Source organism: Dryobates pubescens, chromosome 7 (genome assembly GCF_014839835.1).
Source record: "Dryobates pubescens isolate bDryPub1 chromosome 7, bDryPub1.pri, whole genome shotgun sequence".
NCBI lineage: Eukaryota > Metazoa > Chordata > Aves > Piciformes > Picidae > Dryobates > Dryobates pubescens.
In genome coordinates this window covers 45,003,230-45,072,968 of record NC_071618.1, presented here as the reverse complement: position 1 = coordinate 45,072,968, position 69,739 = coordinate 45,003,230, and the positions used below count along the sequence as shown (strand labels likewise).

Genomic DNA, 69,739 nt, shown 5'->3' with positions numbered 1-69,739 from the left:
GGTGAGCTCTTGCCAGCATAAGTCATCAACCCCTCTGAGGAACTAATCTTCTGAGACTTCTATTAAGCCTGTCATTTCTACCCTTGCAATCTCTGCTCCAGCAGAAGCATTTGCTCCTCAGAAAACTCTTACACAAAGCAGCACCAATCATCTGCACTGTTGTTTTTAATGACTGCCCTCCTCAGGCTTTATCAAGGCATAAATGCACAGAAATAGTTTTTCAAGGAGGCAAAGCACAATGGGGTTCATTGCTATGGCAAGTCATGGAGCAGAAGTAAAGCTAGCAGGAGCAGAAGAGGAAAGCAGAAAGGAGGAGGAGAGAGGATGATGTTATGCAAGCCATACTAATGGTTTGCTAATCTGGTAAAAATTAATCAGAGGTCAGAGAGATGGAGAGGAGGTTTCTGCCTAACAGTGACTCTAACTGCATCAGATAAGGGAAACAGCAGGCAGGAGCAGAAAAGAGGGCAGCGGAGCAAGGCAGAGAAGATTTCTACTGACCAGTGCAGCAAGCCAGTACAGCTAAACCACAGCTTCAGGTGTGTGCACCAAGGCCAGAGAAGTTTTCAAACTCATGACCTGATGCCTCAAAGCACAGCACAGTGTCATGCTAAAGCCCTCTAAAGAGAACATCAAAGATACTCTGGAACCAAGAAAAACAGTTATAAGCTGACTTCTTTCTTTCTTATGTTTCACTTCAAAACTTGAAGGGCTTTCACAATGCTGAAAGTTGAGTACCTGCACTTCCTCAATACAAAATGCAATTACACTTCTGGTTTCAAATCACATGCTTGTGGCATGGAAGAAAAATCAGAGCTCTTGGTGCAGGGCAGGCTGAGGTAATCTTCTATTGAGGGAGATGACTGTTACAGAACTTCAAGAGCAGGAAGGGACATCTTTCTTCTGCAGAGCCACTGGAATTAAGGGTGTGCTGATATAACTGGAAGGAGGCTCTCTCAAGCTCTCAGCTGTGCTTTGACGTAGCTGACCCGAGCAGCAGCCCGCGGCTGGCAGTTTGATAGGATGGCATTTTCTAGCTTGATATTTCAACCTGAGAGGTGGTAGATTTTGGAACACTCCCCTGGAATTTTCCACAGGGCTAGCCTTTGTGGATAAATCAATACAGATTCTTGTTTAAGTGTATGTAAAGACTCTTTGTCCATTTGCCACCCGTCCCAGACAGCAGAGTTCCGGACGCGTTGCAGCAACAGAAAAACCATTGGCCGCCGAGGACGCCTGGTCCACCGATGGCCCCAGACAGCAGGGTTCCAGCCACATTCCCACAACAGAAAAACCATTGGCCACAGTGGTTTTAAGCTTGCAAAAACAGGACTAGAGCATACTCAGATTTCTACATGATGGAACAGATCAATTCTGGCAGCAGTGCCTACATTCTGTGAAGAAACCTCCGAAACGGGACGGGAATAAACATTCAGAAACAATGAAGGACATTATGCAATTGGCAGCTCAGTATCAGACAGAGCTTCAAAGACCCTCTGCTTCAGCTGCTAACCTGTTTGGCTTTCAGTAGCTGAAGCATTCTAAAACAGTCCTGCCCCACAGCCAAGCTCTCCCTGAAGTTATGAAGTCCCCTTTCCTGAAGTGCACACTTGCTCTCTCCCCTTCCTTAACATTTGCTCTCTCTCTGCTGGCTTAACTTCACACAGAGCTCTCCTGGTTTTTAATGGCATTAAAAAGCCTGCACAAAGATGTCTAGTTAAGATAGATGCCCAGAGTGAGTGAATATTGTGACTGTTTGCTCTTATGAAACGGAGAGAAGACAGAAAGCAAACAACTGTTTTAGCTCTTGGCTGGCACCGGTGAGGAACTGGCAGATCACCGCTTCTGATCTGGCCAGCCACTTGCTCTGACAGCCACACCAAAGCACAGATTCAGCCCTGCAGAACACACACTTTCAACGTTCCCCATCCTCTGCTAGAAGCTTCTTTAAAGCAATTGCACAGTAAAAGGTGTTATGTAATGAACCTGAATGGCCTTTGGTGTTGAAAGCATCATGGGAGAGGGAGGGAGAGAGAGCAAGCGAGCCAGGGAGGGAGTCCTGTCCCTTTTGGCAACAGCCAGTCCTTGGATCAGCCAAACCACCTGTGGGACTTCACCTGAGCAGTGCCAGGATGAGTTCATCTCAAGCATCTCTGATTTGGGACAGCTGGAAGGTTGTATTTGTTTCCTATCACACGCATGACTCGTTGCTGAGTCACAGGATCCCTGTGGCTGGAAAAGACCCTTAAGATCCCCGAGTCCAGCCAGCCCAGCTCCTGCTGTTTGAATGGGATGCAGAGGCTGTGTGAAATAGCCCAGTTGATTCCCAGCTCCTTCTGAACAGCATGTTAAAACAGTCAAAGGTCATAACATGCTCTTAATTCTCAACAACAGATAAACACAGAGAGAGGGTCCAAGTGAACAGTGCATGTACCAGCTTCATTGTCCACTGGGAACTCCCACAGGATTCCTTCTTTGGTCCACTGGATCATCTCCTCAAAGCCGTTCCGGGGAGGCTGTGCAGTTACTGCTGCAATCTCCTTGGCAAATTCCAGATCCCAAATTGTTGGTGGAGAGACTGAAAAAGCAATGTTGCAAACATCTGTCAGCATGCCAAAGACTTCCTGCTAGCTAAAACAAAACCCTTTAACGCTAACCTTTACAGAGGACTTTCAGCTGGGTGGTTTTTCTAGCCTAGATGTCAGCATCACCTTTCTCAAATGTGAATTGTCTGTCAGAAGGAAAGTTCATTACATTCTCAAGTGCCTGGTGAAAATGTGTTCCGAACTCCTAGGGGATGATATGTTACCAAGACTTCCACACAGGGCAGGAATTCAATTTTACCACAATCTTTTTTGCCTTTTTTGTCCTCACAAATTGCACACACCACAAACTCTGAACTGGACTGGCACACTCCACTACAGGAATCTTACTCACTGGAGTTTTCAGGTGCTTCACAACTACCTTCTCCCTCAAGGAGACAATTCAGTCTACATCAACAGTAAGTCTCCCAGTTTGTGTCTTCTGGGCTTGAGAAATCCTGATTTCCCATTCTTCTCCTGAAGCCAAACACTCCCTGTAGGGATGCATCTTTCCTGGGGAATATACTGAAAAAACCCAAGGGTACACATATGGTAGCCCAGTCACTCTTAAGGAGTTCCTGCCCCTCCACCCAGGAGAACTGGTCATGAGCCCAGACTGAACTGCATCACTGAAGTGAAGGGAACAAGCTGTTACCAGAGGACAGGGAGGAAGGGCTGGGAGTGCCTTGAGCTGCTGTCTCATGATCTGGCCCGAGTGGTGCTCCCCTTTGTTTTCTTGTCTCTCCCTGTTATCACTTCACCCTCAACTCCTTGGAACAGAGATCTTGATGGGAATTCAAATGTTACAGTCCATTTCAAGTGGATCATGGCCAATCAGCTAGCACTTTGCTACTCACAAGTTAAGTATTTGAGGTCTAATTTCATCTTTGGCTCAGGAGCTTACATCTCAACTGAACTTAAAACCCAAAGAAAACAATCTCCCCCCACCCTTAAGAAGGAAAAAACCCAAACACAAAAGAGCAAACAGTACTTTTACACACTGACAAGTGCTTTCATTTCTTGTCTTCAGTCAGAAATGGTTTCTTACTTAGCAGAGCAGCTTCCACAACTATATTCCCCATCTGCCTACTTTGATTTGAGGGCTGTAGGCAGGAATAAAGTATAGACTGAAAGACAAGGTGAGACATCTCACTAGCATGAACTCACTGTCCACATCTTAAATAATACCTTCCAGTAATGCTCTGACAAAAAGCCTCCTAGAAGAAAGCAGAAATTTCTCTTCCCAAGCCTACACTGAAGGTGACAACCATTATGTTTTCATCTCTGTGAGTGAGCAAATGCTCCTGGTATTTTATAGTCTCAGTTACTGATATCCTATGTTAACAGTGATGAATTAATTTCTTCAGGACACCAATTTACTTCCCAGTTAACATTCAGGTTTTCAAAACAAGCACTGACTACACAAAACAGAACTTATTTGTCTTGCATAAACAATGTTTTAACTCATTATCTCCACTGATATGAGCCAAGAAAGTGAAAGCAAGTAAAGCATGAAGTATCACACTGGTACTTCACAAGAGAAACATACAAATGTATTTTGTCATCAGCCAACCAATAAGCTCCCTGCTGCAGAATACACTGTGGATTTCCTCCACAAGAGCTACCTGGAATCAAGCAAGGAAACACCACATGAAAAGCTGAAAGAGGCTTCCCTCTTATCACTACCTAATTGAAAATACAGTGCAGCCCAGTTGCTCTCTCACACAGTTGGTACCTGAGTCCTGACTTGTGTGCAGAAAAAAAGGCCTCTCTCAATCTCTGGTGACTGCCACACACCATTGTGCCTGCAGTGTGCTCCTGCAAAGCTGAGAGGTTACAGACTCACTATTTCACCTGAGGAAATCTGCTTTGAGTCAAGAGTCAGTTCCTGGAACAGCACCTGTGCAAAGATAGCTCAAGACAAGTGCTGCATTCTTCATTATGGTTTTGTATGTAAAACACAGCTTTTAAGGGAATTGCCAGGCATGAAACCCAGCAAACTGAGTTCCCTTCTAATGAGCAACTTCCATAGTCCAGTGCAGAGCTGGCTGCATTCAAAAAGCTCAGAGCTGCTTGCAAGTATGCAAATATCACTATGTGACATTTCACTAATGAAATTCAGTAAACAAATTCACTTCTCCCTCTAGTTCCAACTGTAAAAAAAACCAACCACCCAACAACCACAGACAAAGCAATCATCTGGAAGCTAGTGAAAACTAACAGTCCCACTCTTGAAATGCAAACAAGCACTTATAACTCTCTAAAATATCAGAGAGGAATACTCTTTCTTCTGCAGCTGTTGGCTTTAAATACAGCTCTAAGACATTACACTGGAAAACAAGTGATTTGGGACACCTTAGGGAAAGCAGCCTATTAAAGATCAGTGCTGACAACATACACTGTTCACAAAGACAAAAACTAGATCCTTACATGACTTGCCCATCCTCACACTCTTAGCCAAGACTCAGTCTGTAGTAGAGCTAAGCCTTCATGAGTGAAAGGATTCCCAACATGTGGCATGAAGACTGCTCCTGCAGACCTGTGCCATCCAGTGCATATGAAGGTGGGTCGTACCTGCCTCATTGTTGGTTCTACCTTGAGCTCTGGCAGCTGTGTTTGGTGGAGAAGGAATTGTTTGGATGGCTGCATCCAGAGGATGGTTGTAAAGAGCTCAATGTCTCTAAACAGCTCAGTGTCTGGATGGAGATCAGTGACAAGTGGTGTTCCTCAAGGGTCTGTATTAGGACCAGTGCTATTTTCATCAGTGACATGGAGAATGGGATTGAGACACCCTCAGCAAGCTTGCAAATGACATCAAGCAGTGTGCCCAGGTGGCCAAGAAGGCCAGTGGCATCCTGGCCTGCATAAGGAACAGTGTGGCCAGCAGGAGCAGGGAGGTCATTGTGCCCTGTGCTCAGCACTGCTCAGGCCACACCTTGAGTCCTGTGTCCAGTTCTGGGCCCCTCAATTTAAGAAGGATACTGAGACACTTGAAGGTGTCCAGAGAAGGGAGGTTGTAGCCAGGTGGGGGTTGGTCTCTTCTCCCAGGCAGCCAGCACCAGAACAAGAGGACACAGTCACAAGCTGTGCCAGGGGAAGGTTAGGCTTGAGGTGAGGAGAAAGTTCTTCCCAGCAAGAGAGATTGGCCATTGGGATGTGCTGCCCAGGGAGGTGGTGGAGTCACCGTCCCTGGAGGTGTTCAAGAAAGGCTTGGATGTGGCACTTGGAGCCATGGTTTAGCTGTCAGGAGGTGTTAGGTAATAGGTTGGACTTGAGGACCTCTTTTCCAACCTGGCTGATTCTGTGATGCTGTAAATTGTGAGGCCTATGTGTGGGATGCCATCCAGACAGACCTGGACAAACCTGAGAAGAGAACCAATGTGAACCTCCTGAGGTTCAACAAGGCCAAGGGCAAGGTTCTGCATCTGAGTCAGCAATCCTCAGTAACAATACAGGCTGGAGGCTGCATGGAAGCTTTGCTTATCAAAATCAGGGTCATACTCTTCTTTTTCTAGCAGGAAGTGCACAGGCCCTGTCTCCTTCCCCAACAGTCAATCTCTTGGCATTCTAAACCTTCAGAACTTGGCTTCACTGGGGTTTTCATCACTGAATTTCCACTCACCTGTTTCCAGTGCATTTTGTGCTGCTGTAGAAGCCTTAGTGAATATATTAAGCCTCCTTCCTACTTTGAGACTTCTATAAACAAAAAGGAAAAAAGGATATTGAGTATTTCACAACACTTCCCAAGGCTGCCAGACAACAAATTCAAAAGCACAAAATATTCTCATGAACTAACAAGTCTCTAGAGAAGGGAAAAGAAAAGCTAGTGACTCTCACTAAATCTTCAGGCTTTCAAGCAGAGAAGGTGATTATGGCTTCATTATTGGTCTGTAACAGAGCTTCCTAAAGTATTTCCATGTCAAAGAAGGAGCACAAATCAAAGGTTGCCTTTGCAGTCACTCTTTGCTGAAGCCTGTTGGAATCTGACCAAAGCTAAGCAGCATCAAGTCACAGCACTCAAGCCATTTTATGAAGCTGCAACCAAAAAGTGAATCTGGCAAATTTGGGCTTTTTCCCCCTGTAAAAATATTGCACAATTCAGGAAGGGAAAAGGCAACCTCTAAATCAAACAATTCCTGCTTTATGACATCAATAGCCCTTTTGGAAGCTCACACTGCCACATGGCAAAGACTCAAAGTATCTCTGTATGCTATAATCTAAACAGCACTGCCCTGATGCTCTCTCTTCTGAATGTACAAATGTTTCTATTTTTAATCACATTTTTAGCATCAATCTATACACACAAAAAAAGACTAAGAGATTCAACAAGAAACCAAAATTCTTTGCCCAACAAATGGAAACAAAGGAGAAACAGAGACTGTAGAACACACTGAGCTTGAGGACAAATGGTTCCTTTAATCCTACAACCTTCCAGGTTTCCACTCAAATTCAAGCAGTTCCTACTTTATGGTATCACTTACTCCCTGTGACCCTGGCAATGCTTGCCCTCCCTGACCTTAAAACTTCACCTCTGGATTTGCTGTGATTTCCTGATGGCCACAGCTACTTGTACAAACTTACTCTTGGTTACTGATGTAACTAGCCTGGATTCATTTCAGCCCAGAGCAATCTAATTACAGAGCTTTACAAGAATGTGGCATTAGGAGTATACTTTCCTGTCTGTGTGTAACTCCCAGGGACACTGGCTGAGGATACAACCAGCCCTTGGAAGAACACTTCCTTTCAAAGGACCAGTGCAAGTGGCTACAAAGCAATGTCTCTCATTTCACTGGAATCTAAGTCCATTTAAACTCAGATACTCTTCCCAACTCATTCTTTTCATATGATACTGACCCATTCTTTGTATATTATCAATAGATTTATACACCCCTTAGACCTTCAGGGATGCAAAAGGAAACTTGGGACCGAGACTGGGGACAGCTTGCTCAGTGTAAGCATTTTAGAAACCATTCTGAGGTACTGTTCCTGAAGTTACACATCAAGTACACAACTCCATCACACAAAGGGGGCAAGGCATCTTCTCAGATATCCTACACTTAATAAATGTTTTCAAACATGACTCAAATTCACTTTGCTCTGCAGTGTGTTGAAAGTTTAGCAATGATTTAAACTAATGCACAGCATACAGGAATGTAATGCCTCAGGTTTTCACTTTGTACTTTTTGATCATGCTATTTCTGTTCTTTCAAAGTAAGAAACACTTTTAATTCAAAACCTTAAATTAAGGATTTCTCCTAGAATCATACTGTAACAACAAAATTACTTCCATGTGACTACCTACTCTGCCTGGTAATTATCCTTACATTAGAAGTAACTATAAATCCAGTCATCAGCTGATAGTGAAGTCAGTGCCCCTGCTCCTCAAACCAGCAGCTTACAGCTGAATGAAAACCCCAGGAAAGATACAGCTCAGTCAGGAGGGCTTGGTCAAGAACCTTGCTCCACTTCCTGCCTTCAACTTCTGTTACAATAAGTCCCTCTCATGCTTTGCATCAGGAAGATACTACCTTGCAACACTGAAGAGGCCCAAGAGATACTCCCCCAACACACCTCACCAGTTGGTAGCTCAAGGACAGGGAAGCTACTCAGAAATATTTCAGCAAGCAGATTAGGTTCTTCTGATGACCAACTATAAGGCACTCCTTTGAGGCTGCTGCATGATCTCTGTGTCTCAGGAGCACATGCTCCAATCTGTTCCTTACAGGAAATCACAGTTCTCTGTTTATGATGTACTGCAATGGATGTCTCAGCCAAGAGGGCAGGTTATTGTACCTCTACTTACCCAGACATTTAGGTCTTTATGGTGATGATTTATCCCAACTGGCTTCAGCATCATCTATCTAAACACAAATTAATCCCTCAAACTCCAGGCCTCAACCCCAAGAAGAGAGAGGATTCATTTGCAAAATAATGATCAGAGAAGCTAATCTCACTAAAAATAGCACTGCTAGGAAGAAGACTCTGCTGAGAAGGAATGTGATGATGAGCTGCCACAGGGAAATCAAAAGACTGCAGGCAGGAAGGCACAGCTTTCAGGAGTAAATGAAAAAGCTAGGACTGCTCCTTAATTTGTTCAGAAATAGACTGGCCACACAAACCAGCAGCAAGATGAATTTAAGGAGTGCCTTGAAAAGATCATTGCACAGACTGACAGTGTCACAGGCAACTGAGAAATCATCTCCAGAATGACTTATCACTTGCAACAAGATGGTAAAAGAAACACACAACAACCAACCACCTTCAAAATCTCCTTAAAACTCCAGCAGAATGAATAAAACTTTTCTGAACACAGAACATTTATCAAAGCTTTCCCTCAGATGGAAACAAGCCTGCAAAGCCCCCATGCCTCAAAACATTCCAAAAATGAGCTGTAACTGTACCATGCACAAGTGAAAATGATTTAACCTAGGTAAACCAAACAGAGCAGAGCAGAGCAAGTTGGAAAAGACCTTCAAGACCATCAAGTCCAACATTTCACCCAACACCATCTAATCAACTAACCCAGGGCACCAAGTGCCTCAGCCAGTCTCCTCTTAAACACTTCCAGTGATGGTGACTCCACCACCTCTGTGGGCAGCACATCCCAATGGCCAATCTCTCTTGCTGGGAAGAACTTCTTCCTAACCTCCAGCCTAAACCTCCCCTGGCACAGCTTGAGACTGTGTCCTCTTGTTCTGGTGCTGGTTGCCTGGGAGAAGAGACCAAGCCCCACAACCTCCTTTCAGGTAGTTGTAGAGAGCAAAGTCTCCTCTGAGCCTCCTTCTTCTCCAGGCTAAGCAACCCCAGCTCCCTCAGCCCCTCCTCACAGGGCTGTGCTCCAGACCCCTCCCCAGCTTTGTTGCCCTTCTCTGGACACCTTCCAGCAACTCAACATCCTTCCTAACCTGAGGGGCCCAGCACCAAGTGTTTGTAATGATCAGAGATTTACTATTAAGTAAGACCACACCATTTGATTAGCTGGGTAACATTAACTGGTGTGTTCTCCCAGCAATCTATCACAGTGCTGGGAGTGCCTTCCTTGAAAACGTTTCAGCCGTTTCTGTAAGCTCAGAAGCATCGTGGGAACACAAACACAACGGCATTTAAAACATGATCCATCAGTGATTGATTGCACACTGCTGCTGTTGGAAGAGAACACAACAAAAATACCTTCCAGAGACAAGAGACTGAGGTAATAGTCTTCCAGGCTTCCTTTGAAGGTCCTCATCCAAATCCAGGGAAATGCGGTTGGATATGCTCACGCCTCGCTGCGCTGGGGACTGCCTCTTGACTGCCATCTCGGCAAGAACGTTGCTGAAACAGGAAAGAGAACAAATGGGGAAGGCAAGGAAGTTTATCCTAAGCACTGCCCAGGAGGTCCATGCTCAGTTGGTTTCATAAGCCTCTATCAGACAGAATGACACCTTCTTCACAGCGCACACACACGGCCAAGTCTCCCTTTTTAAAGCACCTCGGTTGCTCTTCACGGGTTAAATGAAAAGGGTAATTTCAGCCTAGTAAGTCACCAATGAGTGCTGCATTTTAACTTACTGAGTGTCCAACTAAAAGAAGCAACAATAAAAAAGTCATGTGTGTGTATACCAACATTCAGAGTGCACTCTGTGTGTTCTGCTTCAGCAAGGGAGGAATTGCTCTGGATACAAGGAACACCCTGAAATCCAGGGGTCAAAATCACTGGGGCTCTGGACAGGAACCAACAGTGCCCAGGGACAGAGCTGTGCTGCTACAGATCAAAAGGAAGCTTGCCTTCACACATCAGCTGACATGGGTCAATCATGTCACTCAAATAAGTAGGTCACCTTTCCTGATCCACTGCAATCTGTTGCATTGTGTAATCATATTACAGCATCAGGAGACCACATCTTCCTCGGCGTTTCTGTAGTCCAAATCATCTGTGAAGAGCAAACACTCTGAGCTCTTCCAGAGCTGTGTGCAGCCCACCCTGAATGCAAAGGACAAAACACACTGCCTTTCTGCCCCTGCCAAGTAGTCCCCTTAACCTGTAAGCCTGCTGGCTGGCAAAGCCCAAGTGGTAACTCTTTGGCAGAGATAGGTCTTCAGCCAGTCCCTTTCAGTAGCAGCTCCAGTAATACCCAGGGCCCCCCCCAAGGTGCCTGCAGTACTGCAGGTGGGGGCTCACAGAAGTGGCCAGTCAGCCAAAATTGCAGCCCTCAGGTCCTAAGACATAAATATGGTCTTAAAAAACCCTACAGTCCAGGTCACAAACACTGCATATCCCTTCCCTGAAAATCTGACTGAAACTCAAACAAAGCTTGGGGCAAGTGAAGCCAACAGAGATTTTCCTGACAAGAAATACTTCTGAAAAACTCCTGAAAGCTAACTGGCACAGCAACACAGGAGGATTTCTCCCTGCTCTCAGATGTGGTTTCAAATGGCAGAGCAAGAACAGCACAGCATTTCCACTACCTCCCCTGAAAGACAGGCAGCTAAAACTGGGGTTTATATCATTTCATCTTAACCTTAAAGAAAACCCAGTCTCAGATTAGCTGGGTATCTCTGTGAGGTGCCTCCTGGCAGAAGTGAGCTGGTGCTGGGCCAAAGGCTCCACAGGCTGCCGAGGGTCAAGGGGGCACGACTCCCACGGTCAGCCGCGCACAGCCCAGCCCAGCCGCTTGGCTCCGCTCTGACCCAGCAGGCTGAAGTGTTCCCATGCTCCAGGGGCATCAGGCTCAGAAGAGCTCCCCTCACAGCTGACTTCCATTTGTGGTTTTGCACAGGAGGCCTGGGCAGACTGTGCTACCAAGCTAACAGAAGAAGGTAACAACCACAGAGCCTCTCTCCTTCCTGACTCTCAACCAATAATTACAGTACTGACAATGGAGACCCTGCGAGCTTTTGATGCACTCCAGCCTAAACTCTGAACTGCTTCCCTTCCTCTTCACCCAAACAGAAGCTGAAATTTCAGCTTGTAGTGCTGTAGATTTTATTTTGGAAAAGTGCTGTTGTAATTTCCACTGAGTGAAATTTCATCCCACACTCAGGAAAATAAATTCCTGTATCGTTAATATTTTCCCCTGCCCGAACACGCTGTCCCCAGCCTGCCGGCAAAACAAGGCAGGGGACGGCTGCGTGCCACACTGACCTCTGCAGGACAAGCCGCGGCCCCGGGAGCAGAAAAGCCCAACCATCGAGCACAAGCCAAAAGATCTGGAGAGCAGGCAATTTGCTTCGTGCCCTCCTAAATCCCCGTGCCTGAGCATTAGGGGGCTCTGCTGCTTAGGAAGGCAGCTCCCGACTGAAGGGTTTTACATAACGGAGGGAGAGAGATTCTGAAAGGCAAATGAAAACCCCAGTGGCCTGTATTCTTGTTTTCAGATAAAAGAACTATGCCTAAATAAAAGTAACTGCCTTCTAAACGTGTTTAAAGTATTTCAGTGCCTGGTTCCTGCTGCTGAACTTTTGTTAAGATCAACAGTTTTAACACTGATCCCACAGCACCAACTCCATCTCAGAGTCTCGCTGTGAAAGGCTGCTATTAACCAAGCTTTCAGGCACGAAAGCCAGCAGAAGTCGCTGCTCTGTCTAGAAAACTCCCCCACTGATAAGAGTTTCAAACTGTTACCTAAGCATAAAGAAAGAAAATGGAGTTTCTCAGCACAGAGTGAGAAGTGAGCATATTCTCAGGTAGAAGCGGGCTAGTTCACAAACCTGCCTCAGGAAGTAGCACTTGCCAACTCCAAGCAGAGGAAGCAGGCTATGACATTCCCAGACAACCAAAAAGCCTTTTTCCTGGGGGAAAAGGCAATTTTTTAACCAGAATGACTCACCCAGAAGCATGTTATGAAATACTCTAACAGCACATCCTAACCCATCAACCAGCTACCCAGAGGCACCCTATAGCTGCAGAAATTTCAGCCTTTAAAGTTCTGCAGAGTTCCTTCAAGAGGAAAAGGCCTTTTTGCTTCAACTAAAACTTCCTTAGACACCTTTTCTTCCACAGCAGCCACAGCAGGCTAAGTGCTTAAGGGAAAGTGCAATGGATGGTGAGGACAGTGAGCCCTTGAAGTCCACAGGCTGACCACCCACACTCAGAGGGGAGTATGCACAGCTTAAGGAACAGAAGCAGCCACACAGAAGGTTAGTCACTGCATGTCACTAACTCAGCCAGTATCAGTGTGGTCCTTCAACTTGCCTAGAACCAGGTTCTAATTGCATGTAAGCTGGCATGTAACTCCCAGCTGATGGCATCATTAGGACACCTGTGTACTCTGCTCCTTCCAAACCCCAGCGACAGCGCCGGAGCAGCCGCGCTGCCAATCCATAGTGCAAGCAACACGTGTTCTGTATGAAACAGTCCTTACTCACTCTCCTTTCATTAGGAAGTGCCTCCTAAGCTTTTGCTAATACTGCACACACACAGGAAACCAACCCAGAATAAAGCAGAAACATCAATCTTACCTAAACCAGCCAGGCCTCTAACCTCCAACACTACTCATTTTGGGTCGAAGGGCCTGCGGAGAGAGCAGCCTCTGGGAAGTTGTTACAGACTTCCTATATTCAGGCTGAGAGGACACCATGAAAAAAGAGCACAGAGTGTCTTTGGAGATGCTTGCATGTGCTCCCTAAAGCCATGCTTTCTCCTCAAACACCACAGACTTCACACATTTGGAGACAATTTCATTCTGTACTCCACAACCATCATCAGGACTCTTGGTAGAGAATCATGAACACAGGGTAAGAGCTTCTTCCTTTTCCCTTCCCAGCCTCAGCAGCATGTGCATTTTGTGTAACAAAGTCACTCATTGAGTACTGTGCTTCCTGATCTAGCTGCAACCACCTAACTCAACCTATTCTGTAAGCATCTGTCATGTTCTTCCTTAGGTTTTTTCCCGCTCAAAGGGCAGACATCAGGCACAAACATCATCAGCTTTCTGCCTGCCCTGTTTGCAGCACACATAAACATACAGAGCAGATGCTTTACTGCTCCCTAGAGGAACCTACAAATACTACTACACGGGCAACTGAAAGCACTGGCTTGGGACAAACCAATTCTCACAAAGCAAATCAAAACTAAGGTAAGTAGCTTGCAGTTCACGTCACACCCAGCCACAAACAAGGGTTCACATTCCTGTTTTGCTGAAGATCCAGCCTTCTGTTTAGTTCAGCATTCCACCTGCACTGAATGTCGTGTTTTCTGGGCAGTTACCTGAACACTAGCTGAAAAAATACCAGGGGGAGGAAAAAAGCTGCACTGAGCCAGCATCCAAAGGAGCAGGATGCACAACTCCTTCCTTTTCCAGACAAATGTTTCTCATCTACTTGAAAGTCACACTGGCAGCAGGCTTAAGCCAAGAGATGAGTTTCTTGAGTTGACTGGAAAGTTTTGAAAGGAAGGGTGGGGCTATAAATAGAGCTGCTCCAGTTCAGCTCTGCAGAGCTGTCATGAAAATTCACCAGCCCCAGACAGAACGTCTGAAACTCACAAATCCAACCATTGTGTGAGAATTTCAGAAGCCTGGAAAAAAAACACATTTCATAAAAGATCAGTTGTTTCACTGGCCTGTCCAAGAAAGCAATGATCCTGGGCAGGAAAACAATCCCATTTCTGCAAAATCCATTTCAGGATGAGGATGGCAAAATTCAGGGCGTTGAGCACAACCAGAGCAACGACGCTCCCAGCACTCATTAACTCCAGGGACAGCACCATAGTATCAGTCAGGGGTGGAAGGGACCACAAGGATCATCTAGCTCCAACCCCCCTGCCATGGGCAGGGACACCCCACACTAGATCAGCCTGGCCAGAGCCTCAGCCAGCCTGGGCTTAAACACCTCCAGGGATGGGGCCTCAACCACCTCCCTGGACAACCCATTCCAGGGCTTCACCACTCTCATGGGGAAGAACTTCCTCCTCACCTCCAGCCTGAATCTCCCCACCTCCAGCTTCATTCCATTCCCCCTAGTCCTATCACTACCTGAGATCCTGAGAAGTCCCTCCCCAGCCTTCTTGTAACCCTCTTCAGATCCTGGAAGGCCACAATGAGGTCACCTGGGAGCCTTCTCTTCTCCAGACTGAACAGCCCCAACTCCTTCAGTTTGTCCTCGTAGCAGAGCAGCTCCAGCCCTCTGCTCATCCTCGTGGCCCTTCTCTGGACACCTTCCAGCACCTCCAGATCCCTCTTGGAATAGGGGCTCCAGAACTGGAGGCAGTACTCCAGGTGGGGTCTCCCCAGAGCTGAGCAGAGGGGGAGAATCCCCTCCCTTGCCCTGCTGGCCACACTTCTCTTGCTGCAGCCCAGGCTCTGGTTGGCTTTCCAGGCTGCAAGTGCACACTGAGAGCTCCTGGTGAGCTTCTCCTCCCCCAGCACCCCCAAGTCCCTCTCCTCAGGGCTGCTTTCCAGCCAGTCCCTGCCCAGCCTGGATTTGTGCCTGGGATTGCCTCAACCCAGCTGCAGGACCATGCCCTTGGTCTTGTTGAACCTCATGAGGTTGCCCTGGGCTCACCTCTCCGGCCTGTCCAGGTCCCTCTGGATGGATCCCTTCCCTCCAGCTGTCTGCTGCACCACACAGCTTGGTGTCATCAGCAAACCTGCTGAGGGTGCACTCAATGCCACTGTCCATGGCACCCACAAAGATGTTGGACAAGCCTGGTCCCAGGACTGATCCCTGAGGGACTCTGCTTGTCCCTGGCCTCCACTGGGCCATGGACCATTGACAGCCACTCTTTGGGTGCAGCCATCAAGCCAGTTCTGTATCCATCTAGTGGTCACCCATCACACCCCTGTGTCACCAGCCTGGAGACCAGGCTGCGGTGTGGGGCAGTGTCAAAGGCTTTGCTCAGGCCCAGGCAAACGACACCAGCTGCTCACCCCTCATCCATTTCCAGCACAGAACCCATTCACCTTCCCAATGGCACTGGAAAATCAGAGTGTCTGACACTGCTCAGAGCAGCAGCAGTTAACACACCGTAAGTCAAGAGTCGTCCCCTTTTTCTGTTTGTCTGTGATTTCTTCATGCCGTCTTAACTGTGCAAGCAATTCTGATTCTGTCTGTTTCTTGTTGAGTGGCAGGGAAGAGGCAACTGCAGAAGCTGCCTCCACCAATTCTGGATTTAAAGGCTTGCCTCTGTAAGAGACAAAAGAGAGATGAAAACACAAAACAAAAAGCCTTGATGTATTTAAACTGCCATTTCCGCGCTGTCGTTTTGTGTCTTAAGAACTCTGAAGTTACCCTTGCACACTATCCCAAACGGGGGTGGCCAGGGGGGTGGCCAGGGGGGTGGCCAGGTTTAGCCAATGTTGCACTAATCATCACTGCCAAATGGCTCTGACAAGCTCTTGCTCTCAAACGTGGGGAAACAGCAGCCCTGTGCCGCTGCACAGCCCCTGGGATGCGGCACTTCAAGACCACAGGCAGCAAAGACCCGCGGGGCAGCACGCTGCAGCGGGAAGTGGCTCAAGTGCCTTGGCAATCACAAAGCCACTCTTAAGTACTTCCCTTTTTCCTTAGTTGTGTTTTATCTGAACAGTATTGCCCCCTCCCCTTAAAATAGCTTCCCACAAGTGGACTCTGTGGCTACACTTCAAGAGTTTCAGTGCAGGAAAAAAAGGTAGCATTTAGTAGAAAGCATACAACACCTTTGGTCTAGATTCTCCCCTGTAGCTTACTGCAGTCTACATCTGTGTACTTTATACCTGGAAAGGGCATTTGATGCCTCACTGTGTCCCAAACAATGAAAAAAGCAATGAAAAGGAGACAAAAAAGGCAGAAAACAGGCTAGGAGAAGTTTGTGATACTTTACCGCTGGACGCCTTCCGTGGATCTCTGAGGCACAGCACCCTCCCTGTCCCCACTGTCCGTGGCTTGCTTTTTGACCTCGCGTGTTTTTAACTGTTGAAGCTTCTTGCTGTAGCTCATTTCTACTTTCATATCACCAATCAGGTCTAACAACTTCTGCTTTGGTGTTTCTGCTTTATCCTCCTTCCCCTCTGCTGCCACCTTGCCGGTGCGGGGTTTGGGAGCCGCAGACTCATCCTTCTCGGCAGAAAGCACACTGCTTGTGCTGGAGAGTTTCTGGATTCTGCTACACAGCACAAAGGTCAAGAAAAAACACAAACCAGCAGTTAAAAATAGGGTCCAAGGCTGAATTTTGTACACCTACAAAGAAATATTAGCTGCAGCTGTCTAGGCCTGACTATGTATACACACTTGAGTATGCATGCTGAGTACCTGCCAAAGAACACTTCTGATTCCTGGGAAGGGCTGGAGCACTGTTTGAAACTCTTGGCTATTGGTGGCTCCTTCATCACAAAAATCACATCACTTCATTCCCTCCATGCTGCATCCATGAAATCAGAACATTTGAGGTATCCCTGTGTTAGGCAGCAGACTGAGCACTTCAATGTCCTGGTACAGAACACTTAAAGCCATCAGTACTGTGGAAAGCTCATTGAAACTCTTGCAATAGGACGACAAACAGATCAATCCTGGCCATGCAAGAAAAGCTCATACATACATCTTTGGCTTCAAAGAGTTCCATGCCTGTGGCACTCCTATGAATCACACTGCCCTACCCTGTGCCTTCCAGTACAGCAACCAAGCATTTGTGCAGCCATGAGGCAGAATGGATGCTGCTGCTGCAAGATAACCCAGTAACAAATGCAAAACCAGGTGGGTTTCCCCTCTGGAACAGAGCCTCTACCTACTTTACCACATCCCTGCACAGAAGCCAAGACTGGCACAGTGCAGACAAAGATACAAAGCCAGGGAGAAGAGGGAGCTGCTCAGGATACTGCTGGAACACAGACCAATGGCATCCTCTGGAAAAACTAAGGTTGAATAAATGTTCTCTTTGCCATTATGAGATGAAATGTTTCAAGCTTTAAATTCAAACCCACTTTTTTGTGTCAAAAAATCACCTTCAAGTTATTAAAGAGCCCTTAAGTATTCATTTTGATTCAAAACAAAGTACTTCAGTGGATCATCAAACACTTCAACAAATCTGAAGGAATTCTGACACAGGTTCCTCACTCACACCCACCCACCCACCCCCCTCTTTGGTTAAAAAAGAAGTCTGCTAGTACCAGCAGGCACCACATGCCCACTCCAGTCACTCTGTACTTAATAAATTGTCAGCATTAAACCCTAAACTCTAATGTTGAAAAGCAGCAGGAAAGTCTAAGGAAAGCTTCTCAACCACATTACTGAGAAGATGGTAAGAGTCCCTCTGTTTTACACAGGGCTACTCTTCACAGATCCTTTTCACTGATTCAGGCTGCCCAGGCCTTAAAAATATTTATCCATTGAGAGATCCTTGCTTACAGCATCAGAAAAACAGAGCAAGACTGCAAAGCCTAAAATATCTCAAGACAGTAGTTCCCTGTAGTTTGCTTTGCTGGTGTTTCACCTACCACCAGGTTTCTCTTCTGCTTGGAAGCCTAGGTGTTCAGGAGGGGATTGGACGTGGCACTTGAAGCCATGGTTCAGTAACCATGAGGTGCTGGGTGACAGGTTGGACTTGATGATCTCTGAGGTCTTCTCCAACCTTGTTGATTCTATGATAAACTCCTAGCCCCAGCAAGCAAATACAGCAACAAAAGCAACCATGCTGCTTCAGACACGAGGCTACCACAGCACCAGAGATTGCTCAAAAATATAGAGGAGCTTTGAAATAAAGCCCATAAATGTACAGCTGACTTTTCACCAAGAGTAGTTAAACTCCTTTAATAAAAATGAAAGTCTAGATCCTACTTTTAGGCAGTGCTTTGGGCACGTGCCTCTGCCAGGAGGCAGCACCACTCTGCCGCTGTAAAATTCTACACAGAATCCCAAAGGCTGGAAAAGGCCTTCGGGACATTGATTCCAGCTGTAACCCAACAGCCATGACTGCTAACCACATCCTGAAGTGCCACATCTACACGCCCCCCGCACACCTTCACGGATGGTGACTCCACCACCCCGCTGGGCAGTCTGTTTCAGTGCCTCACCGCTCTCTCAGTAAAGAAGTTTTTCCTAACATCCTTTATAAACCTTCCCTGGCACAACTGAACTTGGGAGGAGAGGCCAACACATACGCCTTCCATCCACATCAACGATGAGAAGGCCGGAGTGGAAAACAACGCGAGAAACGCAACCCAAAGCGCTTCCCGCTACTCATCTTCTCTTTCCCACTAGTGTCAATAGCACACAGTCCCCGCAGGACTTGGCCTGCTCGCCGTCCGAGCTGCTTTGAACCCCGAGGCACCCAGGAAAAGCCGAAGGCCAGGCGGCGGACAGGCGCCGCGCTCCTCCCGCTTGGTCCCGGCGCAAAGCCGCTGCCACACGAGGCGCCGTCTCCCCCCGACGGCGGCAGCCTGCTCTCGGGGCCCCGGCCGCGGCGAGGCCCCCCCCGCGGCGAGCCCCCCCCCGCGGCGAGGGCCCCCCCCGCCTACAGCCAGCAGCAGCAGCTCGCCCCGGGGAGCTGAGCAGAGCCCATCCCGTCACAGGACGGCGGCCTGGGTCACGCGTGGTGCTCTCCCTCCCGCCGCCCGGGGCACTCTCTCCCCGGTGCAGGAAGGCGACGGTACCTGTGAGCCTTCCCCTCCAGCCGCGCCGCCCCCCGGCCGCTCGCCGCCCCGGCGAGGAGCCGCGCGGCCAGGCGACTCGGAGCCCCGGCCGCGCCGCCCCAGCCCCGGACGCGGCTCCACATCGTGCCCGCGCCGCCCCGCGCCGGTCCGTCCCTGTAAGCGATCCGCCGCAGCTTCCGGCCGGCACAGGAGCCAGCCCGAGCGTTCCGCACAGCAGCGTTCCCACCGCGCCGCTCGCCGCCAGCGGGAACAGGAGGTAGCGGCGCTGCCCGCTCCGCTGCCCAAACCACCTCGATTACAGGCACCCCTTTTTCTTGCAGGTTTTCACCTCGTGCCTGGAGTTACAGGCTCGCGAAGCAGTCTTGGGATGGCCCTTCTGAAGCATTTAATAGTTACAGAAGATCCCCAAGGACTTCCGTTTGGGCCACAAAAGAAATTGCTTTTAATGATTAAGTCTACCGAGATGGTTCTCATTATTTCCATCATGGAATGCTCACTAAAGCGGCTCTGCATTAGGGACACCAATCCTGCTTCAGCGGGAGGATGCCTCCCCCTGCCAGTTTCCTAAGGGTTAGCTGTTTCTTGGTATTTAAGAACCATTTAAAAGATTCAACAGACTTGAGCTCCCAAAAGAGAGTTTTTTAGACTGTTGGCAACAGTACAGGTGAGGACAAATGAAACAGGCAGCAGCACCCCAACTGTATCTGACAAGCAACATCACCCCCTCCCATGAGCAATCCTTCATTTCAGAGTACAAGTTGCTTAAAAGACATTTCAAAGTAACTTCCTTTGCAGTCAGCAACTTCAGGAGCTTCTCACCTTCACACAAAGCCTGTGGTAGGTACTGTAAGCATCCAACATGAAAACACCGGACCACTGCTCTCAGCCTGCACCATGCTTTGTGTGCACAGCCGGCTCCTCAGCAGCGTTTTGCCATCCGTGTCCTGATCGCTGCCTTACCAAACCGATCTCCAGAGTTTGGCTGGCGTTCAGTAACTAACTCTCCATAACTCCATTGCATGTCTGAACTGTTAGTCATTAAAAAAATGGATACAAGTCTTACCAAGCCTTCAGCTCTCTGTGTGGCTGGGTTTTTTTGGCCTGTGGGGTTTGTTTTGCATGAGATTTCAAGGGTAAGTCTGTGCAGCTGGCTAACAAGTGGGCAGAAAAAGCTCAGAGCGTACTGTAACTCCATTCCAACTGGTACTTATCAGGAACATTTTTCCAACTGAGAAAAACAATTTATTGTGCAGCCAAAGCATAGAAAACTGAACCCAGAAGTACAACTCTTACATTGCAAGGAGACACTCCTTCAAAGAGCCCAAGCATTAGGCAGCAGACTGAGCACTTCAATGTACTTCAATGTAACACTTAAAGCCATCAGAACTGTGGAAAGCTCATTGAAACTCTTGCAATAGGACGACAAAAAGATCAATCCTGGCCATGCAAAAAAAGCTCATACATACATCTTTGGCTTCAAATAGTTCCATGCTTGGGCTTGTAAGTACTTTGTGTGCCAGAGAGCACTTCCACGTTCCTGCACAGTACTGACAAGCCAAGCTTTCTTCACACGTCCCATTTCTGTCCTGCCTACATCTTTAGAAGGGAAGCTTGAAGTTAATCTCCAAACAAACTGTCCTTTAGGAACTCCATGCACAGGGGCAAGACGTATGGCTTGGCGTTACAGGCACGGGTGCAGGTAGCAGAAATAGCCATGTGGTGGCAATATGGTCACTGTTGTGACACACTTCACAGCTCTACTATCTCCCCGGCAGCACGATTTCGAGTGCTCTCACCATCTCCAGCTTTTGTACGAGGTCCAAACAACAGTAGGTCAGACCTGGTGGTCTGCCCGAGGAACGTGGCTATGAAGACACCTCCTGAAATACTCAAGGCTTGACTTTCCAGCTGGCAAACGCCAACAGAAGGCAGCACACGGTTTAATTGCCTGTTAGTCCAAAGCTTCATCCCATTAGAGGTTAGGTGCTATCCACCACCTGCATCTTTGGGAGGTGCTGCAAAAAGAAAGCCAGCACACAAGTCAGGATTCTTTGTACAGTAATCTTGGAGTATTTCAGCTCACTGGAGATGCATAACTAATGCACTAACTGGTTACCACAGGCTCAGCAACTGCTTCTCCATTCAAGTAATTCACAATTCAATGTGTTGTTTCAAAACCCATTCACAACGAAGCCTGCTCTTCCACATCCTGAAGGATTGCCCCAAACCATTTAACTCCCCCATGCCAGCTAAAAAGCATGTTTCAAGAAAATAACCACATAGAAAAAAAATAATACAGCAAGTACAGCCAGAGAGAGAAGTCCTATCTGAACCCTGCAATTCATTGAGCGTGAGAGAGCAATGAAAAGCACATTCAACTTCCTGACATTTGTAATGCTTCTTCCTTAGCCTAGGCTGCGAAAGTAGGAGCTGTCAGTTTTATCTGGGGGAAAACACCACGGATCCAAGCTCAGCTAGGCAGGTCTTCATGTCTCAGTTCACACAAACACATGTGCAGCTCGAGGGGGACAGCAGGTGGATGGCACTTCCCAGAACACTTCCTGCCCTGGCAGAGTACCCTGTGTATTACGGAGTGCTGGCACACAGTACAGCTACTGCTCACCTACCTTTCTGCAGGCTGCACGGTGTCCTACTGCTTTCATTGCTTCTGATGAGCCTCATTGCAAACACTTCAGTGAATTCCTAATCAAAAGACAGCCGGGGGGGGGGGGGGGGGGGGAGGGGAAGAGGGAGGAATGAAGAAGGAACTCTGTGTAGTTTATTTTCACAGCTGAGGAAAGCAGTATTAGCTCTCCTCAGAGTGGTTTAAGCTACGGTATGGCACTTCATGTTCCTGAAAAGCCAGGCGCACAAAAGTGATGTCTCAGCTTAAAGGTCATCTGTTGATCTGCAACAAATTGCTTGCAGATGTTTGCCTATGTCCAGCTTAATGTGCTACAAGTCAATGTTTATGCAGCAGCAGAGCTAGAGGCTTTAGTGGACATCAGACCAGGAACAAGGTCTTTATGTCCACAATTAATTCACTCTTCAATCCAACCTAAGAGGTGAGATTGTTGACTGCTTTGTATTTAAGGACGAGATAGCTCCAAATTTGTGCAGCTCTGTCCTCCACCACATACATTAAACTCCACGGGGAATTTTGGATTTGGGGAGAAGGGGAACAGTAATTTCTGTTTAACATAACTGTTACCCAGTCAGGTAGCACCATAAAAAAAAGGGGGAGGCACAAATTAATTTTCCTTCTTGAATGACGTTCTAAATTTTGTCAAATGCTGCAAACTAGCAGAAGGCAAAACCCCCTCCCGCCGGACCGTGGCTGCTGGGCGAGTGCCTGGCTCAGGAGCTCTGCCACTGCTGCTGTGGCTCCCCTGTACACGGAGGTGGTTACGGCAGGGTACTTAGTTCCTACAGAAATCCTTCTATAAAAACAAACGTGAGAAGCACAAACCCCCCAGCTAACCAAACGAGAACGCACTTTGGTTCTAATTCATAGACCCGGCTCTCAACACTGCCCATCGCTCGCAGGGGCTGAGGGAAAGCAAACGCCGTTCGACCCCAGCCGCGGCCGCCCCCCGCATCTGGTTCTCGCCGCCGGCACCGCGCCCCGCACCTCCGCGCCCCGCACCTCCCCGCCGGCCCGGCCGCGCCGAGCCGCAGCGCCAGGCAGGGCCCTTCCCAGCCGCCTCCGCCGGGGGCTGCGCGGCCGCCGCCAGGCCGCGGCGCTTCGGAGGCGGCAGGCGCTGCAGCTGGTACCGATGGGGACCCCAAGGCCGTCTGCCCCGCTCTAACCCCCGCACAGCCGGCCGCTGAGCGCTTCCCCGCCAGCGTGGGGCACCGCAGGCCGCCGCCCGGCCTGGCGCCTTCCCGGCGCCCCGGGGGCACCACGCCGCCTCCCGCGGCCGCGCCTATATAGGGGCAGAGGCGGCGGGGCCCCCGCCCGGGCGCGGTGTGTGGTGAGTGGCGGCGGGCGGGGGCCGGGGCCTTGCTCTCTCCCGCGGCTGGCCGGCGGCCGAGCGAATCGGGGCGGCGCGGGCGGCGGCTCGGCTGGGTGCGGAGCCGGGGGCACGGCGGGCGGGAGCCGGGATGCCCCAGGGCGTGTGGGCATGGCGGGAGGGCCCCGGGGAAGCTGCGGCTGCGTGCGGCCGCCAGGTAGAGGCGGCGGGCCGTGGTTGGTGTGGGGCTTGGCGGTCTCCCTGCCCCGGCCGGCTTCCGCCAAATGCCGGCCGCAGATGTGCTGCTCAAAACGGGTGGATGTTACGGGAACCGGGTCACCGCCACTGCAGCCTGCGGGTTTGCTCTCGTTAGGAGCCTGCCCCTCGGCTTTGCCCGCCTCGGTCGGGCGATCTGGCGCCCAACGAGCGTGTGAGCGCCGCGGCGCCGAGCACGTGTGACAGCCGCCGTCCCTGCAGCGCTGCTCCGCCGCCGGTGGGATGCCGGCCTGCCGTGACCTTGGGAAGCGGAGCTACGGCCTGCCCCCGCCGGCTCCTGCGAGCCGCAGCTCTTCGGGGTTTATCCGCTTAGTGTTTGGGGGATGCCTCGGCGGGGAGTAACATCTGCCTCTGCGGGAGGAGGACTCTGAGGAACCTGTTACACTGACTAATGCTTCTGTGTTTGCAGGTTTGAGGCTCGGATTCGCTTTGGAAGTAAAGAGAGCATTTGTCCCACTGTATCTACAAGCCTGGTTTAGTGTGCTAGTGCTATTACAAATAGGAAAAAAACAGGAGGGAAGGTATGTACATAAATAACACTGATGTCGTTGTGACTGAGTCGTAAGTCCTCGGAAAGTGGTGGTGTGATCTTACAGATCAGGAAACTAATCGTCCTTTGCTCTTAAAACATCAGTATTTTTGTAGGCATGCCTTTTTCCTTCCTCTGCCCAGCCTTTCAGTGGGTATCTGATCCTGGAGGTGTTCAGGAGGAGACTTGATGGGGTGCTTGGTGCTGTGGGTTAGTTGTTTAGGTGGTGTTGGATTGGTTGATGGGTTGGACGCGATGATCTTGAAGGTCTCTTCCAACCTGGTTTATTCTATGTATCCTATGTATTCTATGGGGACTGGCACAAGTTGATAAGCACCCGGCACTGATGTGTAAACAGCGTCCATTCTACTGAGGGCAGGCTGGCAGTTGTACTTTAGTAAGACCAGTCATTCAGAGGCTGTCTCACTGAGCTGTTCTTTACCTTCTCTAAAGGAGAAGCAAAAGCACCAAGTGCTGTGTAAGCACTAGTGAGGTATATAGGATGACTGAGTGTGAGGTGGCCTTAGAGCCTCTATTTTTCAAGCAGCACCTCGTGTTCAGTGCTGTCAGTGGTGAAACGGTTCAAATCTGTGATCCCAATGTGGAAATAGTTTGTCTCAGTGCCAATTTATTGCAAGGATTCTGGCTGCTTTTTAAGACTTCATTATGACAGATTGGGCATGCAAAGCTGCTCAGTGACAGCATTTTGCCTACTTTTTGGGGGTTTGTTTAAAGCTTCAGGAATAATAAATTGTTTATAGAGAGGCATCCTTAAAGCCTTGCTTGTATGTGAGCATTTGTGCTTGGAACGTGTGAATTGTGTGGACACTGGTTCATACAGTGGGGGGTATTGAAAATGATTCCAGTGTGGCCTACTGGAAGTTGTCTCACATTCATACTACCCCAAAATGGACTTTGGGAGTCAACAGGCTTCAAAAGAACCATTACAGTAGGTAGAAGAATACAAAGCATTCAGGTTGTTGCTGTGTTCTGCTTGAAGACAAGCTTAGCAGCCAGTGAGGGCCAGTTCATGTGGGTGTGTTTGTGTGGTTTTTAAGACCCAGGCAATCTTTTTGACAGCAGTACCAGCCAAGTGTCTTGCTCAGCAGTGTGGTTCTGAAGCAGTGGGAGATCTTTGGCTCAGTGATTTTTACTCCAACTAAGCAAGCTTGGTTTAACTGCTTGCCCAGTGAAACTGCCTCGCTGCAAAACTGAGAACTGACTTAATTTGGATGTTTCATTTGAAAGTGTCACCTTTGTAGCTCTGTGTTCCAGCTGCCTCCCTGAGAGATGAGGTGGCATTCTTACATATATAGCACACTGGTGTGTGTGGGACTTGTGCTGGGAACGTGACAGCCAGACACAATCCTAGATGTTCATGGCCATTCCCCTTCTACTCGTGTTTGCTGAGAGCTATGTAGGAATAGCTCATGTGCCTGTATCACCCTGAGCACAGTTCTCATAGCTGCTGCTCACCAGCAGCCGTTCTCTGTTCTGCTTTATAGGTGGGACAGGGGAGGGAAACATTCCTGCCAGTTAGCCTTATACACCTGCTGGAGATTATGCTTCTGCAATGAATAGTGAGGTAACACTCAACACTGTTCCCTGGAGGTACTCTTTGCTTTTCTTTGAGAGATCCAGGGAGACCAGGAGCTGGAAAGCCTAAATAATTTGAAGCTTAGCAGTAATACTCCAGAGGACTTGCCTAAGGCAGCAAAACTCGTCAGTCAGAACACAAATAGGCTATGTCTCAGTCCTGGGGACAAGCATTGTCTGTCTCTAAATGGTTTAGAACAAGCTTAATAATGGAAAATATTCCTGTGATACTTCTGCCTGTCAGAATTGTTGTTATAAACTGCATATGCTTCATGCTTCCCTCCCCTCAGGCAGCACGTGTCTGGATACCTGCAAGGAAACAGGAGCTGCCCTCTGAAGTAACTGATAGCCAGGCGTGAAGCATGCGGATCAACTCTGCCCTGCAGGCTGCTATTGACCTCACTGCAGGAGCTGCAGGTAATGCAGGAGAAAACTTCGTTGCAAAAGACATCTGAGGGACAGTTTTAGAGCCTTTGACAAAATCAAAAGCAGTTTGCAGTTGCTATAGAAGGCCTCACCCTCAGTATTGCAAGGATCAGGATGCAGAGGTGAAGTAGCAAATTTCAGCCTGTGTCCCAACTGCATCACTATCGCTTCTCCCTGGTGAAACCCCTGCCACACAGTGAAGGTGTGCCTCTTATCTCAGACCACCCAGTTTCCAGAAGGAGGTTTAGGTTTTGGTGTTAGCTCTCATGCTTACATGAGTTTAAGAATCAGTCACAATGAACTCAAGACAGTGCATGGGTGATTTGAGGTGTTGCTTTTGTCACCGAAGCTCTGCGTAACTGGAACGGGCAAGAGGCTGGCTGAAAGGTTACTGGCTTGGGCAACATCCTGGTGTGGATCCTTAAAAGCTGGGAAGCTCAGTAGCAGGATTGATGGTGGTAAATTCACTGGACTAACTTCCACTTCAGTCTAGTCTGTGCTGTAAAGTGTTACTGGACCAGCTGTGAGTCACAAACATGGAAAGGGTTACATTCTCACTGCCAGTACCACGTAGGTGGTGTCTGTGGCTGAGGCATTCATTGTTTCACTCTACCAGGGAATTTAGTTTGGTTTACATTTATGAGTTGACAGAGTTGCTAAAGGAGAGGTGGAAGGAAAGGTTTGTCTAATGTGGTGCTGCAACCAGTTTAAACAATGGACAGTGGCTGTCACAGTCAGCCCTTTCCTGATGGTGTTAGTGCTGTGAGTATGGCAGTGCTGGTTTCTGTGTGACCTCTGGCTCTGCACTGTCTGGAAAGTGCATTAAATGAGGCTGACAACTAGTTCCTCCAACAGATTAGTAACCTGGTTTTACTCTCCTCTCTACAGCCTTGGCTAGCTGATAAGCAAGGACATACAGGAACAAGGACATGCTGAACAAGTCATTTAGCAGCCTGTGGGTCATAGTCCTTCGCTTGGGATCTGAGCAACCTTTAATCACTTTTTTGATTAAGCAGGACTTCCTCCCCTCCATTTTCATACTATTATGAGGACATTGGCCCAGACCTTCAAGTAGGGTTGACTGCTGTCAGGGTAGGCTGGCATTTCATACTGGCAAGGTATAAGGTCTGTCAGCAGACTCTTGCATTGAGTTAGACCTTGTGGAAAACACTGCACTGTGGGCAAAAGGGTTATTGATGACACTGATGGAAATAGCTCACAAGTTTTCAGGGTATTGACCTTGCAGTTCAGCTTAGGAAAGATAACATGTTAAGAACCTTTGCTCTTTTGCCCTTTTCCAGCTTGTCCTGGACACTTTCTTCCAGAATGTGGGAACCAATGCAAACAATCACCTGGAGTTTTGAAATAAAGAGCTGCAGTCTTTTGTTATCAGTCTGCAATGCATCATCAGCTTTAGCACTCTCAGCAGCGTTCTTCTTGTCCTGAAAGAATCTTTGTCTAAAATCAGATTGCTTCTGAGCCCCTGCACTGTTGCTTAACTCATTAACACACGTGGCTCGATTGCAGAGCAGAGCCTCCAATTCAGTACCCATTCATGTACTTGAGCCTATTCATTTCCTGAGGTAAAGAAATGTTCCATGAGAATAAAGCTGTGGCTGCACTGGTGCCCGATTTTTTCCCTTTAGGCAACCAGATTCACCTGGCAATCGATGCCATTGTGCTAAAGTCGAGGCACTGATTTCTGCGTGGGTTGCCTCATAGTGTTCTTTTCAGGTAAGCGTTTGGGTTGTGATGGCCTTCGCCACCCCCTTAACTGCCGCTGCTTGCTTAGGTGGGACAGCATGTGTGGTGACCGGCCAGCCCTTTGACACTGCCAAGGTGAAGATGCAGACCTTCCCAGACCTGTACAAAGGCATCGTTGACTGCTTTGTGCAAACCTACAAGCAAGTGGGGCTCCGAGGCTTCTACAAGGGGACCACGCCAGCGCTGGTAGCCAACATCGCCGAGAACTCCGTTCTCTTCATGTGCTATGGATTTTGCCAACAAATTGTGAGGAGGATTGTTGGAGTAGACAGGAAGACAAAGCTCAGGTGAGTAACAGAAACCTGTGTTTTCAAATAATCAATCAATCCTGCGACTGCTACTCAGAAACATTGCATTGTCAGGCTGCGACTCCTGGCCCAGGCCCCCCTCTGCCGCTGTGCACTACAGTCAGTTTGGGAATACAGACCTTGCTGCTGGCCTGAACTGCAGCAGAACCATCTGCTTCTTATGCAGCTGGCTGGTTTGGCTAGTCATAACTTAACTGGAATATTCACGAGCTGGAATGGGATGGAGCATTGCAGCACCCGAAAGCTTGCGTTCCCCGGATCTCTTCAGTTGCTCTGATTTGGCAGGGTAGGTAGTGCTCTTCATCCAGGGAGGCACAGTGTGGGGAAAGGACACTTCTCATGGTGCCTTGCTTTGGACCAGTCATTTACATTTCCAAAGCTTGTCATGGCAGCTAGACCAAAGGTGTGCCTGGGTGCTATTCCTGTGATGTCTGTATCTGAACCACTGTCAGGCCATCTTACACGATGCATGTAGGAGAGAATTGATGTCAGCTACAGCGGTGCTTTGAGTACATGTGCTCTGTCCAGGATGTCTCCACCCACTCCTTGTGGAAGAGTCAAGAAACCTTTGTAATGTGCTGCAGAGGAGGGAGGAAACTCTGAAGAGGTGACTGACCTTCAGACGTGGCAAAGAACTATGGTTACTGTCTTTGCCTCTGCTGCCTGAGAACTGTCACGCTGTCTTAGCCTGAAGAAGAAGATGCATCAAGTCAGAAACAGATGAACCTGACCTGCTTCTCACGTTCTCATTAGTTTATGATGTTTGAGGTCTCTCAAAAGCAGCTGTGGTAGTTTGGGCTTGCTTTAAATTTGCTTTCCAGGGGTACCTCTAAACAGTTTGGAAATAAGGTTGCCAGGCCTGCCTGTGTTCAGGGCTATCCCAGCTGGCTTGTGAGGCCTTGCAAAACAGGAGGACAACTGCAAAACAACACTTTTTTCAGACTCCTGCCACTGATGCATGAGTCAGAAAGGAAACATAGAGAGAGAAATGCTCAATTTCCTTTATCTTTTAACACCCATTTAGTCCAACCAAACTGATTTCCTTCTGTGCCAAAGTCTAAATCCAAAGAGCTATTAGCCTTGCTCAGCTCAGTTTGACTTCCCCAGGACATGACTTCAGGAGCTTTGCTTTGGGAAAAACAAGAGCAATGCCTTTGGAGCAGAAGCAACATTGTAAGAGTAGAAGATTCTTGCTGGGGTGATGTGTGATCAGGACTCCCCCACTGAAAAAGAATACTGAGATGAGAGGGAACTTGAAGAGGATTCAATGCTGCAATGAAGTTCAGTGTATTAAAGACCAAAGCCTAGACAGTGTCTCTGCCTGAATTTTTGTGTCCAGAATTCAACTCAGAAGTGCAGGAAAGATCTGAGTTATGGCTGAATCCAGTCATTTATGTACCTGTGTCAGAATGCTTTATGTCTGACAGCATCTGGGGTGGGTTTCTCTCCTGAAGCAGGAATGACCTTATTCACCTTCTAGAGCACAGTCAGAAGGCACCTCTGCTGTATTTTCTTCCTCTAATTCTTCAGTGTGTAACCTTTGTGTCTAGTTCACAGCTCAGCGAGTGCAGGGCTCATACACTCTATATTTAACTCTGCCTCACTCTGGCTTGAGCTTTGGCAGGTTGCATTCCATATGCCTGTGTGCCAAGCTTTGTATGCTCCAAGAGGGTTATGCAGTCAGTGTTGCCATTTGCTCCTCCCTGCATACTACTCAGTTGCTGCTTTGCAGGCAGTCATTGCTTCCTTCTGCTTTGGCACCCTCGTCGCTGCCACATCTGACTCGGTTACAAGCTTTGGTTTCTGTAGCAACTTTAGGTCCATGACACCTCTGTAAGGTGAAAAGCTGTAGCTTTGATCTCTGATACCATAGATATATCAAACTGCTGGGGATAGGGAAGAGGTCTCCATCGTGTGGCAAGACTTTCTGTGCAGCAGCAAGTCTGGGCTGTGCTGACTGCCAAGTGCTGAAAGGAGAAGCTCCACCCGTTCTGTGCCATTTTGCAACTCCTCTCCAACACAGCAGCGTCCACAGGTGCCTGGTTGAAGTGCATCATAAAGCAGCAAGAGCCTGAAACACCAGCCTTTGAGTCCTGGCAGCTTAGCAGCCCAGATTCTGGGATGTGTGTAACATCACAGCAGAGAAAGCCCCAGCTCTGGAGTGCTGTGAGTCAGTGCAGCTTACGCTGCTGCTTCCTTCAGGGTGTGCTTGCCATCTGGCTGTGCTATCCCCACTCCAGGTGGCTGCACTCATGGCAGCCCATCCATGAGAGCATTACAGGGGTGCATTTTGCCCTGCTTTTAGATTTCTTGCAACTTCCACTGAAAACTTGTACACATATTGGTAAGGTGAACTTGAAAACACTGGCAGCTAGGAGGTGAGTATTGCTCCTGTACTCTGAGGAAGTCACTAGTACCCAAACGCTGTCTGGTAAAACAGGCCTGTGAAAATCTTTGAGAGCCAGGAAGGGGAAGACTTGGCAGTGTTCATTCAACTGCAGACACTGTAGTAGGGCAAAGAGAGCAATGTGCCATGTGTTTTCCTGGGGGTCAAAAAGATGTGTTTAGGTCACACGTGCAGAGGGGATGAGCTAGGATCTTCGTAGCCCTAGTTGGGGTCACTCCCTGCCCTTTTCCCTTCAGACTCTTGCCCCCAAGGCTCGCTGTCAGTTTTTCTTGATGATCTTTAGAGCACACAGTCAAGGAATTGATTGCTATTGCAGTGGCTCCACTGCACTGAAGGTCAATGCCCAAATACCTTCTGCAGTTTCTCTCTTGCAGTGATCTGCAGAACGCTGCTGCGGGCTCCTTCGCCTCTGCCTTTGCCACCCTTGTGCTCTGCCCCACGGAGCTGGTGAAGTGCCGGCTGCAGGCCATGCACGAAATGCAGTTGTCAGGAAAGATAATCCAGGGACACAAGTAAGTACCACCCTGCCCAGCAGCTCTGCCAGGCCTTTGTGTGTCTTTGAGCCAACACAGAATTAAAATTACTAGTCTCATGTTTGCAGTGCACTGGCAGCCAGAGAGGAGTTGTGGCTGGGAGGGTTGCAGGTACTAATAGAACAGCACAGACCAGACCAGGTTGGAACAGACCTTTGAGATCACTGAGTCCAACCTATCACCCAACACCATCTAATCAACTCAACCATGGCACCAAGTGCCTCAGCCAGGCTCTTCCTAAACACCTCCAGGGATGGTGACTCCACCACCTCCCTGGGCACACATCCCCATGGCCAATCTCTCTTGCTGGGAAGAACTTCTTCCTCACACCCAGCCTAAACCTCCCCTGGCACAGCTTGAGACTGTGTCCTCTTGGTCTGGTGCTGGTTGCCTGGAAGAAGAGACCAACCCCCACCTGGCTACAACCTCCCTTCAGGCAGTTGGAGAGAGCAAGGTGGTCTCCCCTGAGCCTCCTCTTCTGCAGGCTAAGCAACCCCAGCTCCCTCAGCCTCTCCTCCCAGGGCTGTGCTCCAGACCCCTCCCCAGCTTTGTTGCCCTTCTCTGGACACCTTCCAGCAGCTCAACATCTTTCCTAACCTGATACAGGCCAGAATGCCATTGGCCTTCCTGGCCCCCTGGGCACACTGCTGGCTCATGTTCAGCCTACTCTCAGCCAGTGATGCTGGATGCCAGTGAAGGGCTCTCAGCAGGATCTTGCTCCACTTCTGGAATCCCGGCACCTACCCCCTGGCTCTCACCCTCACTTGCTGTGGCAATTGCTTGTTGTTCTGTAAGCTTCTCAATGTCTGGCTCTTTAACCTCACTGTCTGACCTCTCTCTCAGCACAGTTTGGTCAGTAGTGAAGGCTGTCATTCAGCAGGATGGGCCCCTGGGCTTTTACCGTGGCTGGTCCAGCACCTTGCTGCGGGAGGTCCCAGGCTACTTCTTCTTCTTCGGAGGCTATGAGCTGAGCCGGACGTTTTTTGCCTCTGGGAGACCGAAAGATGAATTGGGTATGGTGCTGCTTTTCCCAGGGGGCTGGGAGCATGCTGTTATGTGCAATTAAGGGCAGAGAGGGAGGGGGCCTCTTCCCTGGAGGTACACAGCAGTGGTACAATACAAGCCAAATGAAGGAAAGCAGGCCTACCAAACCTGGAAGTCTGCACTGTGTGTTTGTGGCAATGCAGTACTGAAGGAGCCACTTTCCCAGGGAGCAAGGTGCCTTATCCATGGGGAATCAACACAGTGAGCTACAAACCTACTGGAATATTTGACCCTGCAGTGTAACACAACTCTGAACTATTCCATTTCAGCTGCCATTTAGAGCAATTTAGAAGTCTTCAGCTGTAATCATCTTGAAGAGTATAGAATCACAGAATTGTCAGGGTTGGAAGGGACCTCAAGAATGATCTAGTTCTAACCCCCCTGCCATAGGCAGGGACATCTCACACTAGATCAGGTTGCTCAGAGCCACATCCAGCCCGGCTGCAAAAACCTCCAGGGATGAGGCTCTCGCCACCCTCATGGGGAACAACCTCTTCCTACCATCCAATCTGAATCTCCCCATTTCCAGTTCTGCTCCATTCCCCCCAGTCCTGTCACTCCCTGACACCCTCAAAAGTCCCTCCCCAGCTTTCTTGTAGCTCCCTTCAGATACTAGAAGGCCACAATAAAGTTTCCTCACAGCCTTCTCTTCTCCAGACAGAAGAGGCCCAAGTCTCTCAGTCTGTCCTCACAGGAGAGGTGCTCCAGCCCTCTGATCATCCTTGTGGCCCTTCTCTAGACATGCTCCAGCACATCCAGATCCTTTGTGTAACAGGGGCTCCAGAGAAGGACACAGTACTCCAGGTGGGGTCTCACCAGAGTAGAGAGATTGAGAGAATCACCTCCCTGAGCCTGCTGGCTCTGGTGATTGGCATGTTCAAGTGTACACTGGAATGCAGGCCAAGCCTTAGCTGTAATTATCATGATAGTAAGAGTACACTGAGATGGAAAAGGATTCTGGTATCTCACTTTTTCCATGTCTAAAGATTGCTCAGCTGCTGTTGAAAGACTACACAAGAATTTCCCTCTTGCTGGGAGCTAGCATTGCAGATGCATGCATTTTGTTCTCTGTTGTTGCAAAAGGCTTATAAAAGCTGATCTGAGGCACAAGCAGGTTGCTTCATGAAAAAGGACTGAGGATAATGTAACTGCACCAAGCAACTCTGTCCAGCTGATCAGTGACACTGATGTGCCTCTGCACCCTTTTACAGTTAGTCCTGGAAAGCTGGAGCTAGCTTAGTTAGTGGAGGCAAAACTGAATTGCAGGTGGTGCTTTTCTTAGCAGGGCCAATCATCAGAGACACTCCTTAGACCCTCTGAGCTCCTGCTTTGACTTGCACCTTACTACTGCATTCATTTTGGGGGGGGCAGGGGGAGGAGAAGCTGCTCTGCTGCAGTAAGCGCAGGGCTCTCTGCTCTTTGACTGCTGCAGTTTAAATAGTGTGATTAAATACCATGGTATTTGTGCTGGTGTGTAGGAAAGTTTTTCTTCTCCTTAGGTCCCCTTCCTTTGCTCCTGAGTGGAGGCTTTGGGGGCAGCTGCCTGTGGCTTGCTGTGTATCCTGTGGACTGTGTCAAATCTCGCATTCAGGTTCTTTCCATGGCTGGCAAACAGACAGGCTTCATGGGAACATTTGCAACTGTGGTGAGAACTGAAGGTGAGCATGCAGCTGATCAATGTAGGGCTGCAGAGGGAAAGCTGCACCCTCCCATACCACACATGGCTTAAATCTAGTCCACCAATCCTGTTAGAGATAGTATTTCCAACAAAGACTGATGCATTGTGTAGGCTGAAACCTTGGAATCTAGGACTTGAGACCTACTGTGTTTGCAAAGCCTTGATCCAGGAGACAATTCACCACAGGCTAGCAGCAGCTCAGTCTATTAAAAGCAAGTGAAGGATGAAGCTACATTGCCCATGCCTGGATCTCTCTGGATAAGTTGAAGGAAATGGTTAAGTTCAGTACAGACTTCTCCCCCCCTGCTCGCTTCTGAAGTTAATGTGTGGCTCAAGAGCTGTTTGGTAAATCAATTCTACCAAGCCTGGTAGCTGGAGAGTTTATCCCAGCACCTCCTCTCTGGAAAAGGCCTGTGCCAGGCCCTACAAATCCTGGCCCTGCTGCTAGGGAAGCTTCTCACCAGAGCAGGAGTCTGACTTGAGACAGAACAACAGAACTGTGGGTCCCATTGGCACCTCTCACACAGGTGCTGTGAACTGTATCCTCAGGTGACCAAGGTAGCCCTTGGGAGGCCTTATCATCCTTGAGATAAGCTTCCAGGGTGTGCACTGAAATGGCTAAACTCAAGTCACAACTCCAGACACCCCTGTATCAACGCCCAGGAACGCAGCAGCAGCTGCGCCAGCCAGTGCCGCTCTCTGGATGCCCCTTGAAGCAGAAGCATTACTTCAGTATCATTCCAAGGCAAAGGCACCCTGGCTGATGCAGACAGGCAAGAAATGAGTAACTGGCTGTGATTTTGTTTCCAGGTGTACTTGCCTTGTACTCAGGACTGGCTGTGATTTTGTTTCCAGGTGTACTTGCCTTGTACTCGGGACTCAAGCCAACCATGATCCGTGCGTTCCTGGCCAACGGGGCCCTGTTCCTCGCCTACGAGTACAGCCGGAAGCTTCTGATGAAGCAGATAGATTCTTACTGATCCTTACTGATGCCTCCTGAGATACAGAGCACAAGGTTAAGAATCCTCTAACTGAAAAGCAAAAACTTGTAGATCACATCATGGTGTGAGCAGGGCCCACTTAGTACCCGAGTTTTAGGAACTGAACTCCAGTCCAAGACTTTTTCCTCTCTTGAATTCAGGTAACGTGACAGCACGCTGCTTGAACTGCAGCAGCTGCTACCTATCTCCAGCTCGCAGATTCTGCCCTAGGTACATGTCATAAATGTATTTTCTTGACCTGCAATGGTGCTAAGAGACTTGTGTTGACCTGCTGGCTTTAAGGTAAGGTGCAGCAGTAGGCTGCCATTTGAGGTAGAGCACTCTTAAAGCCTGTGCTGTGGTGAGTAACTTTCCTTCCCCTTTGTTGCAGCAAGTGTCTGACTCAGTACACCAGCCCTGTCTCATCTTGCTGAGTATGGCTGACATGTCCCTTAGCTAGGCCCATGCCCTTCTCCAGCTTCCTCCTGCTCTTGTAATTTTCCAGGGTCATGGCAGCTGGTCTCTGGTGTACTCTGCCCCAGCAAGGGGGCACATACAAGCAGCCTGAAATGCACCTGCAGCTGAGAGAAACAGTTACTTGCTGTGAGTCCATGCAGCCTCTTATTCCTTTCTGAATTCTTTGAAGGAATGCTGGAGCAGCCCCAGTGCCACTGAATGAAACACCTGAGAGAGGGAGGTCGCTGGAAAGAGCTGCTGGCTCCAAGTATAGAATTGTAACTGCTCAGGCCTCTGTCTGGGTCACCCTGACACAGAGGAGTGCATGTGCTCAAAGGACAGGAAGATGAAGAGCAGAAAGCCAGAACCAAGATCTTAAAGACAGCTGACACCTTGAGCTCTACAGTTTGGACTCCTGCCACTAGCTGTGTCTGCAGCCCTGTGGGAAAAGCTCCTTAACCAGACAGTTTGTGTCTTCAGGCCTGGAGGTTGTGCCTGCTTGTTCACAGTACTTGATTAAACACAGTGCTACCTAGAAGGATACAGTCACCTATTGTAGGTGCTGCCTTCCATTCTTGAGCCAGGATGTTGTTTATACAGCCCTGCTTCTCCCTGTGAAAAGCAGCCTCTGCACATCCTCAGAGGAGACTAAGCAGGTCTCAGAGCAATGCAATTCACAACCCCAGGCCCGGAGCTGTTGAGAGGGATGCTGCCCAAGTGCTGTGACAACCTACTTCGTGGTGGGTTTAAGAGCTGTCAGTGCCTCCAGTGAGAGCTGAACAGCCAGGAGTAGCTTGTCACAACATATCAGTAACTGGCACCATCACAGCTGGAACTGCTGTGTTTTGCACATTGCAGCTTCCCTGTCTGAGCCTCAGAACAGCAAAAAGCTTAAGCATAGATGAAAGCAGCTCAGTACTTCCTGCCTCTTGCAGGGCAGCCATGGCTGCTCCACTGCATTGTTACAGCCTCTGTGGTGAAAAGCAGTTGTTGCATCTTGCTTCCCCAGCCATCCCGTGTAGCAAGGACTGCTCATCCCCCTTCCATACAGCCACAAGAGGCAGTCAAACCGCAGGGCACAGCTAGAGGAATGCTCCTTGTCTACTGCACCAGTTTACCTTGGTTGACCAGTACACTAGAGGCAGCAGTACTGTGCACCAGTAGTACTTCAAAAGGAATGTACTCCAAATCTTTACCTAATTCAGGTAGGAGGGTAAGGCTTTGAGGGTTGTTAGACTTCCCCTTCTTTTGAACAGTGCCCAGCCAAGAGGAGTGAGTATATTTGTATGTTTGTAACAGTTATGAAGAGATGAAGACTGACTCCACATCAGTGGACTACTTCAATCTATTTCTTAGATTTGCCCTTGCTTTCATTTTTTAAAGCTGATGGTTGCAGTTTTTAACTCAGTTGAAGCTTCAAGAGAAGCAGGATATGTAGAACTGACCCTACAGTGAGAAGCTGGTGGCTGAACTAGGTAGGCAGTGAAGCTGGTGTAAGCAGTGCTTTTTCCACTCACAGCTGCTCAAGCTGTAGACATGTGCCAGTTGTTCAGCTAAGGACTTCATGATGTTGGGACAGGAATTCATGGGAATAAAGTTCAATTTGACTGACTGAGTACCTGACTTGTTTGTGCAGAGAGATAAGTGTCTCCAGAACTGAAGGAAAAGGCCTTTAGCAGTCCATGGCTGTATAAAGCTCTCTAAAGGGAAAGTGCCAACAGGCTGTGAAAGACCTGGAGGTTTCCCATCACCTACTGTGGGGAAAGAAATTCTATGGCCTGTAGCTTTGCCAGTATCAAAGCCAGTCCTAATATTAGGGCTCAGGTTCCAGGCTTCTAGAGCGTTGATTACTTTGATAGGTGCTGTAAGGTTCTGGCAGGAGTGCAGCACAGGTCACTTGAGTTCCACATATATAAAGGGTGAGTGTCCACTACCCTAGAGCCAGAGCAGGTCAGTGCTCCAAGGAGGTTAAGGGCCTGGATCTTTGAGCACTAGTGCTTGTATGGAAGAGAAATGTAATACCTCCCTCACAACTGTCTTTACTCATTCCTACATGTACACTGGGTTTAAACTGCAAGCTGCAGCTAGAAGATAGTCTGACTTTTGCTGTTGGAGCCTCTGCTGCTATACAAGGAGATTCTCTTACTCTGCACACAGGAAGACAGTTCACCCTAGCTGCCCTGCAAGCTAGAAGAAAGGGCATGCTAGGACAGTGCTATCCAATTGCCTGGGCTAAGCCAAGAGGAACTGGCATCCTCCACTTGAGCTCCTGCAGCAGTGCAGGGACAGCCCTCATCGCCTTCCTGCTCCATCGCCCTCTAGTGCTGCAGCCATGCTCTCACTCCTGGGCACTTGGCTGTTTCTTTCCTCAAGCCAGCTTGGCAGTAGCAGAAACAGGAGGTAGCACTCCTTAAGCTCGAGGAGAAGTTCACCATATTCATGTGCAGTAACATGGGCAGCCTGTGAAGCAACACGGCGATTTCCTCCTCCCCAGCACAAGAAAGGCAGCAACACAATGGAACAAGTCAGGCAGAGGGCTGCAGGAATGTGTGATGGAGAAAACCAGACTGGCTCACTTGTAACAAAGCTGAAGAGATCTTAACTGCTGTACACAGCTACTGCCTTGAAGGGAGAGGATGGAGCCAGGCTCTTCAGAGAAACACACAGGGGCAGGACAAGTTGCAACACAACTTGAAACATGGGAAATTCCACCCTGGAAGAAAGAGTACTTGGAGGATTCTATGAAATCCTTGTCCTTGGAGAGCTACCTAACTGCACTAGGCTGTGAGAGTCTGCTCAAGCTGGGCCTGTTTTGCACAGGAATTGGGACTACATAACCTGCAGCTACTTCCACTCACACTATCCAAGGGACCCTGGCTCACTGTCCTAAACCTGGAACTGCAAACAATTGTTGGAACACTTGGGCCATTCAAGATGGCTTTCAACCTCCACACTTGGCATAGTGCTGACAACTACCTTTCAGCTCTGTGGGAGTTCACAGCAGCCCAACTCCTAAATACCAGATGTGAGGCTCAGCAAGGCTCTGGGCAACCTGAGCTAGTTGAGGATGCCCCTGCTTATTACAGAGGTGGGGTTGGACTAGGCCTTTGGAAGTCCCTTCCAACCCTAGACCGTTCTATGATTCTAGTTGATTAGTTACACAGTCATAGCAAAGCCTCTGTGCACACATGTGCTACACAATTACACCACCCCCTCAATTAGGCACCTGACAGGAGATCTGCCTTCATTAGTTATTAGCTATGGAAAGCTGAATCAGTCTTCTGCTCTTGGTTCCTAATAAAGAGTAAAAAAACCTAAAGCAGCAATAGAATCATTTAGGTTGGAAAAGCCCTTTAAAACTAGGTCCAACTGTTAACCTAGCTTTGCCAAGTCCCACTGAACCATGTCCCTGTGTGCCACATCTACACACTCTAAATACCTCCAGTAATGGTGAAGCCACCACCTCCCTGGCAAACCTGTGCCAGTACCTTACAAGCCCTCTGGTGATCCAATTTCTTAATATCCCATCCAAACATCCCATAAAACAATTAGAGGCCATTTCCACATGTCCTGTTGCTTATTACTTTGAAGAGACTGAACCCACCTCATCACAACCTCTTTTCAGGGAGTGGTAGAGCACAAGATCTCCCTTTAGCCTGGGGAAAAGGAGGCTGATCAGCCCCAGCTCACTCAGCTGCTCATCATAAGACTTGTCCTCTAGACCCTTCATCAGCTGTCACCCTTCTTTGGACAGCAGCACCTCAGCATCCTTGTAGTGAGGGGCCCAAAACTGAGTACAGTGTTCAAGATGAGGTACAGGAGAATGATTGCTTCCCTAGCTCTGCTGCCCACACTGTTCCTCTACAAGTCACAATGCCATTAGCCTTTTGGGCCAACAGTTTCAAGAACCAAGCAGCTAACCTCGACACATGTTGCACATCAAGGCAGGCTTGAGCAGTCTCCACAGAAGAGCTGACCTGCAGAGAAAGCAGGATAAGCATTGTCTGCATTACAGATCTTAGTATAGCTCAAGAGGGATCAGTGAGCACTTGCAGTGTAAGCTCAAGGGAGCAAGTGCACAAATCAAACCCATCACACACAGCGTTAAGGCAAGTCTGGCTAGCTGGTCCCAGGCATTCAGCATGCTCACAAGCTAATGTGCCACCTCAGCTCTTTGCAGCATGGGCTTCTGATGAACTGTGGTTCAGCACCAAGACTTCTGCTCAAGAAGTATTAATCTGCCTGTGCCAGATAAAGATTCCCAATTCCCACATCCTACTAACCTGTGGCAAAACCTGATGCTGAAGGAAGGCGTCTCATTTCTCCAGCAGACTACTGGTCCCCAAGCACCATCAGGTTAAAGCTCTTGCTTAAAGACAGACGATTGTTTTTAATGAAGGGATGACCTGTATGCAGGGAGAGCTGAGCTCCAAGTGATCCAGACAGCTCACTAACATGATGTGAGTCAGCTGACACCAAGGAACTCCTCAGGGTATTATTGCTCTGCACAACAGAACTTCATGTAGGTTTATTTGAGAAGTTGTATCTACACAGAAATACATTCAGTACAAAGTGAGACTGCTCCACTTGGCACTGAAGCAGCAAGACATTCTCCAGACAGATCAGTTCTACCTATTTCCCTCCTGGGGCTTTCCCTTAGGGGTCAGTGAAGTTCACCTCCACAGCAAATGCCTCGCTATAGACTTTCCAGGTCTTAGACTTGTGAGGGTTATCCAGCTCATTCCTGGGAAGGTAGAGCCTGAAAGACAAAATCCAGTAGTATCTTACAGCCTAAGCCAGGCTTTTCTTTTCAGCTGCCCAAAGAACTTCAAGCTCAGACCTGCAATATTAAATACCCCAGACCTTGAATTTAAACACTCATTGGCCATGCCCACACAGGGTTTTAGATCTGAAGCAGGCAGAGAAGCTGAATCACCCTGATGTTTGTGGACTGGGGTTTTTTTGGTTGGTGTTTTGTTGGTTTTGGTTCCCAGACCCCCATGATGCAAGATTGCTAGAGTAAAATTAGTGTTGCCTTCCTCTTAAAGCTGCTGATCAGATGCAAGTGGCAAGACATGGATTCAGCACTCCAGTTCAGACATTCTCCACTTCTAATGCTTCCCTAATTCATGTTGGTTTATTGCTTAACAGACCTTGCACACCAGCTGTGGCTGATTACAGGTACAGAACTAGGACTGCCTTAGCACCCATGTCACTGCTGAGCAGACCCAGTCTACCTGGGCTCCACTTGGATTCTGAGCTGAAAGGAAGGTAGCCTCTCCTAAGTTCTGGTGGAGGCATCCTCCTTTGCCCTGCAGGAGGCAAAGCACTGGGATGAACCCTTGAGACAGCAGTGTTACAGGGCTGTCAAAGCACACATTCCTGCCACTAGCTTGGTCTGACCAGGTGTCTGCACCTAGACTGGAAGGTGGATTGCTGACTCAGCATAGTTCTAGATGTATGAACATTCTCCTGGCTACCTCTCCTCATACTCTGAGGAATCAACTACAGGAATGGTTTCTTTCCTGTTCCAGTCATGGAGATAGTTACTGTTATCTCCCATGTGTCAAGTTCAGTGTTCCTCTACCTCAATGCATCAAGCTTGGTAGACTCACATCTCTGCATTTCTGCTTCACTCACCAAGAGTGAGATTAGTCCAACTGGAGTCCAGCTGGAGCTCAACCAGGAGTTCCAGTCTCAACAAGAACAAGCTCCTGTAATCTAACTAACAAATGCTTGAGAAGCAGTAAGTTAAAGAGCCTCTCCCTGGGATCCCAAGCATCAGTACCTCTAACATTTGCCTGCTAAGCTGCTGGATGAGTTTCAGCCTCTCAGTTAGCCATGGTACAGAGGATGGCAACACTGCCTTTGTTTCCACAGTTGGCATCACCTGGTTTTGATCTCAAGTTCATTAAACATACTTAGAGTGCTAAGGAAAGGATTCCAATGGATTAAGCTAAGTTCACATATGTTTAAAAGACTTGGCAGAGTGCAAGCCTGTACCAGCTGCCTGCTGGTAATGTAACTGAGTCAGAGACCACTGCCAACACAAGCTAAGCCAGGCTTGATCAGCCAGCTAATCTCAGCTTTCAGTTTGTGAACTTTCACCTCTGCTCAGACACCAGAAGTGAGGATCTGAAGGCAGTCACTATGATCACTTACCTGTTGTTTTCAATAAAGGAAGTGTGGAACCAGAAGAAGAAGGGGCAGTCATCATAGCCTTTTGGAAGATCCTGAACACAAAAGCCTCGTTTCAGCACTCCATTAGACAACAGGACTCAGTTTTTGCAGTGCAAGAGTACCTTTCCTCACTAGTTTGATTTGCAAAGCTACAGTACCATAGTTAGTACCCTTGAAGAGCCCTATTCACTCTTTTCACTGAAGTTACCCCAGGACTGGGCCACTCCAACTTACTTCATTGTATTAAGAGCCCCATGCAGGAAGCAGCAGGTACTGCATGAAGAGTCAGATGCTTCCCCTGTCTGCGCAGCCTGTTGTAGCAACACGTTGCAAGGCTCACTGCACAGGGGTGGAGTAGCAGCTGCTGCTGCATGGCCATCCCATGCAGGAGTCACCGAGGAAGGGCAGATTCTGCCCCACACAGCCCACCCAGCTGCAGCTGGCACTGCTGCAGCCCCACATGCTCAAGTGAAGGCCTCCATGCTGTCATACTTACAGACCGGGATTCGAATCTGACTTTCACATCGCCGCTTATGACAGGGCTCTGTTCCAAGCCAATGACCACAGAGTCACTCTCAGAGTCAAAGAAGAGCTGCAATAAAGTGTTATTTATGAGGAAAATCACTGCAGAGACCAGGAAGCAGTTTCTGACAGTACACAGCTACTCATTCCTAGTGCACAGATACAGCAGCAGTGCTGGAAGAGCAGCCAATGACTTCAGCTGCTCAGGCCAGACTGGGTTAATGCACTTAACCAACCTCTAGGGAAGTCTTTCACTATCTAGCCATGACTTCTCCTGTGATTTAGCACAGCTTAGTTTTATTTGTTCTTCCAGAAATTAATACTTCCAGGTAGTTTGGTGGCTAGTGTTCAGCTTGACAGGATGCTGCTTTTAACATGCAAGTCAGCTCTCAGCTTCTGTGACTCAGTCTCACAGTACTCTCACCTTGCAGTTTTCTTGACTGGCACATACACATTCCAGGACAACTTGCTTCCTCACTATTATCTGCACCTTCATATCACTTCCATTGCCTTTCCCAACTCCTAGGAACAAAGAGTTGCATTATACACTAGTACATACATTAGCTGGAAGCAGGAGTGGTCATGAAAACCAAGTGCAGCAATAGCCAAAGTGCCTTCTCTCCAGAATGCCTTAGACTCTGAAGAACTCAGTCCTAAAGGTAGCTCAAGATCCCATGGCTGAAAGCCTTATTGTGAAGGAGCAGCAAACCCTACTAGCGCAGCAGGAACAGGCTAGTGTAGAGTCTAGGTGCCCTGACTGAACAAGAGCAGTTCAAGCTCCCCTTGAAGTTGAACTTCCAGTCTTGGATCAGCATTACCAGTACATACCCACACACACCTGGTTTTGTATGTACCAAACTGAGAACATTAACCCTGTCTGTGGAACTGGATACACCAATCTCACTTGGAAAATTATTCCACTCCTAAGGCAGCAGGTTCCACAGCAGCCACCACTTGCCCAGACACTCAGGAAGTGACAACACACACGGGGCCTCTGCACTCTAAACTGAGCTCTCAAATCCCACTGAGTGTACATTCTTATCATGGGCTTAGCAAGAGAGATCAGAAAACCATTACCAGGTACAGAAGTGCCCAAATTCCAGAGTTCTTACCATGTATGGAGTGGACTTTGAGGTTTTTGATTCTGAGCTGTCTCTCTGGGGGGAGTTGCAAGTTGTACTTGTTTTTCAGGATCTCATAGTAGCCAACATACCTACTCTGCAATGCAAAACCCAGACATGTTATGCAGTTTCTGAACCCCACACACACTGGTTCTAAGCTGAAGTAGGATTGAAGAAGTCTTTTCTATATCAAGTTTAGCTTTAAGTCCAAAGCTGAAGAGAAAGTAGCCATTTGTTCTCCCTCCCCAGTTCAAGCAATTCTCTAAACAAACTACACATTTAAACATTGCTCTAGAATGTAAGCTCCATCTTCTGAGAGGAGTTCCTTATTTTGAGTTCAGCAGCAAGGGAGGAGCTTTCATAGGGTGGCTTCTTAAGAGACAACACATTTAAGCAGATAAGATGCTTCCATTTTACAGAAGGACAGATGAACTTCCATTCCATTTTATACCAGCAACTGAGTTGTCTCTGAGCTCCACCTCACACTTCTGAATCTTAGTACACAGTGAAGCAAAGTGAGCACAGCCCTGAAGCATGGTCTGAGGCAATAATTGGGTTAGTATTTCCTTGGGAATGAAGTCTGGAGGAACACATTCCTCCACCTTGACACAGCAATGCCAAGACCCTTCCCAGGCCAAGCTACATGCTTCAGTGCATCTCTGATAACAGCCCAAGTGTGTTATGGGGCCATGTTCCTGTGAGGGTGGGCAAACACTGCAACAGGTTGCCCAGAGGCTGTGGAGATCTTCCTGACCTGTCTGGACATAGCCCTAGACCACCTGCTCCAGCACACTGCCTGAAGAGCAAGGTTGGACTGAAAGCTCTCCCAAGGTAACAACAACTCTGTTCTTAGATACCCATAACTCAGATGCTACATACAGGAAATCACAGAGAAAGTGCTTGGCTGGAATGGGGGGGAGGAAGAAATGCAACCTTAGCAGTTGCTATTCTTCCAATCCTTAAAGAAAGGGCACAGAAAGCTCAGGAGCTGAGCATTAGCAGGAACCTACATCTCTGAACTAAGGCAGGGGAGATGGATAGTGTAAGTGCTGACAGGGCTTCTGATTTGGCTGCTGTTACTGGACCCACTCGAGCTTACCTGGGACGGAGTTTCTACTCCTTGAAACTTGGTACTTGTGCTTCTATCAGTTCTTCTCTCCCCAAAGTAGTCCAAGCTTTCCTGTGCAGCAGGTTAATTTCAAGAGGATTACTCATCCCACCACCCTTCCCAAGAAGGGGATAAACTACAATGGCATTAGTCAATCCCCATGAGGGAATGCAAGTGAAAACAGGAGTTGTTCAGGTACCTTCTACAAGGAGGCTTTTAACTGGAGTGAAAAAGTAACAGAAGTCAGATAGATGAAGTTTGTCATCCACAACAGTGCTACTAAAGCTCACTGAATGAGGGGGGCAAGGTTTCTTAGGCAACTGCTCTAGAACCACCTGAGCTTTTCAGCTGGTCTGTGGCAGGCCAAGGTGAACATTAGTTCAGACATTCAAAGCAAGCTTGGAGAACAATACCCACTGTGGCCAGGTGACCTTGAGCAGCCTGGGCCTTCTGCAATGCACAGCTTCAAACTGACACACCAGACCCAGGATACTGACACAGCACAGGCATCTGTCCTGGCTGGGACTTGATCTTCCTGATGTAATGCTGGCAGTCAAGACAAGACAATTCCTGATGCCTTGCACTGCTTGGAGGGAACAGGCTGCCCAGGGGAGCTGTGGAGTCTCCTTCTCTGGAGACTCTCAAAACCTGCCTGGATGCATTCCTGTGAGGACTACCTTAGGTCATCCTATTTTGGCAAGGGAGCTGGACTCCATCTCTGGAGGTCCCTTCCAACCTCTAAGGTTCTGTGTAGTTGGGGAGAAGAAGTTGCACCTCAAAGCAGCAACACTACCTTTAGGAAAGCATGCTCAGGAGCCATCTACAGCTTTAAAACATATTGCTCATGACCTAGGTCTCCAAGGCCTCAAACAAAGCACCTCCAAGTAGGCATCCTGTGAAATCCTACTTCCCCAGTTCTCCCTGATGAAGAATGGCCTTCAGCAGAAAGGCATTTATGTAGCAGCAGGATTTGTAAGCACTTTTGTGAAGCTGTTCAGAGTATCCTTGTTCCAGAGCTTTTGGAGAGTGAGTGCACTTCACTCACTCAGCAGGGGCTGAAGGGGCATCCTGAGTACTCAAAGAAAAGTTTTTACCTTTGCACTCTCAAACTGGTCACTGTCTATGAGCCAGGTGCAGACCATTGTTCCAGTCCTGCCTGCAGCAGGAGAGACAGGTTGAGTCAGAGAGGTTCAACAGTGATTTGGATTGTTTCTAGGAGAATGAAGTTACAACTTTGGAAGCACAAGAGGTAACAGGAGATCAGTGACACCAGACTGTCAAGCACCTGTGTTTATGGGAAGAACGAGCTAAAGCCCAGATACTGCAGTCCATTCACTTCTTCCTTGAGAGCAGTCCTCACATTTCTGTGTGCTGCTCCTAGAGGCACTTAGGAAGCTGGCCAGTATCCTGATCCTCCATTTAGCAGGGGACAGCCACACACACACTATTAGTCTAGGTTATGGACTGGCACTTGCCAGTGTTCAAGAGGTGCTTCTCTGCTCCAGCTGTCTTTCCTCCCAACCTTACTAAGGCAGCACCAAGACTGCTAGCACAAAGACTCCAAGATAGTCTTGAACTGAAAATCTGGGATCAAATTACTGCTCCCTACACTTCTTCATGCTGCCCCTGGCCTCCAGGTAGCTTCAGTGATCAGGTTTGCAAGACATTTTAAGGTATGGTTCCAAGTCAGGGAACCAGCTTTAGTTCAAGCCCCCTGTTTGCAGTACTAACAGCAGACAGCTAAAGATGTGGCAGGTGTTTGCAGGGGAACTCAGTTTCTCTGCACAGCTATCCATACACTTCAACAGGTTGCAGTCAGCACCACAGGTCAGCTCATGGGCAGTACCTGTGTCTAGCCTGCCCCCATTTCTCTACCACATCATACCTTGTCTATCTCCATTTCACATCTACCAGCACTACAACATTCCACCTCCCCACCACAAGAATTTACAAACCCTTGAGTAGCATTCAAGCACGGGATATCTGGTGGGGGTGAGAGCTGCCAGGGAGCCAAAGCAGCAGCTTATCACTTTGGATAGCAGCTGTTTCAGTAGCACCCTAGCACCATCCTCTCCTGCAGTACTGCTGCCTCAGCAGCCAGGGCAGCAGGAAGTGGAAGACTTTTAAAAGATGAGAGGCCAGATGAAGAGCTGACTGGGGCTGAGTGGAGTTGTGCAATGCTAAGCACACAGCACCATACTGCTGCTAGTCACAGTGACTGCAGATTTTGGTCAGGCTGCACTAAACCCCTCTCATGCTGTGGCTCTAAGGCCACACTACCAAAGGAGCCACTGTTAAGCATGTGCCATTTGTAGCCTGCACAAGCCCCATTCCAAGCCCTACCTTTGCCTCCTTTACAGTGAATGGCTATGATGTTCTTCTCATCTCGACTCATCCACTCCCGGACACTGGCAGTGAACTTCAGCATGTCCCTGGACAAGAGGGGAGTTAGGGGAGCACAGCAGATGTCCACACAGAGCTACCAGGACAAAGATATTTCTTGACAAGACTCACTGTAATGCTGGGACATTGTGGTCATCAATGAAGATCCTTTCCACCCTGTAATGGAAGTACTTGGGGTCATAGCCCTTTTCACCTACAAGGAAACATCTGGAGTTAGGCCAAGAAAGGCTACAGGCTTGCAGCAAAGAAAGTGGCTTAGGACACACAGCTGCTGGTCTGGGCATGTGCTAGGGTTTGGAGTACAGCAGTGAAAACAGACCAAGGGGAAAAAAATCCTAAGGCCAAACCATACTTCTAGTTCCACACCTCTCCCTTCTAAGTGAAAACTCCTCTCCAGGCCCAGATTGCCACTCTTCCACAGAGCTCATTCAGGGATCTGGAAGTTAAGTGTGCTGATGTACTGTCAGGGTCCACCCTAGTAAGTCACCTCCAAAGCAGTAAGGAGCTGCTAACACCACACTCATCTATCCTTCTGCTGGCTAGAGGATAAAGCTTCAGGATTTCAGTATCAACATTGCTGTATCCTACTGCATGGACTTCCAACTCTAACACTCTACTAGGAAACCATAAACCACAGGACAGTTGAAGTCTTTCCCCTTGTTTTAGTCACCTCTAAACAAAGCCTTTTTACTATTCATTCACCACATTCTTCTGGGCCTTCATTAGACTCTCTCACATCACCAATGTTTAGGCCAGATTTCATTTTCTGCAGTGCTTTGCTTGTGCCCAAACAGTGTTCCAAAGAAGTCTGAACTACAAGGCATTAAGTATCTCCTTTGCTCCCAGTCAACAGCCACATCTGCTTTGGACAGGTTCCTGGGGGTGTGGCAGTGCCAGCATCATCCCCTGAAGAGATGCTCTTCTGCTTAGCAGTATTTCAGTACAGTCAGCAGCCAAAGATACTTACTGCAGAGGTTGTAAACTTTGTAGTGGTCTGCATGCTTGGTGTCCAGAAATCTTGCAACTTCCTACAGCAACAGAGTGAGATACAAGTTCAGAGTAGTAGGTGCTCTACTCCTCACTCCCACTCCCACTTCATTCACTCCCCACCCTTCAAAAGGGGTCAGCAACTGCATTCAGAAACAGCCCTTGGACAGCAGGCCCTCCCAGCCCAACAGCTCTGGTTCTTACCTGGATTAAAAGCACTACTGTCACTATCCTCCCTGTCCTACACTTGCTTCCATCCTATCAGGCAGCATAACTCTGAAGGACACTCATGCAAACCTTCTAAACATCTTTAGAGGAATTATGGAGTCCTCATCATTCAGACTATAAGTAGCCTGCAATAGAACTGAGCTGGTTGTATGAGACACTCCCAAAGAACAGAACCATCAGAGTGTGTGCACACTGAGATACATGCCACTAGGTTTAGAGTAGAATTAACCAGGTTGGAAGAGACCTTTGAGATCATCCAGTCCAACCTATCACCCAACACCATCTGATCAACTAAACCATGGCACCAAGTGCCTCATCCAGGCTCTTCCTAAACACCTCCAGGGATGGTGACTCCACCACCTCCCTGGGCAGCACATTCCAATGGCCAATCTCTCTTGCTGGGAAGAACTTCTTCCTCACACCCAGCCTAAACCTCCCCTGGCACAGCTTGAGACTGTGTCCTCTTGTTCTGGTGCTGCTTGCCTGGGAGAAGAGACCAACCCCCACCTGGCTACAACCTCCCTTCAGGGAGTTGGAGAGAGCAAGAAGGTCTCCCCTGAGCCTCCTCTTCTGCAGGCTAAGCAACCCCAGCTCCCTCAGCCTCTCCTCCCAGGGCTGTGCTCCAGACCCCTCCCCAGCTCTGTTGCCCTTCTCTGGACACCTTCCAGCATCTCCTCATCCTTCCCAGACTGAGAGACCAGCTCACAATCCAAGCAGTGCAGCACAGATGACCATAATTTAGTCACTTCAACGAGCCATGCCAGCAGGATTAGGTCTGACAACCCAGTCCCTACACAAAGCAATGGAATGCTGCAAGAGCATGCAGAGTGAGTGGCTTGGTTGGTGGGGGATTCTTACCTCTATAGGGTTCCTGTAGAAAGACTGCTTCCCAGAAGATGGAAAGGACATTGCAATGATGCGATCTGGGGACAAGGCAGCAATCAGCAGCAGCAGCAAAGGGAGCCCTCCCCATGTGCAGAAGTTACATGATTGAAAGCAACATTATGAAACAGCTCATTTCTACCCTATCATAACCACCACCTACCCATTTCTAAGAGGTCTGCATCTGCATTTAGTATAGCTGGAGCAGAAGAGTAACCAATTGTCTGCCACACCATCAAGTGTGGCAAGTCAGTCTCCACAGACTCTCAGCTACAAATGGGTCAGCAGTTTCTCAGCTCTGGCTCCCTAGTCCTCAGGATAATTTCTGTCATTACATACAGCACATACAACCTCCCTCCCAGAAGGCTAAACCTTGATACCCATGCCAGAGTTCAGAACTGGTATTTCAGAATGCTACAGGACAGGGACAGGCCTGGTTTGACCTCAGACACAAGCCTCATTAGCCTGCATTTCGTGTGTGGCACTTCAGTGCCCAGCTAAGGTTAGCAAGCTGTAACATGCTGCAGTCACTCGCTCCTGCACACCGGTCACGTAAGTGAGATCCAGATCAAAGCCATCCTTCACGTAGCGCCTTTTGTTTTCAGAGACCTGCCGGAACACAGAGCAGAGGAATGCCAAAGATCAACCAAGTGTGGCCTGCTCCGAGGAAAACCCACCCACCCAGGCTCTGAGGCTAAGTCTGGAGTAGCAGAGCCTCGTTTTGCTACAGCCAGCTTGGCAGCATTAGCCAGGGACGTTCAGCACGTTAGCTTCTCGGCAGAAGCGCCACGTAGAACTTTGGCTTTCAAGTACCAAAGCTAATGCTAAGGGAAAGAGTACTGCAGTGTGAATCTGTCATTGCTCTTTGAGTGCTTGGGGGCTGATGGAAGGAAGAAGAAAGTTAAGGGCAGCATAACCTAAACTGCTTATTCCTGAGCAAAAGAACACACTTGAAGCTTCAGAGCCACTGCAGTGCACTTGATGAAAGCAAGAGGCATTCGCAGTGGGTAGGGCTTCAACAGCTTCTTTTGTTTTCACCTGGAGTAAGCAGCAGAAGCATTACAATTCCTATCCTCCCCCATGGGAGAGAAGTTTATGTACCACACAAACTAGAAACAGACACTGTGTGTGTAATCACTTGGACACACTGGTCTTCCAGCTCAAGCTGATGCTTACTTGAACAGAGCTAAGAATCAGGAGCCATAGCAAAGCTGGAAGCAAAACTGCTGCACCCTGTCTGGGACACTGACCAGACATGCTGCCAAGGCAGACAAATAGGCTGTGGGCACTAATGGGAGCCAAGATATATTACTAAGGTCAACTTACCATCCTCCTGGTCACCACTTCAAGCTGCTGCTTCTGTGAAGCCAGGCGAAATATTCTGATTAAGATGACAACTCTCAGAACTCGGAGGAGAGTAACCATCCTGGGCAAGGGGCACACTCATCAGGAAACAGCAACACAACTCAGAAGCTAAGCTCAAGGCTAATTAAAAGCTGGTTCAGAGGCAGTTTAAAGCTTTGTTTCATGTACTGTCCTAGGACTCTTCCAGTAGTTTTGGAGAAACACTATGCTTGAAGGCAAGTGTGGCTCTGAGGTTTGGGAGCAGACGCTGTGAACAGCTAGCAGAACCAGGAAACCCCCTACTTGCTCTAACCCTCATGGGCACCTCTGACCAGTAAATAAGTTCCCTCACACTGCCTGTGCTGGTATCTCCAAATTCCTGCTCCTCACAGCTTGTTGTCAAGTGTACATTTCAGTGTAAGCAGTCCCATGAAAACCAGCCCAGGCAGCAGAGAGGGGAGATGCATCATGCCCTGGTTAAGAAACCCGAGACCAGGGTAAGCCCTGTGTTAATCATTCAGCAGCTCCAGCAGATGATTTGGTTTGAGGAACTTTGAACTGCTGCTGAACTTTGAAGCAGGCCAAGATGCTTATGTACTGCAGTTGTACAACAGGGGCAGCTGGTTCTGCATACCCTTAGGGACTAGGGCAAATTACCATTCATTCCAGAAGGAAGTAGGTGAGCAGGTACTTCTTAGAAGTACACATTTCAGGTCCTGATACAGTATCATGAAGGTTGGAAGAGACCCCAAGGACCTGATGAAAACCCACAGGAAGTGGGACACACACAAACACTATCCTATTACCGCCAGTTGAGGACACTCTGCTGTCCACTGATGTGGAGCTTAAAGTCAGGAAGACCAGGTTGTCCTGGACACCTGGAGAAAGCCTCAGCTTTTTCCCCCCCACCTCCTAGTCCAGGATGACCCTGCTGTTTTCAGCCCAGAACTCCCTTGGAGACAGCAGCCCCACAGCTAGAAGGCAAGGCAGCTCTAAAGCCCCTCTCCCCCCAGCCTGACCCACAACTGTCAAAATAAAAGCAGTTTGCACTCTGCCCTGTAGGAAGCTAGCCAGTTAAGCCAGACTGACATCCAGCTCATTTCTGAATGCACTTTTACAGGTCAGACTTGAAGAAAATGGGTAACTTATCCCAGTGCACACCCAGCCAAACCAGGTCAGAAACAGAGGCCAGAACTCCAGAGCATGTTGCTTCTATGGGCTGCCCCCAAAATTGTGTCACAGCAAGCTGCTCAGATTAATTACTGAGACTTATCAGGTGCTGATACAAGACGTGTTTGCTTCTTGAGGAAGATCTATGAAGAAGAGTGATAAAACCCAGACAGGCTGCTGGGAATGGCTGGATTGTGTGGGCACCACTGTAGTGTTATGTGGGCAGAACATCTCATCAGTAGTTGCAGTTTGGCCAAGTCTATCATCTAGTGCCAGGCAGTAATACTTTGGTCAGAACAGGGCTAAAGAGAAGCCTTACAAAAGGCCTCAAGCACGGGTGAGATAGGATAGGTATTAGGAATTACTTCTTCACTGAAAGGGTCAAACATTGGAATGGTCTGCCCAGGGTGGTCACTGTCCCTGGGGGCGTTCAAGTGGCCTGTGGACCTGGAGCTTAGGGACATGGTTTAGAGTTGACCTTTCAGTGCTGGGTCAGGGGTTGCACTGGATGATCTTTGAGGTCTCTTCCAACCAGATATATCCTGTGATTCTGTGAGATGGCAGGCCACAGCTCTCCCACAAGTATCTGCTGAGATCACCAACTCCTTTTTTGTATGACCCAAAGGTGTCTTCACAGTATCACACAGTATCACAGTATAAGCAAGGTTGGAAGAGACCCCAAGGATCATCAAGTCCAACCTGTCCCAACAGACCCCACAACTAGACCATGGCACCAAGTGCCACGTCCAATCTCCCCTTGAACACCTCCAGGGATGGTGACTCCACCACCTCCCTGGGCAGCACATTCCAATGATGAATGACTCGCTCGGTGAAGAACTTTCTCCTCACCTCGAGTCTAAAACCCTATCAACTTCAGCAAGTCAGAACACAAGAAACCTGCACAGACTGATCTACAACAGGATGGGTCAGAGCAGGATTAAGCCCACTACTAAGGCAACCTAATAAAGATAGCTCTGTGACAGGGTATTCTGCACTATCTGTCCTACCTTCAACTGGATGCTGCCATACAATGAAAGCTGCTGCAGAAAGAAGTGGCAAGAGATGGGAAGCAATCATCAAACTCAGATTCATGTTTAAAGACCTACAAGGAAACAGCTTCTCATGATTCTGAGGCTGCAAAAGCCCTTCTTTTAACTGCTCTGTTTGAGGCCCCAGTTTAGCTGGCATTTGAAGAGATAACTAGTACTTCTAGGGGTTTGTTCAGCTCTGGATTCTTCAGTTAGACTCTGCTGGAACAGCCCTCACCCTTGCAGCCTGTTGAATGGTAGGGGGGGCAATTTTTAACTGTTGTGGGGGTTGTTTGTTAACTAAGTTGAATTTCTCTCCCTGATGGCTGATGCAAGCAAATGTCACCAATTCAAACCTAGTGCAAACAGAACTGCTTTTGGAGTTGTAGTTCTGTCCCCATCAGGAATGGGTTCTTCTCACAGGCTACTGCCTGATGAAGTTACAGAAATCATAGGCACAAATTCATTCCAGTCCTAACAATGTTTTTCCTCCCCAGGGCATGCCTGAAAGAAATCCATCCTGTTATTCCATAGGGCTCATGGGAAAGTGAAGTGGAGGAAATAAAGCCAGTGTGGCAGCCTTTTATGCTAAGATCTGTTAGATGGAGATCCTCACTCAGTTGTCTGTTCCACTCACTACTATAAATCCAACTATTCCTTCTGACCTTTGTCAGACACTGCTCTCAGAGCTGCTGCATCTCTTCTGCTCAAACACACTTGGGTCAGAGCATTTGATAGCCTCACTTTTAGTTACCCCAGCTGATACGTTTAGAACATCTCTGCCTCTGAGATAGACACCCCTACAATATAACTGCTGTCTCCATCCTTCATTAGTCTGTAATAGGAAGTACAAGCACAACCACAATTGTGATCCAATGTGCACACATCTAGCCTAGAGGTGCCCAAGAATGTTCTTAGACTATCTAGAAAAGAGAGCTCACATGTAACGGCTGCCATACTACTCTTACCTTGGTATCTGATCTGCTGCAGCAAGGTCAGAGAAGGAGTAGGTCATGTTAATTAACAGAGTGCCCACCACTATGACTGCATCCAAAATATTCAGTTTAGAGTGGAAATAGTTCCTGAAGCTGGAAAAAAGAGGAGAGTTTTGGACAGATGTTAACAGCCAATGTACAGCCCAAGCCCACAGGGCATCCCCATTCATAGTCCAAGCTTGAGGTGTCACTTCCTTACTAGCTTGAGGACTTGCCACAGAGGTAAAGCTTTTGCCCATGTCTTACCCTTGAACAAACACCCTCAGGAGAACATCAAGGAGGAAGAAGAGTGCTATTGCCAGAGAAACACCTTCCAGAATCTCTCCAACACCCTTCTTTTTCTCACTGATAGCCAGATCCACAATGACAACTATGATGTCCACAAAGATGAGTACAACTCCAAATACTCTGCAAGAAAGGAAAAATACAGATCAGCCTGAGACAGAAGTTACCTGGCACTGACTGCCAAGAGCACAAACCCACACTTTGGCTTTAGGCTGCTGCAGCTGTTGTGTTTTACACAGCTTTGGGCATGCAGATGAAGGATTCAGATGGTATTTGAGAGCCCTGCACAGAGTACATCATTCATGTGAAACTCTGCATCTCCCTCAGATTCAGCTGTAGGTATTAGCCTATCATTTCAGATATTCCATATCTGTTTAAGACTTCCCTCCTAATCAAAGTACTTTTCTTAAGCCCCCCTTTCCAGGGCTGATGGGTGATTCAGTACTTTCCAAACAGCAGGCTGGAGTCAGTGCTGTTCATGACACTCCCAAGTTGCAACATCAGAAATCAGGACTACTTCCAGCCTGCCCATAGCAGTACAAGCATTCTCTTTTACCTGAATCCAAAAGACATCACAAATGGGGAAATTTTTCTCCTAATTGCACTGCAAGAGAAGAGAATTGGCATCAAGAGAAGGGACATTTCACTACTGATATTATCCACAAGAGCAATGTTACTTTTTTGTTCACATTCTTCTAGTTGTAGAATTCTGAACAGCAGCAATTTCTCTAAGAGAAGATTATTCAGTTGCAGTCATGCAGTATACAGGTTAAGACAGTACTTGAAAGCAAAGCTTTGACCACTTGTTAGGAAAAGCATTCATCAGATACTGACCCCATAAGCACAGCAGTATGTACTTATGCACCACACTGTTCAGTGTCACAATGCCAGTGACATTACAAGTCTGGCTTAATGTACAGCCACAAACTAAGAAATGGGCTTGTACAGTAATTATAGGTCAAGAGGAAGATTAAATGATAAACACCTCAAAGTACCATGTTCAAGACATGCATTTATTGTTCCAGAGAGGTTGTTTGGTTTATTTTAGGCCTGGAAAACACTGCACTTGTTTATAGCTCCAATACCACTTCTGTGTATTTGGAAGACAAATCCCTCTGCCACCTCTGAAGGGAAGCATTGGTTTGGCTTTCAGCTTGAAGAGCTGAGTACCTCCTAAGAATGCAAGTTATTGAAGCCAAGTTCTTCCAATTGAGAGAGTTACCTCCAGCCCTAGCAAGGTTCCAGCTCCTGCTTCCAGTTACAGAAGACAGTTTGTTGACTGTTTGGTACGATTTAAGCCTTCAAGTTAAAGCTAAACCTTTGTGTAACTATCTCACTATTGAAGGCTTCTTTAGGTCAAACAAAGCAGTAAGGCAGAAGCAACTATCCTCAAATCCCAAGCTCCAACAGTTTGAAAGCAGACTGCCAGTCTGTTATCTTGGGACTATTTAACCATTGTTCCCTCAAGAGTAACTAGAGTATTGCATTTCCTTTGGTGCTTGTCTTTAACATCTCTAAGTCAGTTTAAGACAAGGCTAGGGATCCTTGAAGCAATGAGGAAGCATCTTCCTGAATTAAGCCACAATTATAAGGTTCCTACTTTAACCTCAGGATAAGGAGCAAACATCCATATCCTTAAGCAGAAAAGAGTTTCTCAGGTTGTGTACCCACTTCTCCCATGAAAGCCAAGGATGTAACAACAGGTCTTGTCTTGAAGGCAGCCTAGCATATAGGGGGTCCTCCTTGCATATATGCATGCTTAGTGCAATTACTGCAATGCTTTCTTAGGTACTAACAGTTTGTGTCTCTGCTCAGTCAATCCTACAGTGCACATGCAGTAAGTACACCAAGACTTCATCTTCCACAGTCTAAGGGCAGGTACATTTGTTAGATGCAGTGAAGACTGAAATGCATACACATCCCTCCAGCTTGGCCTGCCAGTATCTTAAGTCAGTGAAGAACACAGCATGTTCATATATTTAGCTTAAAGCCTTTGGGAAATGCATTTGTAAATGCCAATTTGAATTGTAGAGACAAGTTGTCACCTAGGAGACCAGAGGTAACAGGCTTTGTCTTAGTGCTCTTGAGCTGTCAGAGCAACAGCTCTACTCATTTGTCACTGACTTGGTTAGGAAGAGTCAGTAATCTGGTGAGGAGCTAAACTCTCCTGGGAAAGTGCTGCTTCAGGAACAGAATTAATCGCAGGTTAGCCTCTGTGAGGACATGATGCTTATCATTTACCCCAAATACTCATTCACCTCATTTTCTCACTAGCATTTGTTTTGTGCTCTCCCAAAGTCATTCCTTTGGGAAAACTGAATCAGTGTATCTTGGATTATCCACTCTCCATAATATGACAACTTGGAGCTAGCTGTTGAGTGGAGCTGTCATCTCCACAGGCATAAAGCTTCCTGAACCTGTCTTCATTATGTACAAATGTCAATATCAACTGATTTACTTGACTTATCTCTACTACAGCAAGCCATCTGCCTTCTTGTTTTGGCCCAATGGTTTCCACTTTTGGGGGTAAACAAAGCATCCAGTGTATCATTATCTTACTTGGAACAGCTGTCTGGTTCATTATCCTCATCACGACCATCATCAATCTTTACTGAGGGCTCTTCTGCTGCTGGGGAGCTGGCAAAGAAATGGCACAAGTCACATGCTGAGACAGATGTCAACTTCATACACTGCTACCCTGCACTCTTCCAGAGGAAAATGATGTTAGCTTGCAATGAGCAGCAGCCACAGTACCAGAGGAGGAATACTTTCCCATACACTGGCACAGGAGAACCCCTTGGCTCATACTGATCTACTTCCCATTAGCAATACATCCTTCAATGGTTTCTCTCTTGGAGGAGGAAGGGAACAGATATGTTCAGCAATACGATAAAGGGCTTTGAAGTAAGGCATCCAAGAGTCCACTGAAGACTTCACAGCCCAGCCTCTGGCTGCTGGAAACACAACTATGTAAAATCATGTCATTACATTAATGCTATTACAGTAACCTACTTGTTCAGGGAATTAATGCTTCCAGCAGGAAAAGCCACGGCACAGGGATGTGTTTGTGCAGAGCAGGATACCAGACCGGAAACTGGAAGACCAGAGCACCAGCAGCTGAGTAGTGCTACCACAGCATTTTTTGAGGGCAATGGCTGCTTGCCATAGCTTCCTTATAAGAGTCCCTTCAGATTGTTCAGCCACCTGAAGAGTTCTGAAGGCTACCTGATAACTTCAGATAAGCACAACAGCCAAATCCAGGAGTTTCTAATTCAGCCCTCTCCACAAAGACACTCTGGTGCATAATAGCACAGGCACGGTGTCTGCTGCGAGTCTGCCTCTGCTGCTTGGGCAGAGGCAACTACACACATTCAGTGTTGATGTTTCCATGCTGTTCTGGAGCTATTTGTCATGTCTGAAGCACTAGCATAACAACTCGGAGGATCCACATATTCTTGATCCTCCACAACAGACCAGCACTACTTACCAGACAGCAGTACTTCCACTTTGCTCCTACAACTGAAGCAAAGCTCTAGGGGTGTGTGGTCACTCAGCTGTGCTTCCCAACTCTTCTTATGGGAGTTTCCATTTAATATACAGCTGAAATGCTTTACTCATTAAACTAAGTTGCTGCTGCTACAGCAGTTCTGCTGCAGGTCACTTGCTTATACTTGTAGACACTTGACATGCACTAAGTATCACTCTCCTACCCTCTACTGTAATTGAAATAAGACAAAATAAGAACCTAAACCACTACTGTTGTTCACTCAGGAGCCAATCTTTAAGGGAGGAACCAAGTCTGAGTACATCATTTCCACTGTGCCCTCACCAGAATCAAAAAACAAGTTTCTAGATAATGCTTTCCACAGAAGGAGTTTGTTTTTTGCTCAGCATTCTACTTATCTAAGCTGAAACAAGTCCTCTGCTACAACTAGTCCTTGCCTTCTAGAGTGGATAAGAAGAAAATGAGGATATCCCTCAGGAATCCATTTCCTCCCCACACAGGCTCCACAGAGGACAGAAGCTTTTCTGACCACTCACAGCTAAAGGGAATTTCAAACTTAGCACTTTTAAGAAGAGCTGAACAAAACCACCTTGTTCTATGAGAGACCTTGACACTGTTTCTGGAGGATAGAAGAGAGCAGGCTTTACTGCCATGGCCTCCTTATACCACTGCTGGGTGCTCTGCATTTAGTTCTTAACTGTAAGAAGTCAATCACAACAGCATATTTCTCTCACTCCCCTCAGACAACACCATTGCAAAAGGAGTGGGGAAGGAATACAGAGACTGTATGTTATATAAAACCCAGACACTCCATCATTGCTGCCATTATTTTGTTTAAAGCACTAGGAAACTTGACAGGAGGCCACACACACCATACTTGTCCCAAACTCGTACGCTGGTGCAGATCATTGCACTCACCCGGCTGCTTCTGCCAGCTCTGCCCCTTGTTCATACCTCACAGTCGTCATTTCGCCCGGTGTTGCTCTGCTGGTTTTGAGAGAAGCACGTTTAGTTAAAGATGCATCAGTAAAACACTGGATAACAGCACACCATAGCAGCCTCAAGTATTTTCCCCCTCCTCAGGTGACGAAGTACAGCCTTCAGAAGACAAGTGACAGCCAGCACACTCAGCAGCGTGGTGAAGGTTTTTTTGACTAGACCTAAAATGCCACAGTGCTAACAGCTTTCAAAGCGCCTCTTTGTCTCACAAAGCAGCGTTTTCTCTTGTTTCAAGCCGTGGAACGCAGAGGAGCCCCAGTCGGCCCTCCCAGGAGGGGTGCAGCCCGAGGCTGCTGCGGCAGGCGCAGGCTGCCGGCGCACACCGGCCCCGCCGACGGGAAGCACGCCCTTGGACCACTGCCTCCCCCGGCAGCAGTCGCCCCCCGGCCTTCACAGCCCCGGGGCGGCAAGGGGCTCTCACAGCGGCGGTACAGCCCCGCCAGCAGCCTCCCCGCTGCCCCGAGAACGGCCGGCACCGCCATCCGCCGGCAGTCCTCCCCATCGGGGCCCCGCAGGCCGGGAACGCCGGGGAACGCCACAAGGAACCTGCAGCTCCGCAGCCCCACGGGGGACGCCCGACGGCGGCTCCAGCCCCCCAGGCGCGCCTTCGCCCCGCAGCGCCCTCACCTCAGCGCGGCTGCCCGCCGCCAGGCTCTAAGCCGAGCCCGGACGCCCGCCCCCGGCGCCTCGCAGACTCAGCGGAAAGTTGCGTTAAACTTCCTGAGGGCTGTTCTCCCGACCCGCCCGCCTTCCCTCACCGCCGCCGGGCCCCACTCACCCGCCGAGCCGAGGCCGAGCCGCCGAGCGGGAGCACGGCTCAGCCCCGGCCGGGCCGCGGCTAAATGGTGCGGCGGCGCCGCACGGCTGCACCTGGGCCGGGGCCGGGCCGCACGGCCCCGCCCGCTGCCATGGCGACGGCCGCGCCGCCCCCCCGCGGGCAGCTCCGGGGGCGGCCGGGCAGCAGGTGGGCGCCGGGCAGCAGGGGGGCGCCGCGTTGGTGCCTCTGAACGCCTGTCCCGTGGCGTGGGGGCTGCGATCCGGGACGGGGCTGGTGCAGGCCGGCTGCGGACTGAGGCGGGACAGGCCCCCGCGGCCGTGACAGCGACTGCCCCAGCCGGGGCACAGACACCAGCATCGAGTGCTTGCCGCGCAGCATGGACCGCCTGTGGTTTTGAGAGTCGGAGCCTGCCGAGCCCGTTCCAGACCCACCCCATGGCTGAGCAGCAGCCCCTGGCCGTGAGCAGCAGCCCCTGGCCGCGAGCAGTAGCCCCTGGCCGCGAGCAGCAGCCCCTGGCCGTGGGCATCTATTTCACGGTGCAACACTGCTGCCGGAGAGGGCCGGACTGCACCGGGAAGGGTTTCTGCAGGACGGTCGGCAGCAGAGGGAGCTCAAAGAGAACTTTTGGGGGCTGCTCCCAGGGCTGCTGCAGCTTGGTCGGGGTCAGACGCAGTTAACTGCTGGCAGGAGTCTTTGCGGATGCCTCTTGCCCAAAAGAAATGAAATCGTCAAGCTGAATGCTGCGAACAGGGCAGGGTTTGGGATAGCAGACTCAGTAAGAAGTTTCCTTGTCGAGTCTGTCACATGTATAAACACAGTGGTAAGTAGCTGGTACAAAGAGTGGTAGTAAGTGAGCTAAATGTATTTGGTATATTCAGAGAATTACAGATTCAAGAAGGAGCTAAACATGGGTGAGAACTAAGCTGCCTGATGAGAAGAACGATTTGATTAATTTACTCATAGTTGTGAAAAAAGTTTACATGTGTAGGCAGAAAGGGACCTGGGGGTGCTGGTTGACAGCAGCTGAACAGGAGCCAGCAGTGTGCCCAGGTGGCCAAGAAGGCCAATGGCATCCTGGCCTGCATCAGGAACAGTGTGTCCAGCAGGAGCAGGGAGGTCATTCTGCCCTGTGCTCAGCACTGCTCAGGCCACACCTTGAGTCCTGTGTCTAGTTCTGGGCCTCTCAGTTCAAGAAGGACATTGAGACACTTGAATGTGTCCAGAGAAGGGCAACAAAGCTGGGGAGGGGTTTGGAGCACAGCCCTGTGAGGAGAGGCTGAGGGAGCTGGGGTTGCTTAGCCTGGAGAAGAGGAGGCTCAGGGGAGACCTTCTTGCTCTCTACAACTCCCTGAAGGGAGGTTGTGGCCAGGAGGGGGTTGGTCTCTTCTCCCAGGTAACCACAGTAGTATCACAGTATCACCAAGGTTGGAAGAGACCTCAAAGATCATCGAGTCCAACCAGCACCAGAACAAGAGGACACAGTCTCAAGCTGCACCAGGGGAGGTTTAGGCTGGAGGTGAGGAGAAAGTTCTTCCCAGCAAGAGAGATTGGCCACTGGGATGTGCTGCCCAGGGAGGTGGTGGAGTCACCATCCCTGGAGGTGTTCAAGAGGGGATTGGATGTGGCACTTGGTGCCATGGTGTAGTTAGTCAGGAGGTGTTGGGTGACAGGTTGGACTTGATGATCTCTGAGGTCTTTTCCAACCTTATTGAGTCTATGATTCTATGATTTACTACAGTCTTCATCCTGTGGACCTTGTGGATATCCTGTGAGTTACTCTAAGACTCTCAGCAGGAGCTTATGCCTCTGGGCTCCCTTCATGAGGAGGTCTGTGCTAGAGAAGAGAAATACACCAGTCCGATTCCCCTGTCCTGAGCTCTGAAAGCACCAAGGCAGGAAGGCAGTTTGGTTATTTAAGCAACAGAACAACCTGTAACAACCAAAGGACAGGCTACAGGTAGGAGGCTTCTGGTTTGGCACTCAGACTGAATGCCAGGGCTGTAAATGGACTAGCTTGCTAGAGGCTGCAGATGCATTTTAAAACAAAAATCAATACAGCAATCAATTTTTCACCCTGCAGGTAGACTCCACATTGCCCATGAGAACACTGCAGCTGCTCCTCTCAGTGCTGTCAGTCTTACAGCACTGGTGATGCAGAAGATTTGCTAGCTCTGATGTGTCACCATGAGCTTCCTGGTGGTTGCTCTATTTTTGTTTAAAACCCAATTCTAGAGTCAGATGGCTGAAAAAAAACCCAAACCACCAAACAAACCCAACCCCCAAACTTTAACAATTAACAAAATCACATTTTTAGCTTTCAGGCAGCGTAGGACAACTTAGGAAGAGGATCCCAGGTTCATAAAGCTACAAACAAGAAGGAAGCATTGACAATATTCTGGGTTCTAGATTCAGGACTTGTAAATGACAGGGTGCTTGGTGCCATGGGTTAGTTGATTGGGTGGTGTTGGATGATAGGTTGGACGTGGTGATCTTGAAGGTCTCTTCCAACCTGGTTTATTCCATTCCATTCCATTCCATTCCATTCCACTCCATTCTATCCTATTCTATTCTATTCCATTCCATTCCATTCCATTCCATTCCATTCCATTCTATATAATTTTCATTGCATTTTGCTGTTAACTTTTGATGCTGGCATTTAAAACCCCCTCAGAACCCAGCTCTGATCCCTTGGCAATTATTCAACAGTAAAATGCCAGAGTTGTCAACAAAATGCAGAGGAGATTGAAATGTTCACTAAATAATCCAGTTCCACACTGGGTAGAGAGCAGGATGAAGTGTGTGCATCCTAGAGGACTAATGGCATGCTTTACATTCCAGAAGTAACAGAGGATGGTAAACAGACTCTCTTAATTTGACAGACTCGGCCATGGGTGGGAATGGCTCGTTTGTTTGTGATGCTCTTCAGAGACACAGCCCAGAAAGAGTCAGTTATTTAAGGCTTGGGAGAGCAGCAATGTGGAGATAAGTGGGGGGAAGATAAATGCTCTGCCCATATTCGAAGCAGGTAGATCATATGAGCTGGTGATCACAGCTCTGTCAGCTTGGCTTTGCTCCCAGGCAACAGGAGAGCAGAGCAGGCAGAGGCCTCAACTAACATGGTATTAAAGAAATTCAGTGATCATGGCAATAAATAATTGCTGTTACTAATGCAAATCAACGTGGGATTAGGCAAAATAATCTCTCTCAAACTAATTTATATTTCTAAACCAAGATCACAAGTGTTACTAACAAAAAGCTTTCTGCTGCTTCTGTAAGCAACTCCCTGGCTAGAAAATCACATTTGATTGAAAAGGTAGAAGAAGATAAGCTCAGTCTGGTTCACACTAGTCCTAAAATAGCTGAAGGGAGAACCATCCTTCAGCAGTTCCTTCCCAGGGAGGTTCTGCAGGGACTGGGTGTTACCTTCCACAGTTCAGTGTTGTGTTGTTGTGATTTGAACCATGCCCCAGATAAGATCCCAGACAGAAGAAGAAAGGCTGCCTAGCACCGAGTCCAGTGTAAGATGTGGCCAGTGCAGGTGAGCCAGCAATGTGCATTTCCATACAGGCACCATCAGCCTTAGAACAAAGGACCTCAGGATGATGCTTTTTAGCCCCTGATGCCTGAAGGACCATCTTTAAAAGAACCCCTTGATCTCATTTCCAGTCCTGCAGACTATCACTGAGAGGCATTTGCCACCTGCATGAGGTATGTGTGTACATTTCATAAGGCTGGCAGGCATTTCTTAACTCAGTTCTCCCGTGTTGCAAGCCAGTGAGTAACACCATGGCAGGTCAGACTTGGAGCATCAGTCACTGCAGGATGGAAGCAGGTAATTCTGCAAAGTCCTGAGGCAGCAACAGGGAGTAGCCAGCCACAGGTGGTTGTGGAATGTAGCTCTGTGGCAAAAGGATGAAGAAGATCCTTGGATACACAAAAAGAAAAGAAAAAATCTGTTTTGGAAATATTGTTTGAGCTCTTTCCTTGGCTCCTGTGCACTCTCGGCTCTCCAGTTCCGCTAACCACCGCTCCAGAAGAAAGAGGGACGAGCTGTGATGGGAGTGAAAGGCTGCAAAGTGCCCCTTGTCCTGTCTGCATCAAGGAGCTCAAAGCTATGTTCTGATAGGAGAAGAGTGACTTGATCACATTTGGACAAGGCTGGATCTGGAAAAAGGTCTGGATGCCCCCAAAGGGGTGGAAGCAGATTTAAAGCTTCAACATTCAGATCTAGAAAGGTACTTCAGCAACTGCCTAACCCTAGTAGCAATTAAGTTGATTGGGCACTTCTCTGTTGGGCTGCAGAGATCCCTCCAGAGCCTGCAGTTCTTCTGTGAATGCCACAGAGGTCTATGTACATGTTCTGCATTTAACAACACTGAATGAAACCACCCCGGGAGCAGACCTTGTTCTTGCCCTTCCTCCCCTCCTATGCCAGCCAGGTGTTCTACCCTAGTGCTCTTCCCTTGGGAAATGCTTGTGCCATGGTCTCCAGTCATGCAAGCTCCATGCAACCCCTCACTCCATGACCCTGCTGGCTTTCTCCCAGCACATATGCCTGCAGCCAAAGCACTCAGATTTTGTGTACTTGGAACTAGCCTCAAGCAGAGAAAAAGACATCTGGGAGCAGAGAGGGTCTTCTGCTTCTCAGCGTAAGGCACGTGGATGAAAGGCTGCGGGACGAGACCTGGCAGATTCAGACTCAGGGCAAATAATAACTAACAGAGTGAGTAAGCACTGGAAGAGCATCCTGACTTCTGAGGCTGGTTCTTCATCACTGAGTATTTTACACCCCAATTTCTTTTTCTCAAAACAATGCTCTAGTTCAAATGGGAGTGAATTAGGTCAGGGGAATTCTCTGACCTAAGGTAGGTAGAAAATCTTGCAGATAATCCTCATACTCCCTCTGGCCTTGTGACTAATTCTCTTTGGTACAGCTATTCCTGATGCCAGTGAGACTGCTTGGACCTGTGCTTGCCCTCAGGAACTTACAAGCTAATTACATTTGTTGTGTCAACCCATTAGATACTCCACAGAGACGGCATGCAGACTCATTAGCTAGGCTGCATGATGCCTTTGCTCTTTGAACGTTATCAAACCACGCAGATCTGGCACGGTCCATGGTCTGCCACCACTGCTGCTGCTTTGTGCACAGATTCCTGTGGTTGCTGCTTGCTCACCCACCTCAGGCTTTCCAGGCACGGGCGCTGGTTTCGGTTGTTCCGTGGGCTGGAGCTGCAGCGGCTGAGGTCACCCTGAGCTTTCACATTCATCTTACCTTTGGTGAAACCCCTTTGTGGCTAGGTTTTTAAAAAGCAGAACACTTGTTACAGGCTGAACAAGCTGACTTTGATTGAGAAGGCCTGGCAGCCCAGAGTGCTGCAGAAGATGTGTAGCAGCTCACCCATCAAGAGCCTGGGCACCCCCACACCTGCAGTGCCTGTAAAGGCAGCTGGTGTCTCCCAGTGAGCAGGACGTTCATGGGAGGTGGGATGTGATGGAGAAGAGCAAAAATATACAAATAACAGCAAATGCATAAAGCAGCTGGATTCAGTGCAAAGGAGCTGTTTGGCTTGGAGCTGGCTCTAGGCTGCTCTGAATATTTTTAGGGTAGGCAGTCAGACTCTTGCTGTGAAAAAATGAGATCTCTGTACTTGCTTCGGAGTCTGAAGCAGGCCACCTCATTTATTCCCTTTCCCCTTTAAGAATCATAGAATCAGTCAGGGTTGGAAGGGACCACAAGGAACATCTAGTCCCAACCCACCTGCCATGGGCAGGGACACCCCACACTAGAATGAGGACCTTGGGTGAGTTTTGAGATGCCACCACAGTCTTGGGTACGGTGGGGTGTGAATTAGGCTCTGGGGGCATGAGTGGCCATTGGATGTCATCTTCACATCTTCATCTGAAGCCATCCTTTCTAGGAGAGCTCAGCATCCCAGGACTGCACAAAGCCACTCTCTTCATTCACATTTTCCTACCAGTTTGCATCACTTCTCTGCTTGTGGTGTGAATAATAGTTTTTCATGACTGTTATTCAGCATCTTTTCCTGGACGGAGAGCAGGGTGGGAAGGTTGTTAGTTAATGAAACTGTTATTACTTGCTGACAAGGTCACTGAGTATCTTAGGAAGAAGGAATTTGATCTTCTTCCAAGTAACTCAAGAGGAGTTTGCACTGCAAAATATGTCTGAAGCATGTGTATTCCAGGGAAAAAACCACCAAGCATCAACCCACAAACCCAAACAGACACAGAACAGAAGAGCATTTACAGTCCCATTGCCTATGGACTTAAACATGTGTGAGGAAACAGCATCAGCGATCACACAGTGTCCATGTTCTTTATGGTGAACTTGATTGTTTTAGCTCTGGGCCAGTGGAGCAGTACATGAGCACACCCTCCTGCTAGACCCAGCTCACATTAATTCAACCTCATGACAGCTCCTCTCTTACGCTTCAGATGTTCCTAAAGCTCCATCCAGCCCAGGAAAATAAGTTCACAGTGAGGCAGATATGCAAGAAACACATTGCAGCTGTCTCAGTTTCTCACATGCAGACATTGGTGAGGCTAACACTGGTGGAGTCCTCAAGACAGCATGAGAGTGTTCCAAGTGTCTTGGTTTTGAGAAGCATTTTGGGGGGCCCTGAAGGACAGTTGGAGTTTGGGTCCTACTCCTGAGAAGCTCTAGTCACATAATACACATGTGTGAGGCCCTCCAGGCCTGCAGAAGTGGGCAACCCAATGCTCCGTGGCCATATGGCCCTGCAGACAGCCAGGGGCCATATGCAGGAGGAATCAGCACTGCCACGGCAGACCCGGGCCCATGGCCATCCCACTCCCTCGGCACTGGGAGGTGCTTACAGGCAAAGGAGGACACTGGCTGGCTGGGCAAGAGCCTAAACTGGTGCACAATGTCTCAAGCGCTGGCTGGCTGGCTCCAGCTGAGAAGGAGATGCTGCTGAGGGTGTAAGCCCCAGGGGATAGCGTGCAGCTCCCCGGGAGCACGGGACCTGGACACCCTGCTGCTGGCTGCACGGCTTCCAAACCCAGCCGCAGAGTGGGGGCAGAGCACAAGTGTTTGCATAATCCTCTGGCAGTGAAATGGGTCAGCAGGTCCTGGGGGAGGTGGGGAATGCAGTCTTCAAGAAACAAACAGCAGCTCTGTACTCGGTGCTAGCAGGACAGTCCTGCTTTCCTGGAGAGTGAGGCAGAAGCCTGTGTGTCCCTGGGGCGCCTGCTCTGACCACAGCTCTGTAAAATGGAACATTGCTGCTGTTGTCTGTGAAATAATCTGTAATTCCTTGGACACAAAGGGAGGCACCCATCTGCTTGCTCCTCTGTTTGTTCTTTTGTTGTTGTTGCTCTTCCACAAATGTCCTTGTTTGTGTTACCAGCAAATCGAATCATCCCACTCGGAGGGGAGTTACACAACTGCAAGCCTCCAGAGATTCCAGTGGAATAGCAACTCTTGCTTCATAACCCTGTGTTGGCTTCTGGCTTCAGATGTGCAGCTCCTTTGGCGTTACAGCTGTGCTGTGCTCTCGGTTATAAACCAGACTGAGCAGCTAAAGGAATGCTGAAGGGGAAAGCTGTGTTATTTCCACCTTGTAAGACTTGCAGAAATGAGCCTGGCTGCATTAGCATGAGGTAGAACTCCCACAGGGAGCTTGAATCCGAGCGATTCATGGAAACACTTAACGAAGTTCAGCCTCGGTTGAGCTTCCCAGTCAAATAAGGTGGGTACCAGAGTGCAGCCAGCAGAGCCACTCTCCATTGCAGAGCAGCACTGACAGAAACCTGCCGTCTCTCCTCACTGGGAAGCAGCAGCATGGGTGCTGGGTAACAACAGGTAACCTGGGGGTTGGGTGGCTCCTTCACGTCAGGAACTGCAATCGTCTTTTCTGCCTAGTGCTGTGAAATGTTGTTTGTGCCTTTGGTGTGGGCCATCTGGAGGGGAAGATCTCATCAACCTCTGGAAATGCAGCCAGGTTTATGATCACTTTCTCTTACAGTTCACTTCCAAGAGAAAGAATCTTGACAGGAGGAGGTCTGAAGGAAAGGCGCCTTACAGGTACGTGCGCTTCCTGTGTGTGGGTAAAGGTGTAAGCAAAGCTGCTTTCTTTCCCTCTGCTCTACACTGTCTGGTTTTTCAGGGGCTCAAACCCATCCCTCCTGTCGTCTTTCTGCCTCCACCCACACGCACCACATGGGGCTGGATTCTGGCCTCAGCGCTGGTGCTGCCGCCGCCGGCACAGCTGGGGGTGGTGTGCATGACAATGGTCATGGGCTGGGAGGTTCCTCACCGACATGCTGAACCTGTATCAGCTAGGAAAATGCCACGTGCTGGGGCACCCACCGGCACAGCATCTTATACGGCTGACTTCCATGGGGCACTGCTCCTCTCAGCTTGCTTTGGGCCCTGCCTGCCCAGCTTGGCAGATGGCTCCTCTGTCCCAGCAGCTTCGCGGGCTCCGGAAGCAGCCCTGGCATGGGGGGATGCCAATGGAGCTGCGGCAGAACCAGAGTGCATCACTCTGAGCACATAGCTGGCAGCTAAGTTTCTGCATCACTTCCAGATGTGAAGCAAGGGAGTTTGGTTTAGCCTGTTGTGCAGACTTTTAAACATTCTTTCTGATTTTCCTTCCAGAGCCCCACACAAACACCCTGCACACAATCTGTCCTGTTCCCTCCCGCCGAGCTGCACGTTCCCGGTGCTGCTCACTCGCTGCTTTTCCTGGATGAGACTGACTGAAGCCTCATCTGTGCTCTGGGGCAGGCCAGCAGCAGCAACCTTTTCCACTGAAATCCACACAAAAACTATCCCATGGTCACTCTGCCTTTGACCTCCATGGACCGTGGAGGGCCTGCACTCACTCAACAAGGAGCCAGAATTCCTTATGGGGCAGTTTGAACTGAATGTGGACTGTGATTCTGGCCAGCCAAAGTGCCCCAAGGGGGCATTATTGCTGAGTAACCTTCTGTCTGTCTGGGCACTCAGGAGAAGGAGTAGAGGCTGCTGGAGAGTCATACTGGGTCTTCACATCTCCAGGGAAGTAGGGGTTTGGACCTCAGTCTCAATTGCCCTATCAGCATACTGCACTGGTGCCTCAGCTTCTCATCTAACATGCATTTTCTTCCTGATTTTCTTCTGCCTGTAGGTTCAAGCAACCTCCTTGGTAAAGCCTGAAGCTTTCTCTAGGGAATTAAACGTTAGGGTGTGGGGATTAAGCTGCAACAGGAACTAAAGAAGTGCCCAGTGCAGGCTGCCAGTGCTTCTTTTCAGGTGCTAAGAGATGAGCATGATGATGATGCCCTTTCACCTCACCTCAACTTCAGGCTTGAAGTGAAGAGAAAGCTCTTCCCAGAGAGAGTTGTTAGCCATTGGAATGTGCTGCCCAGGGAGGTGGTGGAGTCCCCATCCCTGGAGGTGTTCAAGAGGGGATTGGATGTGGCACTGGAAGCCATGGTTTAGTTAGTCATGAGGTCTTGGGTGACAGGTTGGACTTGATGATCTGTGAGGTCTTTTCCAACCTTGTTGATTCTATGATTGTGTGATTCTTTTCAGGTGCTAAGAAATGAGCATGATGATGATGCCCTGGTTGTTGCTGCTCCTTCTCCTGGTCAACTTCAGCTCCCCTGCGCCCAGGCTCTCGGTGTGTATTTTTTAGCTCTTGTCTACACAAGTGATTTCCAGTCACACAGCAATAGGAGCTCCCCCACAAGAGGAACAGACACTTCCAAAAGCAGAGCAAAAAGGCTGCTGGCTGCAGCTAAAGCAAGGTTGCTCTTGCTGTCCTGATAATGCAGGGTTTTCTTGGCATTAGGGGCTGTGCAGCTCTCAGGGTGGCTGGACTGACATTACCAAGAAGTTAACAACAACCAAACCTTTTTTCTTTAAAAAAAGCAATTTTCTGGCCACTTCATCCCCTCAAGGGAAATTGTGTTCCCTTGTTTGTGATTTTTAAAAGGGAGAAGGGGTACACACAGTCTGAGGCAAGCTGTAGCCTTCTGACGAGCAGGTGTTTCCTGGGCTATCCTGACAACGTGCAGAGCTTGACAAGCAGAGTTTGGTGAGCTCAGGGCTGTCTGCAGCAGGCCCCTGTGTGCCTCCAGCCTGGGAATCCTCACCTGTGGAGGACAACCAACAGGCCTAGGAGGAGCAAGAGGCAGCTGGGAGGCCACGTTTGAGCCACATTTGTGCATGCTTGGAAGTCTGCTGTCATTGGCAACTGCTTGTCTTGCTTGTGCCTAGAAGTGGTGCCGACCTGGCATCACTCGAGCTAGCTTGTGCAAGCAGCAACAGCCAATGTGGGGTTGGTGGCACGGGTTTCCTTGGTTGGCTTAGAAGAGATTTTGCTCTGCTTTGTTTTGTTTTTAATGGAGTAACAGCAGCCAAAGACTGGATCCTTGCTGAGAATATTTACCCCAGCCAGTGTGGGTCAGATTCTGATCTATGCTATGGGAATGAGGCTCTGAAGTTAGAGCGCTGTAGGCTCACTGCTTTCAGCTGGTTTGTGCCAAATACCAGCTCTTTTATCTTCCAGCTTTACAAGAAGGCATTTCAGGAACCCCTCTAGTTTTGCCTGTCTTCAGTGCAGGAGCCAAGTTTCCCTCCCCTTATTACCCTGAGCAGTTTCACTGTTTGCAAGCACTCCCTTTGGGTTCACTAAAAGGGAGTTAAGACAAATGGGTTTTGTCCAGAGTAGCTTTCTGCATATGTCAGCCCTCTTCTGAGGCATTCAGTTCAACAGCTCACTCTGTGCAAGATTCATGTATCCTGGGGAGAGACCACCAGCAAATTGTCTTGAGCCACAGTGTCATCTGTCAGGGTCCAGGGGAGACAGCTGCTACTTCTCTCTCTGCCTCTCTGTTCTTATCACTGATTGAAGTGTGGGTTGTTGGGGGGTTTCCTCTCCACAGGAAAAAGATACCTGCCTCTTAGACAACAACAAATTAAGACAAAGGTTAAAACACCTTCAAGACTTGCTTTACTTGTATGAACTGCAGCTGAAGGACATCCTGGAGAACACTTACCATAGAACAAGGAGTGGGCTGTTCTCAGGCAACAGGAGTGTGCAGCATGAAACACTTCTGCCCACAACCAGTGGGAATTTGATCGTCTATGACCAAG

General features: G+C 48.7%; 4 protein-coding genes across 4 annotated transcripts in view; 2 read left to right on the top strand and 2 right to left on the bottom strand.

The window, feature by feature from the left end:
• Nucleotides 1-16,638, bottom strand: part of MRPS31 (mitochondrial ribosomal protein S31) — an 18,331-nt gene extending 1,693 nt beyond the window's left edge. Inside the window, exons 1-5 of the mRNA XM_009908671.2 lie at nucleotides 16,363-16,638; nucleotides 15,528-15,686; nucleotides 9,753-9,896; nucleotides 6,205-6,278; nucleotides 2,435-2,578 (exon numbers count right to left, since the gene is read on the bottom strand). Of these exons, the coding sequence (XP_009906973.1) occupies nucleotides 2,435-2,578; nucleotides 6,205-6,278; nucleotides 9,753-9,896; nucleotides 15,528-15,686; nucleotides 16,363-16,490 (649 nt within the window). The 5' untranslated portion in view covers nucleotides 16,491-16,638. The remainder of the gene's footprint in view (nucleotides 1-2,434; nucleotides 2,579-6,204; nucleotides 6,279-9,752; nucleotides 9,897-15,527; nucleotides 15,687-16,362) is intronic.
• A 9,142-nt stretch (nucleotides 16,639-25,780) lies between these two features.
• On the top strand, nucleotides 25,781-34,736 carry SLC25A15 (solute carrier family 25 member 15). The gene is made up of 6 exons (XM_009908672.2): nucleotides 25,781-25,897; nucleotides 27,699-27,957; nucleotides 30,760-30,897; nucleotides 31,762-31,931; nucleotides 33,462-33,620; nucleotides 34,496-34,736. The coding sequence occupies exons 1-6, from the start codon at nucleotides 25,843-25,845 to the stop codon at nucleotides 34,618-34,620; spliced, it is 906 nt and encodes a 301-aa protein (XP_009906974.2). The 5' UTR covers nucleotides 25,781-25,842; the 3' UTR covers nucleotides 34,621-34,736.
• A 4,992-nt stretch (nucleotides 34,737-39,728) lies between these two features.
• On the bottom strand, nucleotides 39,729-57,802 carry LOC104307594 (phosphatidylinositol 3,4,5-trisphosphate 3-phosphatase TPTE2). Its single transcript, XM_009908673.2, has 18 exons — nucleotides 57,753-57,802; nucleotides 55,889-55,966; nucleotides 53,886-53,933; nucleotides 53,291-53,452; nucleotides 53,018-53,137; nucleotides 49,834-49,933; nucleotides 49,053-49,116; nucleotides 48,484-48,548; nucleotides 47,378-47,438; nucleotides 46,522-46,603; nucleotides 46,351-46,439; nucleotides 45,102-45,163; nucleotides 43,999-44,079; nucleotides 42,891-42,996; nucleotides 42,203-42,300; nucleotides 41,753-41,848; nucleotides 41,239-41,309; nucleotides 39,729-39,835 (listed from the first exon to the last, which is right to left on the bottom strand). Exons 1-18 carry the CDS (start codon nucleotides 57,800-57,802, stop codon nucleotides 39,733-39,735), a joined length of 1,536 nt encoding a protein of 511 aa, XP_009906975.2. The 3' UTR covers nucleotides 39,729-39,732.
• Nucleotides 57,803-68,183: 10,381 nt separating this feature from the next.
• LOC104307600 (fibrinogen-like protein 1) overlaps nucleotides 68,184-69,739 on the top strand; it is a 7,833-nt gene continuing 6,277 nt past the window's right edge. Inside the window, exons 1-2 of the mRNA XM_009908679.2 lie at nucleotides 68,184-68,261; nucleotides 69,529-69,739. Of these exons, the coding sequence (XP_009906981.2) occupies nucleotides 68,184-68,261; nucleotides 69,529-69,739 (289 nt within the window). The remainder of the gene's footprint in view (nucleotides 68,262-69,528) is intronic.

Coding starts and splice junctions, on each gene's coding strand:
- SLC25A15 (XM_009908672.2), top strand. CDS start 25,843: ATGCGGATCAACTCTGCCCTGCAGGCTGCTATTGACCTCACTGCAGGA. Junction 25,898..27,698: donor CCTCACTGCAGGAGCTGCAG/GTAATGCAGGAG, acceptor CTGCTTGCTTAG/GTGGGACAGCATGTGTGGTG. Junction 27,958..30,759: donor GACAGGAAGACAAAGCTCAG/GTGAGTAACAGA, acceptor TCTCTCTTGCAG/TGATCTGCAGAACGCTGCTG.
- LOC104307594 (XM_009908673.2), bottom strand. CDS start 57,802: ATGACGACTGTGAGGTATGAACAAGGGGCAGAGCTGGCAGAAGCAGCC. Junction 49,934..53,017: donor GCAGCAGATCAGATACCAAG/GTAAGAGTAGTA, acceptor CCCCTTGCCCAG/GATGGTTACTCTCCTCCGAG. Junction 48,549..49,052: donor GGATCTCACTTACGTGACCG/GTGTGCAGGAGC, acceptor CCTTGTCCCCAG/ATCGCATCATTGCAATGTCC.